Below are 69,998 nucleotides of genomic sequence, written 5' to 3' on the forward strand. Positions count from 1 at the left end.
TTCATAGATCTGAAAATATATGATGAAAAATAGACCCGGGGGCCATAGGTTTCACTAGAGGTTTCTCTCTTGAAGGCAAATAATAAGGTGGGTGAACAAATTACTGTTGAGCAATTGATAGAAAAGCGCAAAGTTATGATGATATCCAAGGTAATGATTATGAATATAGGCAGCACGTCCGTGTCAGGTAGAACGAGACGATTCTGCATCTACTACTATTACTCCACACATCGACCGCTACCCAGCATGCATCTAAAGTATTAAGTTCATAAGAACGGAGTAACGCCTTAAGTAAGATGACATGATGTAGAGGGAAAAACTCAAGCAATATGATGAAAATCCCATCTTTTTACCCTTGATGGCAATAATACAAATACGTGCCTCGCTACCCCTACTTTTTGACTGGGTGAGGACACCGCAAGATTGAACCCAAAAGTAAGCACCTCTCCCATTGCAAGAAGAACCAATCTAGTTGGCCAAATGATACGTCTCCAATGTATCTATAATTTTTTATTGTTCCATGCTATTATATTATATGTTTTGGATGTTTAATGGGCTTTGTTATGCACTTTTATATTATTTTTGGGACTAACCTACTAACCAAAGGCCCAGTGCAAATTGCTGTTTTTTGCCTATTTCAGTGTTTCACAGAAAAGGAATACCAAACGGAATGAAACCTTCGAGAGAGTTATTTTTGGAACAAACGCAATCCAGGAGACTTGGAGTGGATGTAAAGGAAGCAACAAGGCGGCCATGAGGTAGGAGGGCGCGCCCCCCACCCTCGTGGTCCTCATGGCTCCACCGACCTACTTCTTTCGCCTATATATACTCATATACCCCGAAAACATCTGAGAGCACCACGAAACCCTATTTCCACCGGTGCAACCTTCTGTACATGTGAGATCCCATCTTGGGGACTTTTTCGGTGCTCCGCCGGAGGGGGAATCGATCATGAAGGGCTTCTACATCAACACCATAGCCTCTCCGATGATGTGTGAGTAGTTTACCACAGACCTCCGGGTCCATAGTTATTAGCTAGATGGCTTCTTCTCTCTCTTTGGATCTCAATACAAAGTTCTCATCAAGTCTCTTGGAGATCTATTCGATGTAATTCTTTTTGCGGTGTGTTTGTCGAGATCCGATGAATTGTGGGTTTATGATCAAGATTATCTATGAACAATATTTGATTCTTCTCTGAATTCTTTTATGCATGATTTAATATCTTTGCAAGTCTCTTCGAATTATCAGTTTGGTTTGGCCTACTAGATTGATCTTTCTTGCAATGGGAGAAGTGCTTAGCTTTGGGTTCAATCTTGCGGTGTCCTTTCCTAGTGACAGCAGGGGCAGCAAGGCACGTATTGTATTGTTGCCATCCAGGATAAAAAGATGGGGTTTATATCATATTGCTTGAGTTTATCCCTCTACACCATGTCATCTTGCCTAATGCGTTACTCTGTTCTTATGAACTTAATACTCTAGATGCATGCTGGATAGCGGTCGATGTGTGGAGTAATAGTAGTAGATGCAGAATCGTTTCGGTCTACTTGTCGCGGACGTGATGCCTATATACATGATCATGCCTAGATATTCTCATAACTATGCGCTTTTCTATCAATTGCTCGACAGTAATTTGTTCACCCACCGTAGAATTTGCTATCTTCAGAGAAGCCACTTGTGAAACCTATGGCCCCCGGGTCTATCTTCCATCATATTATTTTCCTATCTACTTGCTATTTCTGTTGCCTTTTATTTTCCAATCTATACAACAAAAATACCAAAAATATTTATCTTATTATGTTTATCAGATGTCACTTTTGCAAGTGGCTTTGAAGGGATTGACAACCCGTTTATTGCATTGGTTGCAAGGTTCTTATTTGTTTGTGCAGGTACGAGGGACTTGCGTGTAGTCTCCTACTGGATTGATACTTTAGTTCTCAAAAACTAAGGGAAATACTTACGCTACTTTGCTGCATCACCCTTTCCTCTTCAAGGGAAAAGCAACACATGCTCAAGAGGTAGCAAGAAGGATTTGTGGCGCCGTTGCCGGCGAGATCTATGCACAAGTCAAGACATACCAAGTACCCATCACAAACTCTTATCCCTCGCATTACATTATTTGCCATTTGCCTCTCGTTTTCCTCTCCCCCACTTCACCTTTGCCATTTTATTCGCCCTCTTTTTCGTCCGCCTCTTTTTCTTGCTTCTTGTGTGCTTGTGCGTTGGATTGTTTGTCATGATGGCTCAAGACAATACTAAATTGTGTGATTTTTCCAATACCAACAACAATTATTTTCTTAGCACTCTGATTGCTCCTATTACCGATGCTGAATCTTGTGAAATTAATGTTGCTTTGCGAATCTTGTCATGAAAGATCAATTCTCTGGCCTTCCTAGTGAAGATGCCGCTACACATCTAAACAACTTTGTTGATTTGTGTGATATGCAAAAGAAGAAAGATGTGGACAATGATATTGATAAATTGAAGCTATTTCCGTTTTTTCTTAGAGATCGTGCTAAAACTTGGTTCTCGTCTTTGCCTAAAAATAGTATTGATTCATGGAATAAGTGCAAAGATGCTTTTATCTCGAAGTATTTTCCTCCCGCTAAGATCATCTCTCTTATAAAATGATATTATGAATTTTAAGCAACTTGATCATGAGCATGTTACACAAGCTTGGGAGAGGATGAAATTAATGATACGTAATTGCCCTACTCATGGATTAAATTTATGGATGATCATACAAAAAATTTGTGCTGGACTGAATTTGGCTTCTAGAAATCTTTTAGATTCGGCCGCAGGAGGCACTTTTATGGAAATCACTTTAGGAGAAGCTACTAAACTCCTAGATAATATTATGGTTAATTATTCTCAATGGCACACCGAAAGATCTACTAGTAAAAAGGTTCATGCAATAGAAGAGATTAATGTTTTAAGTGGAAAGATGGATGAACTTATGAAATTGTTTGCTAATAAGAGTGTTTCTTCTGATCCTAATGATATGCCTTTGTCTACTTTGATTGAGAATAATAATGAATCTATGGATGTGAATTTTGTTGGTAGGAACAATTTTGGTAACAACGCGTGTAGAGGAAACTTTAATCCTAGGCCGTTTCCTAGTAATTCCTCTAATAATTATGGTAATTCCTACAACAACTCTTATGGAAATTTTAGTAATATTCCTCTGATTTTGAGACTAATGTTAAATAATTTATGATTTCACAAAAGAATTTCAATGCTTTGCTTGAAGAAAAATTGCCTAAGATTGATGAGTTGGCTAGGAACGTGGATAGAATTTCTCTTGATGTTGATTATTTGAAACTTAGATCTATTCCACCTAAGCATGATATCAATGAGTCTCTCAAATATATGAGAATTTCCATTGATGAGTGCAAAGAAAGAACCGATGGGATGCATGCTAAAAAAGATTGCTTTATAAAAGCGTGTTCTTCTAGTTTTCACGATAATAAGGATGAAGATCTAAAAGTGATCGATGTGTCTCCTATTAAATCTTTGTTTTGCAATATGAATCTTGATAATGATGGGACTGGAGATGAGTCAACTTTAGTTAAAAGGCATCCCAATGATTCGGAGTTATTAGATCTTGATTCAAAAATTAGTAAAAGTGGGATTGAAGAGGTCAAAACTTTACATAGCAATGAACCCACTATTTCGGATTTCAAGTAATTTAATTATGATAATTGCTATTTGATAGATTGTATTTCCTTGTTGCAATCCGTGCTAAATTCTCCTCATGCTTATGATCAAAATAAAGCTTGAATTAATGCAATCCTATGAAGAAAAGCTTGAATTAGAAGTTTCTATCCCTAGAAACTTTACGATGAGTGGGAACCTACTATTAAAATTAAAATTAGAGGTCATGAATGCTATGCTTTATGTGATTTGGGTGCTAGTGTTTCCACGATTCCAAAAACTTTGTATGATGTGTTAGGTTTCCGTGAATTTGATGATTGTTCTTTAAACTTGCATCTTGCGGATTACACCACTAAGAAACCTATGGGAAGGATTAATAATGTTCTTATTGTTGCAAATAGGAATTATGTGCCTGTAGATTTCATTGTTCTTGATATAGATTGCAATCCTACTTGTCCTATTATTCTTGGTAAACATTTCCTTAGAACGATTGGTGCAATTATTGATATGAAAGAAGGAAATATTAGATTTCAATTTCCATTAAGGAAGGGCATGGAAAACTTCCCTATAAAGAAAATTAAATTACCTTATGAATCTATTATGAGAGCCGCTTATAGATTGCATACCAAAGACAACAATACCTAGATCTATTCTTGTTTTTATGCCTAGCTAGGGGCGTTAAACGATAGCGCTTGTTGGGAGGCAACTCAATTTTAATTTTGTTTCTTGCTTTTTGTTCCTGTTTAGTAATAAATAATTCATCTAGATTCTGTTTATATGTGGTTTTATGTTTTTAATTAGTGTTTGTGCCAAGTAGAACCTTTGGGAAGACTTGGGGGAAGTCTTTGCGATCTTGCTGTAAAAAGCAGAAACTTTAGCGCTCACGAGATTAGCTGCCATTTTTTACTGGAGAGTGAGATTAGGTTGATTCTTTTTGCAGATTATTAATAGACAAATTCCTCACGTCCACCAGTTTATTTCAGAATTTATGTGGTTACAGAAGTCTTCGACACCTTCAGATTACCACAGACTGTTCTGTCTTTGACAGATTCTGTTTTTCGTGTGTTGTTTGCTTATTTTAATGAATCTATGGCTAGTATCGGGGGGTATGAACCATAGAGAAGTTGTAATACAGTAGGTTTAACACCAATATAAGTAAATAATGAGTTCATTACAGTACCTTTAAGTGGTGGTTTGTTTTCTTATACTAACGGAGCTCATGAGATTTTCTGTTGAGTTTTGTGTTGTGAAGTTTTCAAGTTTTGGGTAAAGATTTGATGGATTTTGGAATAAGGAGTGGCAAGATCCTAAGATTGGGGATGCCCATGGCACCCCAAGGTAAAATTCAAGGAAAACCAAAAGCCTAATCTTGGGGATGCTCCGAAAGTCATCCCCTCTTTCGTCTTCGTCCATCGATAACTTTACTTGAGCCTATATTTTTATTCACCACATGATATGTGTTTTGCTTGGAGCGTCTTGTATGATTTGAGTCTTTGCTTATTAGTTTAACACAATCATTCTTTCTGAACACACCTTTTGGAGAGACACACATGAATCATAATTTATTAGAATACTCTATGTGCTTCACTTATATCTTTTGAGCTAGATAATTTTGCTCTAATGCTTCACTTATATCTTTTTAAGAGCACGATGGTGGATTTATTTTATAGAAATTATTGATCACTCATGCTTCACTTATATTATTTGAGAGTCTTATAGAACAGCATGGTAATTTTCTTTGGCTATAAAATTAGTCCTAATGTGATGAACATCCAAGTTGGGTATAATAAAAACTATCATATAAAGTGCATCGAATGCTATGAGAAGTTTGATTCTTTATGATTGTTTTGAGATATGAAGATGGTGATATTATATCATGCTAGTTGAGTAGTTGTGAATTTGAGAAATACTTGTTTTAAAGTTTGTGATTCCCGTAGCATGCACGTATGGCGAACCATTATGTGATGAAGTCGGAGCATGATTTATTTATTGATTGTCTTCCTTATGAGTGGCGGTCGGGGACGAGCGATGGTCTTTTCCTACCAATCTATCCCCCTAGGAGCATGCGCGTAGTACTTCATTTCGATAACTAATAGATTTTTGCAATAAGTATGTGAGTTCTTTATGACTAATGTTGAGTCCGTGGATTATATGCACTCTCACCCTTCCACCATTGCTAGCCTCTCTAATACCGCGCACCTTTTGCCGGTATCATACACCGACCATATACCTTCCTCAAAACAGCCACCATACCTACCTATTATGGCATTTCCATAGCCATTCCGAGATATATTGCCATGCAACTTACCACCGTTCCGTTTTTATGACACGTTATCATTGTCATATTGCTTTGCATGATCATGTAATTGACATCGTATTTGTGGAAAAGCCACCTTTATAATTCTTTCATACATGTCACTCTTGATTCATTGCACCTCCCGGTACACCGTCGGAGGCATTCACATAGAGTCATATTTTGTTCTAGTATCGAGTTGTAATTTTTTAGTTGTAAGTAAATAAAAGTGTGATGATCATCATTATTAGAGCATTGTCCCAATTGAGGAAAGGATGATGGAGACTATGATTCCCCCACAAGTTGGGATGAGACTCCGGACAAAAAGAAAAAAATGCCATAAAAAAGGGAAAAGTCCCAAAAAAAGAGAAATGAGAGAAAAAGAGAGAAGGGGCAATGTTACTATCCTTTTACCACACTTGTGCTTCAAAGTAGCACTATGATCTTCATGATAGAGAGTCTACTATGTTGTCACTTTCATATGCTAGTGGAAATTTTACATTATATATTCCAATGATGAGCTTCCTCAAAATGCCCTAGGTCTTCGTGAGCAAGCGAGTTGGATGCACACCCACTTAGTTTCTTTTGTTGAGCTTTCATACACTTATAGCTCTAGTGCATCCATTGCATGGCAATCCCTACTCACTCACATTGATATCTATTGATGGGCATCTCCATAGCCCGTTGATACGCCTAGTTGATGTGAGACTATCTTCTCCTTTTTTTGTCTTCTCCACAACCACCATTCTATTCCACATATAGTGCTATGTCCATGGCTCACGCTCATATATTGCGTGAAGATTGAAAAAGTTTGAGAACATCAAAAGTATGAAACAATTGCTTGGCTTGTCATCAGGGTTGTGCATGATTAAATACTTTGTGTGATGAAGATAGAGCATAGCCAGACTATATGATTTTGTAGGGATAACTTTCTTTGGCCATGTTATTTTGAGAAGACATGATTGCTTTGTTAGTATGCTTGGAGTATTATTATTTTTATGTCAATAGTAAACTTTTGTCTTGAATCTTTTGAATCTGAACATTCATGCCACAATAAAGAAAATTGCATTGAGAATTATGCTAGGTAGCATTCCACATCAAAAATTCTACTTTTATCATTTACCTACTCGAGGACGAGCAGGAATTAAGCTTGCGGATGCTTGATACGTCTCCAACGTATCTATAATTTTTGATTGTTCCATGCTATTATATTATCTATTTTAGATGTTCAATGGGCTTTGTTATGCACTTTTATATTATTTTTGGAATTAACCTACTAACCAAAGGCCCAGTGCAAAAATTGTTGTTTTTTTGCCTATTTCAGTGTTTCCTGGAAAAGGAATACCAAATGGAATGAAACCTTCGGGAGAGTTATTTTGGAACAAACGCAATCCAGGAGACTTGGAGTGGACGTCAAGGAAGCAACAAGGCGGCCACGAGGTAGGAGGGCGTGCCCAGGGGGGTAGGTGCACCCCCACCCTCGTGGGCCCCTTGTGGCTCCACCGACCTACTTCTTTCGCCTATATATACTCATATACCCCGAAAACATACGAGAGCACCACGAAACCCTATTTCCACCGCCACAACCTTCTATACCCGTGAGATCCCATCTTGGGGCCTTTTTCGGCGCTCCGCCGGAGGGGGAATCAACCACGGAGGGCTTCTACATCAACACCATACCCTCTCCGATGATGTGTGAGTAGTTTACCACAGACACTCAGGTCCATAGTTATTAGCTAGATGGCTTCTTCTCTCTCTTTGGATCCTAATACAAAGTTCTGCTCGATTCTCTTGGAGATCTATTCGATGTAATTCTTTTTGCAATGTGTTTGTCGAGATCCATGAATTGTGGGTTTATGATCAAGATTGTCTATGAACAATATTTGATTCTTCTCTGAATTCTTTTATGCATGATTTAATATCTTTTCAAGTCTCTTTGAATTATTAGTTTGGTTTGGCCTACTAGATTGATCTTTCTTGCAATGGGAGAAGTGCTTAGCTTTGGGTTCAATCTTGCGGTGTCCTTTCCTAGTGACAGCAGGGGCAGCAAGGCACGTATTGTATTGTTGCCATTGAGGATAAAAAGATGGGGTTTATATCATATTGCTTGAGTTTATCCCTCTACATCATGTCATCTTGTCTAATGTGTTACTCTGTTCTGATGAACTTCATACTCTAGATGCATGCTGGATAGCGGTTGATGTGTGGAGTAATAGTAGTAGATGCAGAATCATTTCGGTCTACTTGTCGCAGACGTGATGCCTATATACATGATCATGCCCAGATATTCTCATAACTATGCGCTTTTCTATCAATTGCTCGACAGTAATTTGTTCACCCACCGTAGAATTTGCTATCTTGAGAGAAGCCCCTAGTGAAACCTATGGCCCCCGGGTCTATCTTCCATCATATTATTCTCCTATCTACTTGCTATTTCTGCCGCCTTTATTTTGCAATCTTTATTTTCCAATCTATAAAACAAAAATACCAAAAATATTTATCTTATTATCTTTATCAGATCTCACTTTTGCAAGTGGCCGTGAAGGGATTGACAACCCCTTTATCGCGTTGGTTGCAAGGTTCTTATTTGTTTGTGCAGGTACGAGGGACTTGCGTGTAGTCTCCTACTGGATTGATACCTTGGTTCTCAAAAACTTAGGGAAATACTTATGCTACTTTGCTGCATCACCCTTTCCTCTTCAAGGGAAAACCAATGCATGCTCAAGAGGTAGCACCAAACCAAACCGATAATTCAAAGAGAAATACAAAGATATCAAATCATGCATATAAGAATTCAGAGAAGACTCAAATAATATTCATAGATAAACTGATCATAAATCCATAGTTCTTCATATCTCTACAAACACACCATAAAAGAATATTTCATCAGATATATCTCCAAGAACAACGAGGAGAACATGGTATTGAGGATCAAAGATAGAGAAGAAGCCATCTAGCTACTAGCCATGGACCCGTAGGTCTGTGGTAAACTACTCATGCTTCATCGGAAGGGCAATAGAGTTGATGTAGAAGCCCTCCGTGATCGAATCCCCCTCCAGCAAGATGCCAAAAAAGGCCCCAAGATGGGATCTCACGGGAACAGTAGGTTCCGGCGGCGGAAAAGTATTTTGGTGGACACTTCTGGTGGTTTGGGAATATTTCTGAATTTATATGCCAAAGATTAGGGTCGGAGGACTCCCGTGGGGCCCACGAGCCAGGCCCCCCCTAGGGCGCGCCTGAGGGCTTGTGGAGCCCTCAGGACTCTTTTGCCTTCCTCTCCAAGTCCTACGTGTGTCTTCTGGTCCAAGAAAAATCATCGCAAAAGTTTTATTCTGTTTGGTATTCACTTTCTGTAAAACTCAAAAACAAGGAAAAAACAGAAACTAGCACTGGGCTCTAGGTTAATAAGTTAGTGCCAAAAATAATATAAAATAGCATATTAACGCATATAAAACATTCGAAATAGATAATATAATAGCATGGAACAATCAAAAATAATAGATACGTTGGAGAAGTATTAGGCACCATGACGCGCCCAGGGTGTGGGCGCGCCCTGGTGGCTCGTGGGGCCCATAATCATCCGTTCGACCTAATTCCACCTTTAAAAATTCTCTAAAATCGGGAAACCAATAGAGTGTTGGGGAACGTAGTAATTTCAAAAAAAATCCTACGCACACTCAAGATCATGGTGATGCATAGCAACGAGAGGGGAGAGTGCCGTCCACGTACCCTCGTAGATTATAAGCGGAAGCGTTATGAGAACGCGGTTGATGTAGTCATACGTCTTCACAATCTGACTGATCCAAGTACCGAACGTACGACACCTCCGAGTTCAGCACACGTTCAGCTCGGTGACATCCCACAAACTCCGATCCAGCAGAGCTTCGAGGGAGAGTTCCGTCAGCACGATGATATGATGACGGTGATGCTGATGCTACCAACGCAGGGCTTCGCCTATGCACCGCTACGATATGACCGAGGTGGATTATGGTGGAGGGGGCACCGCATACGGCTAACAAAGATCAATGATCAACTTGTGTGTTCTAGGGTGCCCCCCTACCCTCGTATATAAAGGAGCAAGGGGGAAGGCTGGCCGGCCCTTGCAGGGCGCGCCAGGAGGAGGAGTCCTCTTCCTAGTAGGAGTAGGACTCCCCTTTCCTACTCCTACTAGGAGGGGGAAAGGAAGGAGGGGAGGGAGAAGGAAAGCGCCCCCCCTACCAAGTCCAATTCGGACCAGAGGGGGAGGGGGCACGCGGCCTGCCCTGGTCGGCCCTCTCCCTCTCCACTAAGGCCCATGTGGCCCATTACTTCTCCCGGGGGGGTTCCGGTAACCCTCCCGAAATCACCCGGAACACTTTCGATATCTGAATATAGTCGTCCAATATATCAATCTTTATATCTCGACCATTTTGAGACCCCTCGTCATGTCCTTGATCATATCCGGGACTCCGAACTACTTTCGGTACATCAAATCACGTAAACTCATAATACCGATCGTCACAGAACTTTAAGCGTGCGGACCCTACGGGTTCGAGAACTATGTAGACATTACCGAGACATGTCTCCAGTCAATAACCAATAGCGGAACCTGGATGTTCATATTGGTTCCTACATATTCTAAGAAGATCTTTATCGGTCAAACCGCATAACAACATATGTTGTTCCCTTTGTCATCGGTATGTTACTTGCCCGAGATTCGATCATCGGTATCTCAATACCTAGCTCAATCTCGTTACTGGCAAGTCTCTTTACTCGTTCCATAATGCATCATCCCGCAGCTAACTCATTAGTTGCATTGCTTGCAAGGCTTATAGTGATGTGCATTACCGAGAGGGCCTAGAGATACCTCTCCGACAATCGGAGTGACAAATCCTAATCTCGATCTATGCCAACTCAACGAGTACCATCGAAGACACCTGTAGATCACATTTATAAAATCACCCAGTTACGTTGTGATGTTTGGTAGCACACAAAGTGTTCCTCCGGTAATTGGGAGTTGCATAATCTCATAGTCATAGGAACATGTATAAGTCATGAAGAAAGCAATAGCAATAAACTAAAATGATCAAGTGCTAAGCTAACGGAATGGGTCAAGTCAATCACATCAATCTCCTAATGATGTGATCCCGTTTATCAAATGACAACTCATGTCCATGGGTAGGAAACATAACCATCTTTGATCAACGAGCTAGTCAAGTAGAGGCATACTAGTGACACTCTGTTTGTCTATGTATTCACACATGTATTATGTTTCCGGTTAATAAAATTCTAGCATGAATAATAAACATTTATCATGATGTAAGGAAATAAATAATAACTTTATTATTGCCTCTAGGGCATATTTCCTTCATAGAGAGCCACCCAAAATACTTTTTCCACCGCCGCAAGTTCCTGTTCTCGAGAGATCCCATCTGGAGGCCTTTTCCGACACTCTGCCGGAGGCGGAATCAATGACAGAGGGGCTCTACATCAACCTTGCTACCCTTCCGATGGTGTGTGAGCAGTTTACCACAGACCTACATGTCCATAGTTAGTAGCTAGATGGCTTCTTCTCTCTCTTTGAAATTCAATACAATGTTCTCCTTGATGTTCTTGGAGTTCTATTTGATGTAACCACTTTTTGCGGTGTGTTTGTTGGGATCCGATGAATTGTGAGTTTATGACCAGATTATCCATGAATATTGTTTGAGTCTTCTCTAAAACTAACATGCATGATTATTATAGTTTGTATTTCTATCCGATCTATTGATTTGGTTTGGCCAACTAGATTGATTTTTCTTGCAATGGGAGAGGTGCTTTGTGATAGGTTCGATCTTGCGGTGCTCAATCCCAGTGACAGAAAGGGACATGACACGTATTTGTACCGTTGCCATTAAGGATAAATAGATGAGGTTTATTCATGTGTGAGTTTACTTTGTCTACATCATGTCATCTTGCTTAAGGCGTTACTCCGTTCTTTATGAACTTAATGCTCTAGATGCATGTTGGATAGCGGTCGATGTGTGGAGTAATAGTAGTAGATGCAGGCAGGAGTCAGTCTACTTGTCTCGGACATGATGCCTATATATGATCATTGCCTTGGATATCGTCTTGATTATTCGCTTTTCTATCAATTGCCCAGCAGTAATTTGTTTACCCACCGTATCTGTTCTTTTAAGAGAGAAGCCTCTAGTGAAAACTATGGCCCCCGGGTCTACTTTTATCCTATATTAAAATCCAAAAATACCTTCCTCCAATTTTTCTTTACTTTATTTATTTCGTGTTTTATCTATCTATCAATCACTACAAAATTTAATCTTTGCAAATAACCGCTAAGGGATTGACAAAACCTTGTTCGCGTTGGGTGCAAGTATTTCTTATTTTGTGTGCAAGTACTACTAATGAGGTGATGCGTGGTTCCCCTACTTAATTGATAACCTTGGTTCTTAATTGAGGGAAATAAATATCTCTACTGTACTGCATTATCCCCTCCGGGAAATCCCAACGCAACTCACAAGTAGCAGGAAGAATTTCTAACGCCGTTGTCGGGAGACATCATCAACATCTATCAAGTACCTACCCATAAACTTTTATCTCCTTGCATTTACTTTATTTTCCATTTGCCTCTCGTTTTCATCTCCCCCACTTCTAAAACATTTTCACAAAAACACAAAAATATTTTTCCCTTTTTGCATGTTTGCTTGCTTTTTGCCTTCATGTCAACACTCAAAAACGAAAAAATAAATAAGAAAAATTAAGATGGATCCTCATCCTCTTGCTAATATTTTTAAAAGATCCAATTATGATTAACCAATTGCTAGTGAGATGTTTGCACTAGATTATCTCTATGAAGTTTTGCTTGAAATTCGTGAATCTAAAAATTGTGATGTGATGTTTGCTTGAACTACGTCGGTATTTCCCCAAAGAGGAAGGGATGATGCAACACAACAATGGTAGGTATTTCCCTCAGTGATGAGACCAAGGTTATCGAACAAGTAGGAGAACCACGCAACACCACGTAAACAGCTCCTGCACACAAAGAACAAATACTTGCAACCCGACGTAAGAGAGGGGTTGTCAATCCCTCACGGGTAAAAGGATAGGTAAAACTGTAGTAGATTGGAGAAATAGATCTCGCGGGAACACGAGATAAAATAAATAAATAAAAGTTGCAGCAAGGTATTTTTGGATTTTTGGATTAATAGATCTAAAAATAAAAGCAAATAAAAATAGATCGCGAAGGAAAATATAATAAAGAAGAGACCCGGGGGCCGTAGATTTCACTAGTGGCTTCTCTCGAGAAAAATAGCAAACTGTGGGTAAACAAATTACTGTTGGGCAATTGATAGAACTTCAAATAATCATGACGATATCTAGGCAATGATCATTATATAGGCATCACATCCAAGATTAGTAGACCGGCTCCTGCCCGCATCTACTACTATTACTCCACACATAGACCGCTATCCAACATGCATCTAATGTATTAAGTTCATGGAGAAACAGAGTAATGCAATAATAACGATGACATGATGTAGGCAAGATCTATTTATGTAGAAATACACCCCATCTTGTTATCCTTAATAGCAACGATACATATGTGTCGGTTCCCCTTCTGTCCCTGGGATCAAGCACCGTAAGATTGAACCCATCACAAAGCACCTCTTCCCATTGCAAGATAAATAGATCAAGTTGGCCAAACAAAACCCGTATATCGGAGAATAAATATGAGGCTATAAGCAATAATGCATATAAGAGATCAAAGAAGACTCGAGTAACTTTCATGGATAAAAACATAGATCTAATCATAAACTCAAAGTTCATCGGATCCCAACAAACACACCACAAAAAGGGTTACATCATATGTATCTCCAAGAGACCATTGTATTGAGAATCAAAAGAGAGAGAGAGAGAGGAAGCCATCTAGCTACTAACTACGGACACGTAGGTCTACAAAAGACTACTCATGCATCATCAGAGAGGCACCAATGAGGATGACGAACCCCTCTGTGATTGTGTCTAGATTGGGTCTGTGGTTTCTGGGACTAGCGGCGACTAGAATTGATTTTTTTCGACTCTCCTATGGTATATGGAATATTGGGGGTATTTATAGAGCAAAGAGGCGGTGCAGGAGGCCACCGAGGTGGGCACAACCCACCTGGGCGCGCCCTAGTGGGTTGTGCCCCCCCTCGGGGCACCCCCACCCCCCCAGGTGCTTCTCTGGTCCATTGGGTGTCTTTTGGTCCATAAAAATTCCACAAAACGTTTCGCTGCGTTTGGACTCCGTTTGGTATTGATTTCCTGCGATGTAAAAAAGCAAAAAAAAAAACAATTGGCACTGGGCACTATGTCAATAGGTTAGTATAAAAAATGATATAAAATGATTGTAACACATCCAAGAAAGATAATATAACCGCAGGGAACAATAAAAAATTATAGATAAGTTGGAGACGTATCATGATGAAGTGTTAAAAGAAGAAATTGTTAAGGTGATTGACGACAACTCCTTGAATGAGAAGCATGATTACAATGATATTATTATAAATTCTAGTAATGACAATTGTGCTAATGATATGCAAATCTTCAAGCTTGGGGATGATAATTTTGTTATGTCAACTACTTATTGCAATGATCATGATTGGGTGATAATTTTTTTATGATCTTGAAAATTTATTTAAGCCTCATGATGAATATGAAATTGATAATCATGTTTGCAATAATGTTGAAAGTGGGTTTGGAAGAATGTCAATTTTAGGTAAAAAGAATCCCACATGTTTGGAGAGTGTTCAATCTTATGAATTTTTTTATGAAACTGGGATTGGAGAGGTCATGACTTCAGTTGATGTTAATCCCACTATCTTGGAAGATTATAAACTTTTATGCATGTGGATAATGAAGAGAAAATTTTATATGATAGCTATATTGTTGAATTTGAGTATGATACTACATGTAGTTATTATGAGAGGGGGAATATGCTTCCTTCTTCCTTGCATAAGCTAGATATTGCTTGTCTTGATAATTTTTTCCTATAAAATGTATATGCATAGGAAGTATGTCAGACTTAAATGTGTTGGTCACATGTTTTATAATGCTCTCTTTGTGCTTTAATTCTTGTCTTTTATGTGAGCATCATTAATATCCCAAGCATACCTTAAATGCTATAAAGAAAGAGCTTGCTGGGAGACAACCCAATAGTTATCTTTTCTGTTTTTTGTGTGCACACAATTATGCTATTTGTATGGTTGTGTTTTTGTGTTTTAGTTAGTGTTTCTGCCAAGTAAAGCCTTTTCGGATGACTTGGATGGCAATTCCTTTGATTCTGTGCAAAAACATAAACTTTTTCTTCCAGTAGCAGAATTGTTAAAATTTTCTAGAGCTTGATAAATTGTTAAATGTTTTTCACATGATTGATATACAAATTGCCCACATTGTCCTAATGTTTCAGAATTTTTGGAGTTACACAAGTATGGTCATTGTTTGAATTACTACAGACTGTTCTGTTTTTGACAGATTCTGTTTTTGTTTCGTTGTTCGCTTGTTTTCATGAATCTATGGATTGTATCGGGGGGTATAAGCCATGGTGAAGTTAGAATACAGTAGGCATAATGCAATAATAAAATATAAACGGATTTGCAACATACCTAAAGTAGTGATTTGCTTTATTATACTAACGGATCTCATGAAGGTTTTGTTGAGTTTTGCGTGCTGAAGTTTTCAAGTTTTGAGTGAGATCACGATGGATGAAGGAATAAGGAGTGGCAAGAGCCTAAGCTCAGGGATGCCCGAGGCACCCCAAGGTAATATTCAAGGACTCCCAAGCATCTAATGGGGCGCGCCCCTCAGGCTTGTGGGCCCTGGTCTTGGGGATGCCCCGGAAGGCATCCCCTCTTTCTTCTACCGACCATCGGTAATGTTACTTGGAGCTATATTTTTTATTCATCACATGATATGATTTTTTCTTGGAGCGTCGTGTATTATATGAGTCTTTGTTTTCTTTTTAGTTTGTCACAATCATCCTTGTTGGACACACCTTTTTGAGAGGGACACACATTTTTCATGATTTGTTAGAATACTCTATGTGCTTCACTTATATCTTTTGAGCTAGGTAGTTGCTCTAGTGCTTCACTTATATCTTTTAGAGCACGACGGTGATTAAATTTCGAAGAAATAGATGAACTCTCATGCTTCACTTATATCATTTTGAGAGTTGATAATAGTAATGGTAATTTGCACAAGATATGAATTTGGTCTCAATGTGATGACTATTCAAGAAGGATATAATAAAACTTTCGTGTAGATCACTAGATATGATAAGTTTGATTCCTTACAACAGTTTTGCGATATGGAGATGATAATATGTGCGTTATGCTAGTGAGTAATTGTGATCTAGTAAGAATATTGGTGTTAAGGTTTGTGATTCCCTATGCATGCATGTAAAGTCAATAGTTATGCAACAAAGTTATATCCTTCTTATGGTGCATGATTCAGTGTTAGTTATTATCAATGCATGTGTATGACTGTTTTCGTTTTTTGGTTGGTTGCTTCTCAATCTATTTGCTAGCCTCCATTTGTACTAAGCGGGAATACTGCTTGTGCATCCAATTCCTTAAACCCAAAGTTATGCCAAATGAGTCCACTATACCTACCTATATGCGGTATTTACATGCCGTTCCAAGTAAATTTGCATGTGCTAACTCTAATCATTCAAAAAACTATCCGTTTAGTATGCCCGTACCTCTCATGAAGCGACAGAGGGTGGCCAATATCTTTCATGCTAAATGGGTTATTCTCACGATGAATGTTTATTCACTTGTCATTGAACGAGAAAGTGGCAGGTAATAGGGATGCCCAGTCTGAAAATGAAAGAAAAAAATAAAAATAAAATAATAAAGTCCCCCTTGGAAAGTTGAAAGTTTGGAAGGCACCCATGGATACGGCTAACCATGGATTATGAAAGAATGGTGGAGGGGGAGTAAACTTTATTTTCTGTTTGGGAAGCGCCTATAGTGTGTCTAGCATGGGAGATATTGGAAACTTTCGGTCGTGACATTGACAGCAAAAGCATGCGTCTCTCAAAAATAATTTTATCTCTATTTTAAACTTTGAGCTCTGCCACCTCTGCAAATCTCTGCTCCCCTCTGCGAAGGGCCTATCTATTTTAATTTTATGCATTTTTATTTTTATGTTGAGTCTCCATCTTCTCTTATAAAGCACCAACTAGAGAGCATTATTGTCATGCTTGTGCATTGGGTGTAGTTAATGTTGAGTGTGTTTCATGAATGGATCATCGACTGAGCATAATGGGCTAGGGATACCTTTCTTTAGCGTTGATATTTTGAAAGACATGGTTGCTTGTTAGTATGGTTGAGTATTTATATCTTCATGTCAAGTTGTAGACTATTGCTTTGAATCACTCAAGTCAAAATATCGATGCCACAAAAGAAAAGATTTATTTGATGAATATGATATGTAGCATTCCACATCAAAAATTCTATTTTTATCATTTACCTACTAGAGGGCGAGCAAGAATTAAGTTTGGGGACGCTGATACGTCTCCAACGTATCTCTAATTTTTTATTGTTCCATGCTATTATAGTATCAATCTTGGATATTTTATATGCATTTACAAGCAATTATATATCATTTTTTGGGACTAGCCTATTAACTTAGTGCCCAGTGCAAGTTGCTGTTTTTTTTCTATTTTTGGTTTTCTAGTATATCAGTACCAAACGAAGTCCAAATGCCACAAAACTTTTTGAAGATCTTTTTCTGGACAAACGAGACCCTAGAAGCTTCAGGAGAGGGCCAGAAGATGAAGGAGGGGCCCACGAGCACCACGGCGCGCCCAGAGGGTGGGCGTGCCCTGGTGGCTCGTGGGGCCCACGTTCACCCGTTTGACCTAATTCTGGCTCTATAAATTCTCTAAAATCGGGAAACCAACAGTGAGCCACCCAAAATACTTTTTCCGCCGCTGCAAGTTCCTGTTCTCGAGATATCTCATTTGGAGGCCTTTTTCGGCACTCTGCCGAAGGGGGAATCAATCGTGGAGGGGCTCTACATCAACCTTGCTGCCTTTCGGATGATGTGTGAGTAGTTTACCATAGACCTACGGGTCCATAGTTAGTAGCTAGATGGCTTCTTCTCTCTCTTTGATCTTCAGTACAATGTTCTCCTTGATGCTCTTGGAGTTCTATTCGATGTAATCACTTTTTGCGAGTTCGGTGACCACTGCCAAGGGTTGCCATTTTTACGGGTTTGGTAACCGCCCTCAAGGGTCCCTTAGTGGAATCACAGCATCTTGCATTGTGCAAGGGCATGAGGAGATTATGGTGGCCCTAGTGGCTTCTTGGGGAGCATTGTGTCTCCACACCGCTCCAAACCAAGATTAGCATCTGCATGGGTGTGAACTTCGGGATACATCATCGTCTCCGTGTGCCTCGGTTATCTTTTACCCGAGCCCTTTACTTATTCACTTTACTTTGTGATAGCCATAGACATGATATATATCTTGCTATCACTTAGTTGTTTATTTTGCTTAGCATAAGTTGTTGGTGCACATAGGTGAGCCTAGTCGATTTAGGTTTTGTGCTTGACAAATTAAACGCTAGTTTTATTTCCATTTGTTCAAGCCTAAACCATAATTATGTTAAAGCGCCTATTCACCCCCCCCCCCATTCTAGGTGACATCCACGATCTTTTAAACTTCAAGTTCACTATGCTGACATGATCATTCTTAATGATAATCGATGTGCCGTCAGCGTATTGCAAATGAGTAATAACCCCCTCACTCAGCTCTGGGAAAACTCCCTGAATGTGACCAGCCTTCTTAGCTGCCTCTAGGTCTAGGATGACCGCCAAGGCTTCAACCACTATGTTGAAAAGCAATGGGGATATGGGGTCACCTTGCCTGACCCCTTTTGAATTACGAAAATATGGTCTCATCTCTCCGTTAATGTTGATGGCCGTCTGGCCACCCCTGACCATTTGCATGATCCAACTCACCCACAGTGGTAAAAAAACCTTTCAGCCCCATGATTTTTTTAGGAATTCCCAGTTAAAGCGGTCATATGCCTTCTCAAAATCCAATTTCAGTACAAGGAAGCTCTCCTTTTGTTGATTTACTTAATGAAGGACCTCATGGAGTATCGAGATCCCCTCGAGGATGTTGCGGCCTTGGATAAAGGCTGGTTAGCTTTGGCTGATAATCTGATCGCAACCGGCGTCAGCCGAGTGGCAAACCCCTTAACTAACAAGCAGAAACCAATATTGATCAGTGCAATGGGTCTGAACTGCTTAATAAGCTCCGCCCCTGGAGTCTTAGGAAGCAGGGTAATGATGGCAAAGTTTAGGCCCTTGATATCGACTCTTCCCCTTGTGGAAGTATCTGAAAGTTCTAACATCTGTTGTCCTACCAAAGGCCAGAATTTCTTGTAGAATTTAACCGGAAAACAATCTAGGCCCGGCGCGGTATTAGTGTGAGTGTCCTTAAGTGCCAATTCCAGCTCCACCATGGAGAATGGTCTATCTTGTATTAATAGAATGGATGTAGCGTCTGCCCACGTTCCATGTCTTCCGGGCCAGCAAGAGCATGCAGTTTTTTTTTCAAGAACAAGGACGATTTCAGTGGCAATCAAGTTGATCCAAGGACGAGAACAAGACAGGTCGATTTATGCTTCCTTAGTTAAGGAGATTAGATATCTCATGTCACTTCGTGAATGATGTATTACTCATGTTAGCCGTCATGTTAATAAGGTTAGTGATAGCTTAGCAAATTTTGCCCGCATAGAGGGAAGAGCAATGACTTGGCTAGGATCTGGTCCCCCTGTTGCGGTAGAACTATCAGCGGCTGATTGTAATTTTCTTGGTGGTTGAGTAATACAAATTTCACTCGCAAAAAAGAAAAGGCCGATTTCAGTGGCCATCTCGGAGATGAATGAATCCTAGATCCCTGTCCGGCTGTCCCTGTGGTCACCGGCAGCAACCAGCGATGTCCACCACAAAGCACAGAACTAGATCGGTCCAAACGAAACGACGGAGATCGCTCTAAATCCCCAGTACGTACAGTACTATTTTGCGTTGTCAAAATCCTGATGGAGCTGGAGCCCGCGGAAAGTGGCGCTACGACTCTACTGCCTTTTCTACGTTTGCCACAAGCCACGCCGCTGCTCTGCAAAGCTTTGAGCACTCGCAGCAGTGCCGCAGAAGCAGCAGTGAATAGCTTTGGGCTCGCATCCCTGGTCCTGCGAGCTCCCCTGCACTGTGCCCCCCCACAAGGCCCAAGGGCCCCCCGCCCTTTGCTTTTGCTGCACGCCTTGTTGGCGACGCAGGAGGGTCGGGTCTCATGGCCACCCATCCATGAATGAATAAATGGCCACCTAACCTAACTTTGAAGGTAATAGCACCCCAGGTACCCTAACTTGCACCCAGTGTGATGATTTAGTCCCAAAGTTGCAAAACTTGACCAAACCATACCCCAACTTGCACCTCATGTGATGATTTAGTCCCAGACCAATCACAGCTCGCCAATTGGCTGGACGGTCAGCGCACGCAGTTTTGCAGAAAACCCCCTGCAGTTTCCAATTATCAACCCGCAGTCACCCCCACTTCTACTGGAAACTACTGTACATATGGGCCAATGCTACTGGAAACTACTGTACATATGAGATGCCAAGAAGTTCGATCCTTCAGAGCTTCTGAAGAACATCGCGCATGGCCGCGCGCGGCCTACACACGGCCTCCAAAGCCACGGCCTTGGGCATGGTGATCCCCACCCCCTCCGTCATGTCCACCTCCACGCCGTCCACCCGGTCCCAGTCGAAACACTGCACCAGCGTCCCGAGAACCACCCCGACCGTCTGCAGCGCCAGCGCCTCGCCGGGGCACCTCCGCCGCCCCATCCCGAACGGCATCAGCAGCAGCCCGTCGCCCTTGCCGTCCTCGAACCGCTCCGGGCGGAACGCCGTCGGGTCCTCCCACACAGCCGGGTCCATGTGGAGGGCGTACGCGTTCACGATCAGCATGGTGCCGCTCCGCACGTCGTAGCCGCCGACCTTGCAGTCGGCGGAGGACTCGTGCGGCAGCAGCAGCGGCGCCGCCGGGTACAGGCGTAGCGTCTCGTTGATGATGCACTGGAGGTAGCTGAGGCGGGGCACGTCGTCGGCGCTGAGAGTGGGAAAGGCCAAAATTAAATTACTAGAAATAAACACGTTGGAAGTGGGATTCATCCAGCTAAGTGACATGGCCGTGTTACTCGCCTACGTTGAGTGACCACTATCTGATTAGATATATGATAAGACAGATAAAAAGTGGAGTACTGGACTAACACAATGACTCAGGTCGAGTTGTTGCTATCTGATGACCACTATCTACTGATGATGCCAAATTGCCAATGTCCTTAATGAAGAAACTGACAGTTGAAGTACTCGGGTATGTGAGAAGCAACCAAGTGGAAAAGTGACTTACCGCACACAGAGCGATGATCATCTGATCAGTGTACAGCTCCGGCTCCGTCTTCTGCAGAGTGAGGAGCACGGCGATCATGCTCTTCTTCTCGCCCTCGTCGCCGGCGCCGCCCTCGTCCATCCTCCGCCGCTCGGCGTCGATGAGCCGGTGGAGGAAGGCGTCCCTCCTGCTCACCGTGGCCAGGATCCTGCTCCTCACGCCGGACACGTCGAGCCACCGCATCACCGGCAGGTAGTCCCACACGTTGGGCGCGCCGATGAGCGGGATGATCTCGTCCACCACCTGCTTGAACTCCTGCGCCTCCAGGGACATGTCCATCGCCACGTCCCTGCGCTCCGTCTTCCTCTACGACAACAACCTCACCGGCGCCTTCCCGCCGGCGCTCGGGCGCTGCAGGCAGCTGCAGCGGCTGCTCCTTGCAAACAATGGGTTCTCCGGTCACATACCGGCCGCCGCCTTGCCGCAGATGGAGAGCCTGCAGGTGCTCGACCTGTCGTCCAACTCCCTCACGGACGCCATCCCGCCTGAGCTCGGCAAGCTCCAGGCGCTGGCCGGCACACTGAACATCTCCCGCAACCGCCTCTCCGACGCGGTGCCGCCGGAGCTGGGACGTCTCCCGGCGACCGTCACCCTCGACCTCCGCTTCAACAACCTCTCCGGCGAGATCCCGCAGTCCGGGTCCCTCGCCAGCCAGGGCGCCACGGCCTTCCTCAACAACCCCGGGCTCTGCGGTTTCCCGCTCCAGGTCCCCTGCCGCGCGGCCCCGCCGTCGGCATCCTCCTCCACGCCGCCTCCGACCACCACTGGCTCCGGCGGCAGCGCCGGCGGCACTAGCCAGCCGATGAAGACCAGCCTCATCGTGCTCATCTCGGTCGCCGACGCGGCCGGCGTCGCCCTCATCGGAGTTACTGCCCGTGCATGCGCGCAAACACCTGCGGGGACTCGTCGGACGGGTCCGACGCGGGCGGCGGCGAGAAGAAACGCGGCAACGGTTCCGGGGGCGGAGGCGGCGGCGAGGACGGGGAGCTGGTGGCGATCGACAAGGGGTTCCGGATGGAGCTGGACGAGCTGCTTCGCGGCCCCGGAGCGGTACAAGGAGTTCGCGGCGGAGGCCGGCGTCGTCGGGCGCGTGCGGAGGCCGGCATCGTCGTGCTCTTTTTTCCAACGGCTTGCTCTGCTCTGAAGAATAGAACAGGTTGATAATTGGAAACGGCAGGGAGGTTTCTGCAAAACTGCGTGCGCTGACCGGCCCAGCCAATTGACGAGCTCTGATTGGCCTGGGACTAAAACATCACATTGTATGCAAGTTGGGGTATGAGTTGATCTAATTTTGCAACTTTGAAACTAGATCATCACATTGGGTGCAAGTTAGGGTACCTGGGGTGCTATTACCTCCTAACTTTCGGAACTTCCATCGGCTCCATCTTTGCCGGACGGCCGGCCCTCGGGAGCTTTAAAAAGAAACCGGAAAATGGTCTCAGCAGCAGGCACCCAGCCACTCACTCACTGTCGCTGATATCACCAGTTGTAACTTGTATCTGGTGAAGCAATTGCTCGCTTGAAAGGGTTGTGGAGTGGAAGGAACAAGACAACCACATGCTATCTAGTATTAGGGTATCTTCAGCCGTGCCCTTAGGAAAGCCTCCTCAGACGATTTTTTTGCGCCGGCGCCAAAAAAACAGCCCAGTCGCGTCCCCAGGGGCCTGATTTTCGCCGGCCTGGGCCGAAAACAGCGCCGGCGGACCCAAGCCGAACTCGGCGTGCTGGGGGCGCCCGGGGGCGCCGGGGCGAACTGTTTTGGCGCGAAATAGCCGCGGGCCCGCCGCGTCAGCGACACGGCGCCTCCTTTTCCCCCAACGGCCTCGGTTCCCGCGGGGAATCAATGCCAAGGCTGCCGCCGGTCAGCCTTGCCATTGATTCCTCATGGGCGGCGCGTCACGGGACGGCGCGCCGACGCCTCCCCTCCCTCGCACGCGTACACACGGGTGCGGCGCGGCTATATAGCCGGTGGCCTGCACTTGCCTGTGCCCACACCAGCCCCGCCCCTCGCCGCCGCCCAGCTCCTCCTTTTCCCTACCTCTCCCGAGCGCCGCCGCCCAGCCCCTCCCCTATCTTTCTACCTCTCCCGAGCCCGTCGCCATGGCAGAACGCTACCCTGGAGACGAGGCGGCGGCCAACGGCTTCGGCCGTCGTTCGCTTCGCGAACAGGAGTCCTGGCTCCTGTTCCAGGCGAACATCCCGGCACCGCCGGACATGCGCGCCGGGCCGACGGGGTGGAGGCTCAGCGCCGGGGGAGTGCCCATTCCCCCGTTGCTCGACGCCATGGCGAAGCCGAAGTACTTCGCTGAGGAAGTCGAGGTCGTGCGCGCCTCCCTCACCGACGCCCAACTCTCCCTTCCCCAGTACGCAGCCGACAACCACGCGGCTTGGGCGGCGTATTTCGAGCGCCGCCAGCAGCAGCGCTTGGCGTCCATCAATGGCGCGCCGGTGGTTGGCGGCCGGCAGAACAGCGAGGGTCGCCACCTGTGGTGGGGCGTCCGCGGCCGCACACTCGAGGGCGTGCTGACGTACCTCGAGGGCGGCAATGACCCGCCGTTGGCGTACCCGGCGAGGGCGGCCGCCCCGGCGCAGCACCGACGCGCCGGGCCATGGGCGCCAAGGAGGTTCGGGTCCTCCTCCTCTTCTTCCTCCTCCCGATCTTCATCGCACTCCTCCGGCACTCCGGCCCTGCTCGGCGTCAAGGCCGAGCCCGCGGCGGAGACGCCGCTCGGCCGGCGCACTCGCAGCGCCGGCATCGTCACCAACGAGGGGGCCGGCGCGCCTACTCGCCGGCTCCTCCTCCGCGCTTCGTCAAGCCAAAGACGGAGCCGGGGCTCGCGCCGGTGAAGAAGGAACCGGCCGCGCCGGTGAAGAAGGAACCGGCCGCGCCGGTGACGACGGAGCTCGACGACGACGACGCGGCCCTGGAATGGGCGCGCAGGGACTCCATAGCGATGGAGAAGGAGCGCCTGAAGAAGGCGAAGGAGCGCCAGCGCGCCGCCCTGCTTCGCTTCGCGGAGCGTTGACGCGGCCGCGACGAAGGCAGAATCGTCGTCATCTGCGACAGCGACAACGACGACGATGCGCCGCCACCAGTCCGCCATGGCGACGCCGGGCAGGGGTCCAGCAGAGGCGCCCGCGTCAAGGAGGAGAAGGCCGACGACGACGATGGCGGCGACGACGGCGACTTCAGCCGCTTTTTCCTTTAGATTAGTTTATGTATATGTGCTATGTAATGAAAATCCGCCAACTTCGCCGAAATGTGCCAAAATTTATCGTGTTTGGCCGAAATTTATCGTGTTTAAGCCGAACTTCGCCGAACTTTTTATTATTTTAAAACGTGCCTGGAACGGCCCTGGGGCCGGCGGCTGGGGACCAACTCGCTCTCAGACCTAATTTTTACACCGACTCACCTCAAGACGATGATTTTAAGCGCCCTCCCTGAGGAGCCAACGGCTGGAGATGGCCTTACTACCACCATCCTCGGTTCCCCGCTCCGGTTCCGGCGCGACCGCGACTAGAACTAGATAGATACACACAAGCGGACAAGCCGCGGAAGCATGGCTTGGAGTTTCCACTTTGTTCCCTTGCTCCTCCTCCTCCTGCTCTCCTCCACTTCCGCAGTGGCCACCTCCGGGCACAGCACCGGCAACGCCACCGCAAGCCTGAGGCCAGGGCGGGAGCCGCTCAAGCACCGGAGGAGGGTTAGGGCTCTCCTCGGCAGGCTCAACAAGCCCCCCCTCAACACCATCAAGGTCACCATCTGTATACCTCAAAGTGAAACTAGTTCTGCACTGCGCATTCTTCTCTCCATCTGTTTGTTTGTGGTTACAATGGAAATGCTTGCTTTATGTTTTGCAGAGCCCGGATGGTGATTTAATCGACTGCGTCCCCTCTCACCTCCAGCCCGCGTTCGACCACCCGATGCTCAAGGGACAAAAGCCTCTGGTAATTAAAAGCATCTTCTTTGTGAGAAGCGTTGTGCCTCTCTCTCGTGTGAGAAGTGTTGCTAAGCTAGTTCGATGCTTAACTTGACTAGGACCCGCCGGAGAGGCCCAAGAACTACAACTCCACCATTGCTGGAGCGGCGGTGGTGCAGGCGTGGCATGCCACCGGCGAGGCGTGCCCGGAAGGGACGGTGGCGCTGCGGCGGACCACGGAGAAGGATCTGCTCAGGGCCAGCTCCCTCAGGAGGTACGGCAGGAAGCCGCCACGCCGGACCACTCGCCGTGATTCCACCAGCAGTGGCCATGAGGTTGGTCGCTTTGCACACTCTACTGTCTCCTCTCCCCTACATTCTCATGGATAAAAATACACTGAAAGAAATAACTCTTGCACCTACAATAATGTTAATATGTCATAGTAAAGTAACAAAAGAATGGTTTGGTAGTGGCATAGATATAATTTTTCATTTCCGTAAAATACTTTTTTTCCAGTGGTAGGTCTAAAATTGTCTGTAAATAGTAGAATGCGCCTATGATGACAGCAACTCTGCACTGTTACGCCAAGGAGAAGGGAAAGAGAAAGAAAAAATGTGAGCAAACCAAATTAGCTCTGTAGTTTGCTCTGTAAAAAGAATATGGGAATGAACTTCCAGTGTTGGGGCTTGTGGCACCTGGAAAAGCTACAAAAGAGAAGCCCGTACTACTCAGGAAAAGGATAATCACAGCAATTAGACAGTCACTGCTTGCATATGAGTCCATAGAAGCTTCACTAGGGAAAAATCCAGATTGCTAATTTTTACTTTGCTACTAGGATCACTGGTTGCCTTTGTTCATATCTGTAGGCCAACATTTGTTTAGATCCATTGGCAACTAGTGCGGCCAGTTCAGATACCCTCTGCTTGACTACACGACTCGGGCATAGAAATATTTCAGTCAGGACGGTGGTCAGACTCCTGTCTGGCAGTGCAGTTTCAGCTGGCAGCATGTGCATCTCATCTGGGTTTTGGAGTAGTTTATTTGCCAAGACATGTCCTGCACATTGGTAATTTAACTAAGATCTCTGCACGTTATGCTTGCTGTGAAGCCAATGACAAAGTTCTCAAAAATCTGAATTTGGTTCAAAGGTAGGGTTATAATTAAACAGAGAAGCCAAATGATTCCAAGGGCCAATGCGATAGCTCAGTTCCCTGTTCTGCGCATCTAGTTGTGCTTCGGTTGGGCATCTTGAGCTAGAATTAGGTATTCAAAGGAGCATTTTGTTGCCCTCTGTGATTAAAATCAAAATAGCAGTACCTTCATAAACATTGTCTGATGTCGGCACACTCGGCGACATTGCGTGAAGAACCAATACCGCCCTTATTTTGTACTACCTCCGTCCGGAAATAAGGGACGTGGTTCTAGTATTTCGAAACGGAGTATTTGTAAACCAGATAATTTGTGGTATAGGAGAGGACCAGAGGCAATATATTGGGCTTTTGAAGCGTAGTGTTAACCTTCCATCCAAGTTACTGACTGTATTTTTTTCTCCTCTAGAACAGTGGTCTGAATTTATTAATTAATCAAGCCACTAGTGGTAAACATGAAGACTAATGTTTTGTTAGAAAGCTGTGGACATACATAAATGCCATGCATAAGACATAAGATTCTTATCATGAATATCAAGTTGAATGTACCTTCATCGAGTTTACCAATGAGCTTAATCTCCGGAGGAGAGATGCTCAGCAGACACACAAGAAGAGAACCCATGTGGTTTGGAACAACTAAATAAACAATTTGTACATGTGCAGAAGCTTCATTAACCTAATCAAAATGCATGAGCAAATAACTCGTCTTGAATGACGGGCTCTTTGACTCAACCATTAGAGTAACTTGGTTGCTTTGTCTTATATCCACTGCATTCGAGCAGCGTAGTTACTATGCCACTCCCCTTCCCCTAAGCGAAAGATTGGACTTACCATACCTAGCTAGTTACTATCCAAATTGAAAAACATAGTAGTATCTAGTAGCTGAATAATGCTTGGAGTCTACTGCTCTTAACATCGCTCTGTTTTTTGGAGGCAGCATGCAGTTGGGTACGTGAATTCAGAGAAATACTACGGGGCCAGAGCTAGTGTTAACGTGTGGTCACCCAGGATAGATGACCCATCCGAGTTCAGCCTGTCGCAGATCTGGGTCATCTCCGGCTCCTTCGGCCACGATCTCAACACCATTGAGGCTGGATGGCAGGTACATGAACAGAATGATACTATAAAAGATTCTTGAAACAATATCATTGTACTACTTATCTGCAGAAAGAACATGAAAGATGAAACCCTTGTCATCTCATTTTCAGGTCAGCCCGGAGCTGTATGGAGATAGCAATGCCAGGTTCTTCACTTACTGGACAGTAAGTAGTATTGTTTGCACAAACAAAAACTTCACCTCTTGCCTGATTAGTGGCCGAGTTGAACTAAACGTGCATTTCGCAGACTGATGCGTACCAAGAGACGGGGTGCTACAACCACAACTGCCGCGGGTTCGTCCAGACGACCAACAAGATCGCCGTCGGCGCGGCCATCACGCCACAGTCGGTGTACAACGGGAGGCAGTTTGATATTAATCTGATGATATGGAAGGTAAATGCCATTTCAAAATCACTGCAGTAATTTTCATTTTTCAAGAAGAATCGGTTGATCTGCATGGCAAATGCATGATGACGAAATGGTCTGGTGCTCAGGATCCCAAGCACGGGCACTGGTGGCTGGAGCTGGGCCCGGGCGTGGTGGTGGGCTACTGGCCGTCCGGCCTGTTCACCCACCTGGCGCACCACGCGAGGATGGTGCAGTTCGGCGGCGAGGTCGTCAACACCCGGCCGCCGGGGTCCCACACGGCGACGCAGATGGGCAGCGGCCACTTCCCCGGCGAGGGGTTCGACCGCGCCGCCTACTTCCGGAACCTGCAGGTGGTGGACTGGGACAACAGCATCATCCGGGCGTCCGGCCTCAAGCTCCTCGCCGACCACCCGGGCTGCTACGACATCCAGGGAGGCTCCAACGGCCGCTGGGGCACATACTTCTACTACGGAGGGCCAGGGAGGAACGTGAAATGCCCCTGACCCCTGACATTGTTAGGCTCTTGCTGTGTTGTTTCTTGGCGTTGTTTGCTTGCTTTTTTGTCACCAAATCTTTTGCGATAGTAGTCCGTACCCCCATTATTTCGACTAGGATATCATTGTTAGGCTTAGGTCTTTTAGCTCCTGGATCCATATGAGCGCTCGAGGGTTGAGAGGAATCTGTAAATTTTGACAAGTACATGCAGGCGTGTGCATTCTGTTTACCGAGGAAGTAGCACCAGTTTTTACTGTAAAATGCTTCAGTGTTTCTACAGATACAATCGCATTTCATCTACTATCTACTATCTATATATCTACCTACTACCACTATAAAAAAAGGGGGCAGATCCAAACAATTATACCCGTCCATCTACAAAATTTAATGGTCCATAATCCTTCTGTGTTTAACCCAACAAGCCACGCAATTAAGCCACCTCACGCCCCTGTGCCGTTCCTCCCACTCCCACACGCCCCCGCGCCGTTCCTCCTCCCGCAGCCGGGCGCGGCCCGCAGGTCGCCGAGCCGCCGTCCCGGAGCCGCCCTTCGCCGCAGGTCTCCTCCCTGCTGGCCGCCCCCTGCCCTCCACCGCTCTTACCTCCCGTCTGAACACCTACGCGACCCAATTACAACAGAAGCATAAATCCCTATATATGCATATGAAATTTCAGAGTCCCCAAAGATGATTAGAGAGAGAGAGAGAGAGATTAACGACTGGTGTGTATTGGTCATGGATTGGTTTATATTGATTTTTCCTTCTTGTCCTTGGCAGCCTCGCTGCACGCTGAGTCCTCCGAGGAGATGGAAGCTGCTGTTCAACGAGGAGGGTTGCCTAGACGCAGCTGGAATGATTATGAGAGTACAGCGTGGGGTGAGTTATATCTATCTATCTTTCATCACCACCAGCAGCGTAATTGGCTCGGTGACATATTGTATCGATCTCACACCCCGGGTAGGGTAAATGTCATGTATCATGTGTGACAACTGACAACACCTGCAGTCAAACTGCTACAAATAACATTCAGGACAGTTGACAGTTTTCTTTTTTTGAAAAAGGGTCTGGGCAGTAGACACTGTTACATATACAGTCGATAGATAATTATTCATGAGAAATAAAACTTGTAGGAATTTGCACAGAGAATATTTTGACATTCTGGCTCCATCAGTTTGTTTGTCCATCTGATACAAGATTCAGTGGGAAGACTCTGAATCATGCTTGCTTGATTGGTGGTAAATACACTGCTGCATAGCTTACTCCATGTATTCTCATCAGTGACACTTCTTTACTCTCTGTAGGTGCATCCCTTCACACTATTTTCTACCCTTTCAACCTTGCATTTCTTCTTCTTAACAACTATCCATTTTCTTGGCTTTTGTTAGTATCCCTTGGGGCATATATATTGCCTCTATGCACATGTTCTGACTGCTCAGATTAATTGAACCAGGACGTTGTCTTCATTTTGGTTATGCGAACAGGGTGTCCACCCAAATATCAAAGGGGAAGTGTGGGAGTTTTTGTTGGGTTGTTACGATCCTAAAAGCACTACTGAACAGAGGAACCAGTTGTGGCAACAGAGAAGGTTCTGTTTTATTTCACTCTTCATTTGCATCTTACTTTCGTCCTCTCATCTAAGTCCATTTTTATGTCATTACAGTTTCACTTTCCATTGCTATGCATAATTTTTACAATCTAGCAAAACACTCCCCAATCACCTTTTTTTGTCCTTATTTTTGCAAGAGTGGCTACTTTAAGCATATACTAGGATATGGACTGGACGACTGGCTGCAGGGAGTAGTGTATGATGTGTATGGTCCAACAGCCATATTCATGCATTTCTTCACTGATCTTATTTTTGCCAAAGATTGTCTATACTTTTTTTGTGTGATTCCTTGCTTCAGAAATATAAGATTTAATATGCCAGATATTAAATTTGTAATCTATATAACCTTGTTTGCTCAGCATGCCTTGCTCCTCAAAATCCTACATGTACTCGCTCCTTGTCCAGGCCTCCGATGTTAGGAAAGAGAGGAGATGGTCTTCGTCAGTTGCACTGAAGCATGGGAAGGATGCAGGTGAAGCGGTGGAGAAGGACACCGACGTTGCCAAGGTTGTTATAGCAGCGACACTATTGAACGCTCAAGGGAAGAGTAGACGCGCCTGGGTGGCTGGGTGACTCTGACCACTGGTGAGTTTTTGCTCCTACCGTTCTGACACACCATGTGTATAGTTTGTGCTTGCTTAGAAATTTTGCCCTAATAAACAACAAAATTATCTCCAATCATGTGTTGTATCTTCTACCATCTTCCATATTTTTGCATGACTAGCCACTTAGCATTACTATTTATATTTTATTTGTAAATGTACGCAAAGCTCTGGATTAGAAGCTTGAGGCTATCTTCTGAACCAAAATGACCACATTGACTACCTATGTTAAATCTTATACTAAGCTAATGTCAATAGTGATAAGCTTATGCAATTGTTCATCCTACTTGCATTGGATAATATTCTCCTCTAAATTTTGCCTCTTTTTTTTGAACCAAAAATGATTATCTTCATATTTCGCCTCTTTTCTAAACCAAAATGCTTATCTTCTTCAGATTTCCTCCATGAGCCACTGTAGCACCTTTATGTTGTGACACTCCTACATATTCATGGTAGTTGCCAACCTGCATCCTACATATTCATTGGATTTTATATTGGCATTTGTAATAGTACAGTGTGCTATTTATTATGTCGATTATCATCAAATAACTAACAATTTCGTTTCTGTGGTATGGACTGAACTCGGAAAGGAAGCAGTTAATCACATGATTGTAAAGGAATATGCAAAGCTGATGAGACTAGAGCTAAAGTTCTTTCTCTTGGATTCGTCAGTTAGGTACATCATTCCTTCAACTATCCACATTTTAAACTGTATACTATTGTCGTAAATCAAGTGGAATATGTGTATGCAAACTGTCAAACTAAAACTTGGAAACAAACATCATTGATTACTAATCGATGATGTAACTTTTGAAGGAAGTAACAAATGGAATGATTTGTTGCCCATGTACATTTGGTAAATTTCTTTGATAGTTTTTGTTGTTTATGTATAGAAAAAAAATCATTGGTAGAGAGGAATCTTTCTGAAAATGTTTTCTCGGTAATGAAATGGGGAGAAAATGTTTCTCAAAATGTTCATTTCAATTTTTTGTTTTGCTTGGTTGATTTTCAGTTATAGAGAAGAGTTAGAGTTGGATGGAGTATCAAACAATGGAATCAAATCATGCATGGAATTGTAAGTCAACCATATAAGCATAGACATGTTTTCAGTTTTCCAATGTATAGTGGAAGTTATTTAAGTCGTTTGAAACATTAATACAGAGTTTTTTCTATTGATGTTTGCTGTGAACGATGCCAATATATTCCCTTAAAAAATTCGTGTGAATATATTTGGATGGTTTCATCTTCAAATAAGATCTCTATAGTAGCAATAATTTTGAATAAAAGATACTTCCTCTATAAACAAATATAAGACGTTTTAGATCACTAAAATTATATGTTCACACTTATACCAGTGTGAAAACTGAATAAGGATCAATTTTATTTTAGATAAACGTGCATTTGCACGTGTATGATTACTAGTCCTGTGATAGATCTCAGTAGCTGTGCATATGGAAAGTTAGCTGATACTACATGCGGTTGTTACATAGGGGTCACTCAGCATGTTCCTTATCTAGCTTGGTTACTAGACTTGTTAGATAGGAGACAGGAGCCACATGCATGGATGATGCTGAACTGAGCACACCGGAAAAACCAGTCAATCACTCACAATTACAACAAGACTGGAAAAAATAAATGTGTGGGCCACGTGTGAAAAAACTTGAGGTAAAAGGCTCTCCGGTCCACAAGCTTTTGAAAAATGGCAATCAAGCATTTGAAATATGTGGAATGTGTATAGAAAAATATAGACCATGCTTGAAAAAAATGATGAAATCTTTTGATTATGTATATGAAAATGTTAATCAAGCATTTAAAAAAATGTTGAACAAATATTTCAAAAATGTTAGTCAAGCATTTGGAAAATGTTAAATGTGTATAGGAAAAATGTTGAGCATGCATTCAAAACATGTTGATAAAGCATTTATAAAAAGTTATATGTTTATAGAAAAAATGTTGATCATGTATTACGAAAATGTTAATCTTGTATTTAAAAAATGTTAATCAAGCATTTCAAAAACGTGTAACGTGTATATAGGAAACATGTTGACCATGTATTCAAAAAATGTTAATCTTGTATTCAAAAAATTGTTAATCAAGCATTTGAAAAATGTTTAAAATATGTATAGAAAAAATGTTGACTGTATGTTAAAAAACATTAGATTTGTATTGAACAAATTGTATTAGAAAAATGTTGTTGACATATAAAATAAATTTATAATGAAAACTAAAATAAACAAAGAAAACCTAAAAATAAACCCCCAAAAAGAAAGAAAATAAACCAAAAGGAAAAAAAATCGAAGAAACAAATGAAAAAGAATGAAAAAACAAAAAAGGAGAAAAAGAAAGAATAGAAACATCCGAGAAGAAAAAAGAAAAAAAACAATGAATAAGTAGGATGGCGACGTTGAGTGCGCTGGGCCGACGTGCCACTAATTCCTGAACAACAACAGTGGAGAGATCTCCCTACAGTCCCATATACAACACTACATTGGTATATACAAATTGCTGGTATTTCTTGACCAAATTACCTTGTTCTTTCATATGCTAGACGGATTTGGATCTTACGTAGCATCCAGGAGAATGGATCAAACTGGTTTCCCTTTTCTTATTTTTAGTTAGGATTAAGATTTTCCATTCCCTGTGTATACACAGATTATACCCTCTCACATCGCACTGCATTTGTTTACAAGATAGATCTGCATTACCTTAGACCATTGTTGTTTTGTGGTACTCCATGTTTCCATCCATCCATCAACGCGTTGTAATTGCGCATTGCTTCAACCGAAGAGTTATGTCCCATGTATAGGTGAAATGAAACGGAATTTTCGCAACAGCCGGATCAACAGAAAATGCAGAGCATTTCATTTGGCAGAGAAACAAACCAACAAGCTGGGGATTTTTCTTATTCAAAAATAAAAGATACACAAGTTGGAGAGAAAGGGTCGAGAGGAAAGACAAGGAACCCTCTCGGCGAGTAAGTCCGATGCGGGATCCTCCACCTCAACGGTGTTCTCCGAGATGGTGTCGATAGGATGGCGGAGTGTGGTTCCCACCGACCGCTCGACCGATGGGATTAGGTTTTCCATGGGTGAGTGTCATGAGGGAGACATCCACGCATTCAAACTTCTCTCGTTTGACTACGCTGCATGTTTTGGTCCGCGAAAGGATAATCTTAGAGAATAATTTTTCTTTTACTGAATGCACATGGTTGCAATTGTTGTTTCTTTGGCGTCCATTATTTGGGTTCCATGCATGAGCACATCAGCTTGGGTTTCATGCATGAACCTACTAAATATAGTACGTCGAAACTACAATAGTAGGTGTTAGTTTAATCCACTCTATAGTAGTGTAAACATGAAAATTTTCATGTTCCCGTTGCAACGCACCGGCACGCGCCTAGTTTCAAAAAAGAAGTGTATCATTGCTGCCTTTTTATTCACCATCATGTTATTAGATTGAATCGTATAACTAGTAAGAATTTCAGCAGACGCAACAAATCGAAGACAAGAAAGAAAGTACTAATAACACACGAGCCAGCTGAAGACAAGAAAGAAAGTGTTGATGGATCGATCATGAATGATCATGACCTGGGCGGCTTCTCGAGGAGAGCGGAGAGATAGACCTCGTCCTTGGACTTGAAGGAGACGACCCAGCGGTGCTTCTTGTACCTGAACTGCAGGAACATGTACATGTAGTCGTCGAGGTCCCTGCGCGCGCAGGCGAACCTGTCGACCCAGAGCAGGCCGCCGGGGCGGAGCACGCGGTCCCAGTCGAAGAGCACGAAGTCCAGCAGCTGCAGGTCCACCCACCCCTCGAAGAAGCCCGCCGTGTGCACCATGTCCATGGTGTTGTCGAAGAAGGGCAGCCGCTGGCTCATGGTGGCGTAGAGCGGCACCAGCCCCCGCAGCGCCACCGTCTCCGCGAACGGCGCGCCCAGGTTGAGCACCGCCGACACGATGGTCACGCCGCGCTCCCGCATGCGCGCCGCGAAGCTGCCCGTGCCCACGCTCACGTCCACCCCGATCCGCACCTCGCCGGGCTTCACCGCCAGCACCTCGTCGATGCGGAAGTCGGCCAGGGACGCGTTGCGGCTGGTGTCGTTGACCCACCGCCGCTTCTCCCGGTCCATGTCGAAGCACCCCACGCACCGGCTGTACCCTGGCCGCGGGTTCCTGGCGGACAGGCACCGGTAGCCGCGGCAGTGGTAGCGGCTCCACCGCACGTTGCCGTCGTCGGGGAGCCTCCACAGCGACTCGTTGATGGGCAGCGGGCGCTGGAACAGCTTGGAGGCCCGGGCGAGGCAGCGGCGGCGCGGCAGCGGGTCGCAGCCGCCGAGCATGAGGCGCTGGCCCAGGTCCCAGTCGTCCGGGCAGTAGGAGCCGACGTCGTAGCTCATGTACTCGTCCAGCTCCCGCCGCATCAGCACGCACGCGTGCCCGATGCTGCCGTACGTCCGGTTGGTGCCGTACACGTTGGGCCGGCCCTCGCGGTTGCCCTTGGTGGTCACGTACTTGCGCGTTTCCTCCGCCATGAAGAAGTTGACGAGCGGGTCGACGACCGGGGCGTCGTCGTCGCCGCCGCCGCCGTCGGGGTCGGGGCGGGGGATGCGGATCAGGCGCAGGGAGATGTGCGCGCCGTAGAGCGGGTGGATGACCTCGTCCTCGAGGAACCGCCTGAACTCCGGCAAGGTCATGTTCTCCTGCTTGCCGTGCGCCTTGCCCTTCTTCTTGGTCTTCTTGCCGATCTTGAGCGCCGTGGCCTCCAGCTTGTCCTGGAGCTCGGCGAGCTGGACGAGCACGTCGTCGACGCGGTCGGCCAGCGCGCGGATGTCGAAGCCGGCGTACCCGTCGGCGGCGGCGACGGTGTGGAGCCTGGCGCAGTTGGCGGAGTCGTCGAGGCCCGGGAGGAAGGAGTCGGTGGTGTAGAAGCGGTGGAGGTTGGCCATGCTGATGCAGATGACGAACACGCCCATCACCAGCTGCATCACCACCATAAGCCGACTGAACCGGCACCGCGCCAGGCAGAAGAACGCCTCCATCGGCGGATCAATGGACATCCACCGGCGCGGCAAGCAAAGAACGAAGCGGAGCACACGGTGCCAATGGTGTGGAAATTATCTCGAGCCCTCCTATTTCTTGGAATTCACTCCATTGGCTTAAGCTTTTGGCCATGGATTGGCATGGCACTGCTTGATGGGTCGCGAGCGAGTGCTTATCTTAGCGCGCACTCCACTCGCGAGGCTCGGATCTCCATGTCTATGCATTTCTTTATCGGCTAACATGTCTGTGCATGCAATTCTGTAGAGAAAGCTAGTGCTGGAACGCGAAGCAGAGTGTAATTTCAGGTGTTGACGAATGAAAAGAGACCTTGTTTGGCCCGGCTGTACTCAATTGCACGGCGTAAGCAAGCGCACGGGCAATTTGCAATTTTCCATTTTTAGGGGCTGGCTCAGCCGAGGGATCCGGCTTGCCTGTTCCCTCCTCATGCTCCCATCCGTACTCCCACTCAATCCTACGACTGTCTTTTTCTCTTTTTTCTTTCTAATCTAATCGAGAACTAGGTTGTAGCCTAGTGGCAAGGGAGCGCAGTGGCGTCTTCAGCAACCAAGGTTCGAGCCACGTCGGGGACGAATTTCTGGTTTCTCACAAGGGATGCTTCTCCTATATCAATAAACCATGGGTGCTAGTGCCCATGAGTTTCATCTTTCTAATCTAATCATCTTTCCCCCTGATTTTAAAGAGATGGGACCGGGCCTTATTTTATTCCAATCAAATCATGTCACGTATGCGGGAATACAGGTGGGCGCACGCCGGGGGAGCAGGCAAGTCTCGTCCCAGTCCGAGAGGAGCTTTGTTACATCAACAGACTAATACGGGGCTTTACGGGGCTTGGCACCCACCCCCACCAGTTAGAATAGGGGGGCCCGATTAATTAGGAGGAAAGGTTAATTAGCCCAATTAGAAAAGGACAAATCAGCATATCCGTAAAAGCCTGTTGATTTATCCCGTGTGTGTAGCATTTTTGGTCCGAGAGTCTCAGGACATATACTCCCTCCTTTTTTATTTACTTTGATATTAGATTTGGCTAAAGTCAAATTTCATAAAGTTTGACCAAGTTTATGAAAAAATATATAAATATTTTGGGCGCTGGTAGGCGCCGGTCCGCTGGCTCAACTTTGGGCCTGTCAAACACCAACTGTCAGATTGGCCCGCGTGTGATCGTTAGATGAAGTCAAAGCATCCCTTTGCAACCCCGATCTTCTTCCCTCGTTCGTCTCTACTGCATCGCACGCCGTCCGCCTCGCCGTGCGCGGCCGTCCACCCATCTTGCAGCGCTCGAGTCCCCGCCCCTACTGCAGCTCCGTCGCGAGCCATGGCGGCACAACCAGCTTGCCGCCGCTCGCCACACAGCCACCGGGATTACGGCATGACCTCCTCTGGGTCCCAAACTCCCTTCCATTGACGATTTGCAACTCTCTCACCGGCCCGTTCGAGCACACGACCGCCATGGTTGCAACAGCCGCCCCTCGCTCATCGCCATAGGCATGCACCACCATTTCCAACACAAAAGAAAGAACCCAGCAGAAAAATCTGGTCGTCCTAGGTGGCAACAAAAAATACGGTCAGTGGCAGCAAAACAAAACACCGGTTCCAGCAAAAAAACACAGATGTTTCCCGTCGCCGTCGCCATAGCAACAAAATTTTAGCTAGTTCTAACAAAAATTAAAGCCAATTCCAGCAAAAAATCTCTGAAACAAAAACTACCATGGTCAAGTTGAAGCAAAAGAAAAAGGCAGTTCCAGCAGAAATTAACGCGGCTCCAGCAAAATCCCGCAAAACAAACTACAATAGTCAGCTTGAAGCAAAAAGAACAGCCGGTTCCAGCCAAAAAATATGCCGGTTCCAACACCTCCGATTGAAGTGGTCGTAGCTTTTTCCCTGGCTGGTTCCAACACCTCCGAGTGTGGATGCAACTTTTTCCCTGGCCGGTTGTAGCTTCTTCAACAATTGCGGGAAAGAGAGGATTAGGAGTGGGTGACAAAGGGGGTGGAGTTCATCCATGGCTGCTGGAAAGAGGAGGGGTTGAGGGTTGATACGTCTCCGTCGTATCTACTTTTCCAAACACTGTTGCCCTTGTTTTGGACTCTAACTTGCATGATTTGAATGGAACTAACCCGGACTGATGTTGTTTTCAGCAGAATTGCCATGGTGTTATTTATGTGCAGAAACAAAAGTTCTCGGAATGACCTGAAACTCCACGGAGATTATTTTTGAAAATAATAAAAAAATACTGGCAAAGAATCAAGGCCAGGGGGCCCACACCCTAGCCACAAGGGTGGGGGGCGCGCCTGCCCCCCTGGGCGCACCCCCTGCCTCATGGGCCCCCTGGAGCTCCACCGACCTCAACTCCAACTCCATATATTCGTGTTCGGAGAGAAAATAATCAGAGAGAAAGATTCATTGCGTTTTACGATACGAAGCCACCGCCAAGCCCTAAACTCTCTTGGGATGGCTGATTTGGAGTCTGTTCGGGGCTCCGGAGAGGGGAATCCGTCGCCGTCGTCATCATCAACCATCCTCCATCACCAATTTCATGATGCTCACCGCCGTGCGTGAGTAATTCCATCGTAGGCTTGTTGGACGGTGATGGGTTGGATGAGATTTATCATGTAATCGAGTTAGTTTTTGTTAGGGTTTGATCCATAGTATCCACTATGTTCAGAGATTGATGTTGTTATGACTTTGCTATGCTTAATGCTTGTCACTAGGGCCCGAGTGCCATGATTTCAGATCTGAACCTATTATGTTTTCATGAATATATGTGAGTTCTTGATCCTATGTTGCAAGTCTATAGTCACCTACTATGTGTTATGATTCGGCAACCCCGAAGTGACAATAATCGGGACCACTCCCGGCGATGACCGTAGTTTGAGGAGTTCATGTATTCACTATGTGTTAATGCTTTGCTCCGGTACTCTATTAAAAGGAGGCCTTAATATTCCTTAGTTTCCATTAGGACCCCGCTGCCACGGGAGGGTAGGACAAAAGATGCCATGCAAGTTATTTTCCATAAGCACGTATGACAATATTCGGAATACATGCCTACATTACATTAATGAATTGGAGTTAGTTCTGTGTCACCCTATGTTATGATTGTTACATGATGAACCACATCCGGCATAATTCTCCATCACCGATCCATTGCCTACGAGCTTTCCATATATTGTTCTTCGCTTATTTACTTTTCCGTTGCTATTGTTATCATCACTACAAAATACCAAAAACATTACTTTTGCTACCGTTACTTTTGCTATCGTTACCACTACTATCATATTACTTTGCTACTAAACACTTTGCTGCAGATATTAAGTTTCCAGGTGTGGTTGAATTGACAACTCAGCTGCTAATACTTGAGAATATTCTTTGGCTCCCCTTGTGTCGAATCAATAAATTTGGGTTGAATACTCTACTGTCACAACCCTAGAGCTTGCTTGTAACTAGTGGCATTGCATCCATGCATCATGTCTAAATTTCTTTAAATTTGAATTGGGGAATTGGAGAGCCTCAGAAATCATTTTAAAAAATGATGATCAACATTAAAAATTGCTTCAAATGTTTCCAAGGAAATGTTCCTTTTCAGCTATGAAAAAATATTGGCAAGAATAAAATGCAAACCAATATTTTTGGAGTGACCGAAACATTTATTTTGGGCCTTTGAATTAATTCAATAACTATTTGCATTGGATATATATTTGATATATAAATAATATATGTCCATAATACTGGAACATTTTATGTGGTTTGGTATATTTTAGTTCTAGCCACATAACTATTTTCAGGATTTTATAAAATGGTTTAGTATTTTACTAAACTAAAACAACACAGAACAAAATAAATAAATAAATAGAAATAGGAAAAGCAGAGAGGAGAGAAACCCTACCTGGCGCTCACCTCTCAGCCCACCTGGCCCAATTCCAGCGGCCCAGCCCACCGAACCGCCACCGTCTCCCACCTCGCGCCAGAAGGACGCGAGGCGTGTGGCCACCGCACGCCGGCACGCGCGCGAGCCACCTCCTGCTTGCCACTCTCCTTCCTCGACGCTCTGGACGCCTCCCCCGAGCGCCACGCACCTCCCTGCCTCTCTCCCTCACTCTCCCGCGCTCTCACCCCCTTCCCTGGATCTCTCCCTCTCTCGCCCGACCGCTGCCGCCGCCGCCGTCCACTACCACCGCAGCCACCGCCGTCGTTTCGCCCTACTAGAGAGTCCATCGGCTCCGCCTAGTTCCCTGCTACCTCTCCGTTGAGACACGCGTCGTCGGATGCCCTGCTGCCTCGCCAGCGACCCGTCTTCTCCACGCACGGCCGCCGGACGCCGTCTGTCGATTCGCCGTCTCCGCCGCCTCCCCGAGCACGCCGACCTGCTCTGCAACCTCACAGTGAGCCCCCGCTCCGAACCCCTCTCTCCCCGCCGAAGTTCTCCTCCTCCAGCCGCCTTTTCCACCAAAGCCGCGAGCTCCTCGCCGCCGGTGATGGTGCAGACGAGGCCATGGGCACTACAGCCCGTATCTGAGCACACCAGTGTGCTCAGCGCGCCTCCACGAACCTGCAGCTACCAGTAGCTCCGCCTCCCGTGCCCTCTAGCACCATACTCGGCTGCTCCCGAACGCCGGCCACCGCCACGAGCTCGACTCCGGCGAGCTCGATCCACCCCAACCCCTCCCATTTGGCTCTCTGGATGCACAAGAGCGAGGGCTATGCCCTGGTGCCCTCAGCGCGCCAATCCGACACCCCTAGCGCAAGTCCGGCGTGCCCCCGCCGTGTTCTGTGGTCGCCGTCGGCTGGTCTCCGACGTGCTGACGTGGCGCCGTTGTTAGGGGCAAATGACCCTGCTAATTAACCCCTGTGTCACTGACAGGTGGGCCCAGAGCCCTGCTAATTTTAGCTTAGCGCTAACTAACTTTTAGTTAACCCACTTAGTCGCTGACATGTGGACCCATCCCTGTTAGTTATTAGTTAGGTTTAGTTAGTGCTAATTAACCTAGATTAGTGCTTAACCTAACACTAGTTAACACGGTTAGTTAGTTGTGTCACTGACGTGTGGACCCCACACGTCAGGTTTGACCTGGGGCGCCCAGTTGACTCTGCTGACGTCACAGTGACGTGGTGCTGACGCCATAAATCATTTTCTGGATTTATTATTATTCAGGAAATTTCAGAAAATGCCCTAAACTTCAATAAATCATAGAAAATCAACCGTAAGTCAGAATGAAATAATTTATATATGAAAAAATCAGAAAAATTCAAGGAATCCATCTGTACCATTTTCATGCATGTTTGAACAATGTTTGTCCTCTGTTTTGGACAAAACAAATAAAGGGCATTTAAATAATCATATATGGAGTTGGAGTTTGAATCATGTATTCAAACCAACTTCATTTAAATCATAGCTAGGTGCATTAGCTCAAAACACCAGCATATTGCCATGTCATTATCATGCATCATATTGTTGCATTGCATTGATTGTGTTTCTTCTTGTTTGTCGGTGGTTGTTCCCTCTCGATAGACGTGGTTTCGACGATGAGATCGATGACACTGATGGAGAGCTATATTATCTTCGGAAGTGCCAGGCAAGCAAAACCCCCTTGTTCATTCCGATACAATCCCACTCTCTCGCTTCTGCTCTCGTTTACTGCATTAGGACAACAATGATTCAACCGTTACTTGCTGCGGTAGCTGAACCCCTTTATCCTTTGCATGACCTGTCATTCCACAGTAAATAGATGAAACCCACTAGCATGAGTAGGAGTTGTTTGAGCCCTGTTATGCCTACTCATTCATGCTTGTTGTCATGCCTGCTACTGCTTAGAGTTGAGTCAGGTCTGATTCATCGGGGATGAATCAGAGGTGTGTGAACATGTCCTACTGTGTGTGAGCTAAGTGTGCGAATACGATTTGGTAAAGGTAGCGGTGAGAGGCCATGTAGGAGTACATGGTGGGTTGTCTCATTGCAGCCGTCCTCAGGAACTGAGTTCTGTGTTTGTGATCCATGATTCAGCTACTACCACGCATTGGGCCCGAAACCAATGGACCCTCCCGGCTTCTTAATCACCCTTGTCCTCTGTCCAGGAGTTGCAAGTAGTTTCTGGTGTTTGTAGTATGCTGGAGGCCGTGGGCAGCGCCGACCGGAGGGGTGGGCTGTGATGCGGTAGGCACGTGGCACGGTGTACCGGGCGCCCGTTTGGTGTCTCGGGAACCCTGCACACATCGTTTGGGGCTGTGAGCGAAACTCCGGCCGGATCTCCTCATGGATGGAACCCGAATAGGCGATAAACCTGGACTAGAGACTTGAGTGTTTAGGTAGGCTGTGGCCGACACCCACGTTGGGCTTCCGCTTGAAGGTTGCCGAGTACATGTCGTGTAAACGGCGGTAAGTGGTGAGAGCGTGTGTGAAGAAGTACACCCCTGCAGGGTTAACATCATCTATTCGAATAGCCGTGTCCGCGGAAAAGGACTTCTAGGTTGCTTATATCAGTTCATAGACAAGTGAAAGTGGATACTTTAAAATGCGCAAGATAAGCGTGAGTGCTATGGATGGCGTTCTCGTAGGGAGACGGGAGCGGATCCATAGTGGTGTATTGATATGGTGAATATGTGGACTCGTGTGCGCCACCTCAAAAGAGTTACTTGCAGTCGTAGTTCAGGATAGCCACCGAGTCAAAGCTGGCTTGCTGCAGTTAAACCCCACCATCCCCTTTGTTGATAATGATGCATATGTAGTTAGTTCTGATGTAAGTCTTGCTGGGTACATTTGTACTCACGTTGCTTAATTTATGTTTTTGCAGAGAGACTTCAGTCTCGCTAGTAGTTCCGCGTGGTCTTCGACGTTTAGCTTGTTACCTCAGCTACGATCTTGTGCCCTCGGCAGGATCTGGTAGATAGTCAGGCTTCTCGGCCATTTTCATTTCTAGATGTCTGTACTCAGACATGTTAAGCTTCCGCATGTGCTTTGATTTGTATGCTCTGAATGTTGGGTCATGAGACCCCTGTTTGTAATATCCCACTCCTCGGAGCCTAATGAATACTTACTTGTGTCGTAGAGTCATGTTGTGATGCCTTGTTGTATTTGCACATATCGAGCATATTGTGTGTATGATTGAAATGCTTGGTATGTGTGGGATCTGACTATCTAGTTGTTTATCTTTGGTAGCCTCTCTTACCGGGAAATGTCTCCTAGTGTTTCCATTGAGCCATGGTAGCTTGCTACTGCTCCGGAACACTTAGGCTGGCCGGCATGTGTCCTTCTTCGTTCCTGTGTCTGTCCCTTCGGGGAAATGTCACGCATTGAGTACCGGAGCCCTGTTAGCCCGCTACAGCCCGGTTTACCGGAGTCTTGCTAGCCCAGTGCTACAGCTCGGACCCACTTGCTGATGACCGACACGTTCGATGCTGGGTCATGGATGCCTGTCCCTGTAAGTCTGTGCCACTTTGTGTTTACGACTAGTCATGTCAGCCCGGGCTCCTTGTCATATGGATGCTAGCGACATCATCATATACGTGTGCCAAAAGGCACAAACGGTCCCGGGCAAAGGTAAGACGGCACCCGTGGGAATACCGTGCGTGAGGCCGCAAAGTGATATGAGGTGTTACATGCTAGATAGATGTGGCATTGAGTCGGGGTCCTGACAGCTTTGGTATCAGAGCTTGACTGCCTGTAGGTTACCAAGCCAAACTGGTCGAAGTTGAGTCTAGAAATTCTTTAGTTATATAAGGGAATTGATTGTGGGATGGAACGTAAGGCTCTTTTTACTCCTTATACCTCATGCCCTTCTGATCTGAGTCATCTTATCTTTCCTAAGGGGATTAAGAACTAGACTATCTCTTCTTTCTATCAGGATCACGTGTTACTAATCCGTAGACTTATAAGATTGTTGGATTTAAGCTTGAGTTCAGTTCCTACGACTTCTGTATGTTAATTGTTGATCTCGAAACCTTGATATTGTGCTTCTGAGTGGTTATGCCACCATTTTTGTGATTGTCTCAAATCTTTTGAGCATTTACAGCCGTTATGCTGTCCGAGTCATTCCAAGTTTCTAAATAGTCTGATGCATTTGCAAATCCTTTCTTTCCGTTCCCGATGTCCTTTATGGTCAGAATAAGCACACTAACCAGTGCGTTGAGGTAATTTATTGCCTCGACATATATGTTGGAATTGTTATTATGACCCTAAGTGCTTAGAGGATCATCTAGTAATCTAGCCATGATTTGTGTTCCAGTCTGATGATTCTGGCCTTATTCTCGTAAGCATTCCGTGATGCTACTTAGTAGTAGGTATTCTATTCCTGGGTTCTTGAACCCGAGATTCACTCTACTTACTTCATGTTGATAGTGTTTGCTAGTTCCCTTTAGGATATTAGTAACCTTGCGATAGTCCTCGAGGTTCATGGTACATCCTTCTTCCAATTACCATGAATCATTCTTGGCAGGAGTTCTTCTGAACCAAAAGATGACAACAAGAGTGCTCTCGATGAGTTCTCCATGCTATATTGTGACTCTGCCAGCTCAACCTTTCTGCATGGGTTATCCGGAAGAATTATGTTGAATTCGGTTCGACATACTAATCTATGCATCCACAACTCAGAAAGTTATATGTTCCTTTGAGTTGTCCCTCTTTAGTTGTCTACTGACCTTCGTCTATCAATTGATAGTCAAGAGTATGCGTGCGTTCGTTTATCGATGCCTATTACTCTTGTGGTCCGTCAAGCCATTCTATCGCGGAATGACTAGGAGAAACAAACTCCAGTACCTCTTCCATATCCAGGATTGGGTCAAAGAAGTTGTGCTCCACAGAACAAATTGCTAATCTAGCTTTTGTTCTGCTCTACCTTGGAGTATTACCATCTTTATATCGGGATGTTATAGGAATTGCACACCACCCTATGAACTCTTGGTACAGTGATACTTCTTGCCATCATTGTTCATTCCTTGGTTCATGTGTTATTGTAACCGGAATGTCGACAAGTGAATCGTGATGTGTGAAATCAATACTCCTAGCAACCTTGTTGCTTGGTAGTTAAAGGACAATAATTTCATTCTTAGCGTGTTGGTTATTGAATCATCATTCTAAGACTGATTGTGCTACCTAGTCCTTGTTCTCGGTGCACTCCTCGATCGATGAGTTAGGATTATTTCAAATCTTCGCTCTATTGATCATATCGTCTTGCCTCAAAAAGCAAGATTGTTCTCGAGCTTACTAACATATCGGTGGTTCGTGATTTTCCAAATATCTTCACGGAAGTATCACCAGGTTGTTGCCTGACCACTATGTTGAGTTCGTGATCAAGTTGGTTTCTTGTAAACTAGCCATTCTCCAAGAATCTGTGTTGCATACCCCTGAGTTGATTGGTCAAGCTAAACAACAACTTGGAGAGTCGGGAGATAAAAGCTTGCCTGGCTTAGTTCATTTTAAGGGATATCCTTTTGTGTGTGTTGAAGAAAGATGATATCTTCATCAATTGATCCTTGAGACCAGTTGCTGGAGCTATTGTCTTGCCAAAACTTTGATTTGAGTGTGGGCTATTCTCAAATCAAATCAGAACCAACAATGTTCATAATGTTGTCTTACTCGTGGATTTTCCTCGAGCATACACCATTATATCTTTTGGGTCTGACCAATACCATCACCTTGTTCACATAGTTATGGAATTCCATCTCCATGGAAATCCCGATAACTTGTTGTTGAGCCCATCAGCAGCATTTTGTCTCATCCATGATTCGTGTTGAACATCCAGCTAGTGTTGGAAACTTTTATAAGCATTATCTTCATGTCCCGTGCATGAAGCATATGTTCGGATGTAAGAAGTGACTTCCTCCAGTTCATGTGCATTTGATGCAAGTTGCCGCCGTGGATTTGAGAAAGTCAATGTTGCTTCCTTTGGAATCGTCTCAAATCATTCATGCATACGTGCGAAGCATTCTGTGGTTCGAAGACTTGCAACCTTCATTCCATATGTAGTCCTAGCACACCAAGCCACTGATTGATTTGTTCAAGGAGAAGAAGTCTCTTCTTAAGAGCAAGACTTATGCGAGGACTTCGATATCCTCGATGATGGTTCCCCACCGGAACTCGGTAGTGTTTTATTGTAAGACTACCATGGGATCATGTTTGTCTGGGACAACGTGTTCACATGTTGTAGCAGAACCAGCTCATGTCTTGGAGCTTACTGTCGTAGTTCATTCCCCGAGAATCTCACAACGCCGTCTCGTCGATTTGTGTTGTAAACTTTCATTTTTCTTTCTAGACTTGATGAGTCTGGAATATTCTGACACCAACCAGATCTGAATCTCAGGCAGATGTGATGGTTGGAACATTTCCCAAGAACTATAATATTGGTCTCGCGATAACCGGTAAAGTGGATGTCGTGGCCAACACACCCAGCCGGAAGACCTCCTGTTGTAGTATCTTGATTTGAGGAAGTTGGCCACCTCCCCATAGGGATTTCGTAGGATTTACTCCCTAGTTGCCCCTATGGATTTCTGTGTTCCGAAGTCCGACCTTTTTACTTGATGTTCTAGATATCAAACCATATCTATGAATGGGTTACACTAGCACATCAAGGAGAACATTAGAAGCGGAGTGCTAAATGTCTCTCGGTCGATCATCCAGATTTCGATCCCTTGGCCTCGCTAAGGTGAAATCTGAGAAAGTGTTATCCTCCTTTGCATCTGCATCGTCCATCGCTATTCATCATGGTAGTATGTTGTGTTGTCAGCACCCTTGACACGGATGTTGATAAAACCTTGATGATTGTGGAAATGCTCAAGTTCTTGAGAGCACGCACAAGCGCTACGTGTTATCATCGGCTCTAACTGGGATTCCTCTCAGTTTCCTCGGCAATGCTATGACCTTTTCAAACAGTGAATTCACTCTCTATTGTTGGGTTCTTCCCCAGTTACCAGAATCATTCCCAGCATTTGCATTTTGTTCCCAGCTTGCACCGCCAATGTGCCATTCTACCATGGGTCCCTTCCATTTCCGGTGGTAAGCAAATTCATCCATTACGTTGTCCTCAACAAGGTAATCCACATCATCCATTCTAGTCTGGGTATGCCGTTCCTTTGCACTCCACCAAACGATCGTTTGTGATTGCCTTAGGCTGGTATAAAGAGATTCAATGATCTTTGTATCAAAAGTAATTCTTTTTGCCACTTAAGGGAATAGTTCTTTGCGTCACTTTTCCCAAGGTGCCCGTTACGGAATCCTGGCAGTTATTTCTTCGCCACCTTGACACCATCCACCATTTTACCTAAGCGTGGAATGGTTGCCTACCAATTTGAACCTTCGTCATCCATTTCTTTACCATCATTCCTAATGTGTGTTTGGTGTCTCAACTCAAGAGTAGTTCTTACGTCTCTCCATGAACTGATCTTGAGTTGCTCGATCTTCAAGAAGAGTAAATCCTGTAGGGTTTCCCCCTTCTTTCTGTTGTTGTGTCGAGTGAAGATCTCGAAAGCAAAGACGGCAAGACCAAAATGATGGAATGAATCAACCTCTTTGAGAAGGGCAAATGGATCATGAAGATTGTGATAGTTGTGACTTCCCTTTTTCCTCTTACCTCACGTCTTGAATCTCGGGGCGAGATTCTTGTTTAGTGGGGGTGAGTTGTCACAGCCCTAGAGCTTGCTTGTAACTAGTGGCATTGCATCCATGCATCATGTCTAAATTTCTTTAAATTTGAATTGGGGAATTGGAGAGCCTCAGAAATCATTTAAAAAAATGATGATCAACATTAAAAATTGCTTCAAATGTTTCCAAGGAAATGTTCCTTTTCAGCTATGAAAAAATATTGGCAAGAATAAAATGCAAACCAATATTTTTGGAGTGACTGAAACATTTATTTTGGGCCTTTGAATTAATTCAATAACTATTTGCATTGGATATATATTTGATATATAAATAATATATGTCCAATAATACTGGAACATTTTATGTGGTTTGGTATATTTTAGTTCTAGCCACATAACTATTTTCAGGATTTTATAAAATGGTTTAGTATTTTACTAAACTAAAACAACACAGAACAAAATAAATAAAAAAACAAAAATAGGAAAAGCAGAGAGGAGAGAAACCCTACCTGGCGCTCACCTCTCAGCCCACCTGGCCCAATTCCAGCGGCCCAGCCCACCGAACCGCCATCGTCTCCCACCTCGCGCCAGAAGGACGCGAGGCGTGTGGCCACCGCACGCCGGCACGCGCCGAGCCACCTCCTGCTTGCCGCTCTCCTTCCTCGACGCTCTGGACGCCTCCCCCGAGCGCCACGCACCTCCCTGCCTCTCTCCCTCACTCTCCCGCGCTCTCACCCCCTTCCCTGGATCTCTCCCTCTCTCGCCCGACCGCTGCCGCCGCCGCCGTCCACTACCACCGCAACCACCACCGTCGTTTCGCCCTACTAGAGAGTCCATCGGCTCCGCCTAGTTCCCTGCTACCTCTCCGTTGAGACACGCGTCGTCGGAGGCCCTGCTGCCTCGCCAGCGACCCGTCTTCTCCACGCACGGCCGCCGGACGCCGTCTGTCGATTCGCCGTCTCCGCCGCCTCCCTGAGCACGCCGACCTGCTCTGCAACCTCACAGTGAGCCCCCGCTCCGAACCCCTCTCTCCCTGCCGAAGTTCTCCTCCTCCAGCCGCCTTTTCCACCAAAGCCGCGAGCTCCTCGCCGCTGGTGATGGTGCAGACGAGGCCATGGGCACTACAGCCCGTATCTGAGCACACCAGTGTGCTCAGCGCGCCTCCACGAACCTGCAGCTACCAGTAACTCCGCCTCCCGTGCCCTCTAGCACCATACTCGGCTGCTCCCGAACGCCGGCCGCCGCCACGAGCTCGACTCCGGCGAGCTTGATCCACCCCAACCCCTCCCATTTGGCTCTCTGGATGCGCAAGAGCGAGGGCTATGCCCTGGTGCCCTCAGCGCGCCAATCCGACGCCCCTAGCGCAAGTTTGGCGTGCCCCCGCCGTGTTCTGTGGTCGCCGTCGGCTGGTCTCCGACGTGCTGACGTGGCGCCGTCGTTAGGGGCAAATGACCCTGCTAATTAACCCCTGTGTCACTAACAGGTAGGCCCAGAGCCCTGCTAATTTTAGCTTAGCGCTAACTAACTTTTAGTTAACCCACTTAGTCGCTGACATGTGGACCCATCCCTGTTAGTTATTAGTTAGGTTTAGTTAGTGCTAATTAACCTAGATTAGTGCTTAACCTAACACTAGTTAACACGGTTAGTTAGTTGTGTCACTGACGTGTGGACCCCACACGTCAGGTTTGACCTGGGGCGCCCAGTTGACTCTGCTGACGTCACAGTGACGTGGTGCTGACGCCATAAATCATTTTCTGGATTTATTATTATTCAGGAAATTTCAGAAAATGCCCTAAACTTTAATAAATCATAGAAAATCAACCGTAAGTCAGAATGAAATAATTTATATATGAAAAAATCAGAAAAATTCAAGGAATCCATCTGTACCATTTTCATGCATGTTTGAACAATGTTTGTCCTCTGTTTTGGACAAAACAAATAAAGGGCATTTAAATAATCATATATGGAGTTGGAGTTTGAATCATGTATTCAAACCAACTTCATTTAAATCATAGCTAGGTGCATTAGCTCAAAACACCAGCATATTGCCATGTCATTATCATGCATCATATTGTTGCATTGCATTGATTGTGTTTCTTCTTGTTTGTCGGTGGTTGTTCCCTCTCGATAGACGTGGTTTCGACGATGAGATCGATGACACTGATGGAGAGCTATATTATCTTCGGAAGTGCCAGGCAAGCAAAACCCCCTTGTTCATTCCGATACAATCCCACTCTCTCGCTTCTGCTCTCGTTTACTGCATTAGGACAACAATGATTCAACCGTTACTTGCTGCGGTAGCTGAACCCCTTTATCCTTTGCATGACCTGTCATTCCACAGTAAATAGATGAAACCCACTAGCATGAGTAGGAGTTGTTTGAGCCCTGTTGTGCCTACTCATTCATGCTTGTTGTCATGCCTGCTACTGCTTAGAGTTGAGTCAGGTCTGATTCATCGGGGATGAATCAGAGGTGTGTGAACATGTCCTACTGTGTGTGAGCTAAGTGTGCGAATACGATTTGGTAAAGGTAGCGGTGAGAGGCCATGTAGGAGTACATGGTGGGTTGTCTCATTGCAGCCGTCCTCAGGAACTGAGTTCTGTGTTTGTGATCCATGATTCAGCTACTACCACGCATTGGGCCCGAAACCAATGGACCCTCCCGGCTTCTTAATCACCCTTGTCCTCTGTCCAGGAGTTGCAAGTAGTTTCTGGTGTTTGTAGTATGCTGGAGGCCGTGGGCAGCGCTGACCGGAGGGGTGGGCTGTGATGCGGTAGGCACGTGGCACGGTGTACCGGGCACCCGTTTGGTGTCTCGGGAACCCTGCACACATCGTTTGGGGCTGTGAGCGAAACTCCGGCCGGATCTCCTCATGGATGGAACCCGAATAGGCGATAAACCTGGACTAGAGACTTGAGTGTTTAGGTAGGCTGTGGCCGACACCCACGTTGGGCTTCCGCTTGAAGGTTGCCGAGTACATGTCGTGTAAACGGCGGTAAGTGGTGAGAGCGTGTGTGAAGAAGTACACCCCTGCAGGGTTAACATCATCTATTCGAATAGCCGTGTCCGCGGAAAAGGACTTCTGGGTTGCTTATATCAGTTCATAGACAAGTGAAAGTGGATACTTTAAAATGCGCAAGATAAGCGTGAGTGCTATGGATGGCGTTCTCGTAGGGAGACGGGAGCGGATCCATAGTGGTGTATTGATATGGTGAATATGTGGACTCGTGTGCGCCACCTCAAAAGAGTTACTTGCAGTCGTAGTTCAGGATAGCCACCGAGTCAAAGCTGGCTTGCTGCAGTTAAACCCCACCATCCCCTTTGTTGATAATGATGCATATGTAGTTAGTTCTGATGTAAGTCTTGCTGGGTACATTTGTACTCACGTTGCTTAATTTATGTTTTTGCAGAGAGACTTCAGTCTCGCTAGTAGTTCCGCGTGGTCTTCGACGTTTAGCTTGTTACCTCAGCTACGATCTTGTGCCCTCGGCAGGATCTGGTAGATAGTCAGGCTTCTCAGCCATTTTCATTTCTAGATGTTTGTACTCAGACATGTTAAGCTTCCGCATGTGCTTTGATTTGTATGCTCTGAATGTTGGGTCATGAGACCCCTGTTTGTAATATCCCACTCCTCGGAGCCTAATGAATACTTACTTGTGTCGTAGAGTCATGTTGTGATGCCTTGTTGTATTTGCACATATCGAGCATATTGTGTGTATGATTGAAATGCTTGGTATGTGTGGGATCTGACTATCTAGTTGTTTATCTTTGGTAGCCTCTCTTACCGAGAAATGTCTCCTAGTGTTTCCATTGAGCCATGGTAGCTTGCTACTGCTCCGGAACACTTAGGTTGGCCGGCATGTGTCCTTCTTCGTTCCTGTGTCTGTCCCTTCGGGGAAATGTCACGCATTGAGTACCGGAGCCCTGTTAGCCCGCTACAGCCCGGTTTATCGGAGTCTTGCTAGCCCAGTGCTACAGCCCGGACCCACTTGCTGATGACCGACACGTTCGATGCTGGGTCATGGATGCCTGTCCCTGTAAGTCTGTGCCACTTTGGGTTTACGACTAGTCATGTCAGCCCGGGCTCCTTGTCATATGGATGCTAGCGACATCATCATATACGTGTGCCAAAAGGCGCAAACGGTCCCGGGCAAAGGTAAGACGGCACCCGTGGGAATACCGTGCGTGAGGCCGCAAAGTGATATGAGGTGTTACATGCTAGATAGATGTGGCATTGAGTCGGGGTCCTGACAGCTTATTTAAATGATTTCTGAGGCTCTCCAATTCCCCAATTCAAATTTAAAGAAATTTAGACATGATGCATGGATGCAATGCCACTAGTTACAAGCAAGCTCTAGGGCTGTGACATCTACCCTCGAAAACTGTTGCGATCCCCTATACTTGTGGGTTATCAAGACTATTTTCTGGCGTCGTTGCCGGGGAGCATAGCTCTATTCTTTGATCACCTGGGATTTATATCTGCTGGTCATTATGAAGAACTTGAAAGACGCGAAAACAAAAATTTATCCCTCAACTACGAAGGGAGGTAAGGAACTGCCATCTAGCTCTGCACTTGATTCACCTTCTGTTTTGAGTAAACTTGCGATACCTAAACCTGCTTTTGCTATTAATTCCGATATGTCGCATATTATCGATGATGCCACTTCTGCTATGCATGATACTTATGATGAAACTAGTTCTATGCTTGATACTACTGTGCCACTTGGTGAATTTCTTGATGAAAAACTTGCTAGGGCTAGAGCGAATGAAATTATTGAAACTGATAAGATTGATGAAAGTGATGATGAAGGCTTTCCTAATAAATATGAATTGCCTGTTGTGTGTGAGGGCTATGTTATGGATGAAGAAACTAAAAGAGACTTTCTTGCATGCAATGATATAAGTGATCTTAAGAAATTATTAGCTAAGCTTAAACAAAAACTCTGAATGCTAGAATGAAATATGATCCTGCTTATGCTACTTCAGTTATCTTTGTTACTGATAAGGATTATGAATTCTCTATTGATCCTGATATAATTACTTTGGTTGAATCTGATCCTTTTTATGGCTATGAATCTGAAACTGTTGTGGCACATCTTACTAAATTAAATGATATAGCCACCATGTTCACTAATGATGAGAGAACTCGCTACTTTTATATCCTTAAAATATTTCCGTTCTCATTAAAGGGTGATGCTAAGATATGGTTTAATTCTCTTGATCTTGGTTATGTGCGTAGTCCCCAAGATATGATTTATTACTTCTCTGCTAAATATTTCCCTGCTCATAAGAAACAAGCTGCCTTAAGTGATATATATAATTTTGTGTAAATTAAAGAAGAGAGTCTCCCACAAGCTTGGGGGAGGCTTCTCCAATTACTTAATGCTTTGCCTGATCATCCTCTTAAGAAAAATGCTTGATATCTTTTATAATGGACTAACCGATGCTTCCAGAGACCACCTGGATAGTTGTGTTGGTTCTGTTTTCAGGGAAAGAACACCGGATGAAGCTGAAATTCTATTAAATAAGGGAAAACTTTGTTTTTGCCACTCTATCTTTTGCCAATTTTGCTTATGCCACTCTTGAGTTTGACATCTCACTTTTGTCACTCTTAACTTTTGACAATACATCACAAATGCCATTCCATGGCAAAAACGATAATTTTTCATTTCACTTTTGCCACTGTTAGCTTTTGACAACGTATCACAATTGTCACTATGAAAATTTTGCTTTTGCCACGGAATGACAAAAGTTGTTAAAAGCTAAGAGTGGCAAAAGTGATATGTCAAATTCTAGAGTGACATAAGCAAAATTGGCAAAATCTAGAGTGGCAAAAACAAAGTTTTCCCATTAAATAATATGTTGACAAATGAAAATAATTGGACACTTCCTGAGCCAGCTCCTGAGTCTATTCCTAAATCAACTCCGAAGAAAAGGGGTGTTCTATTTCTCAGTCCCGAAGATATGCAAGAGGCAAAGAAATCCATGAAAGAAAAGGGTATTAAAGCTAAAGATGTTAAGAATTTGCCTCCTATTGAAGAAATACATGGTCTTAATTTACCGCCTGTTGAAGAATATATGGTTTTAATCCATCACCTATTGAAGAAATACATGGTCTTGATAACCCGACATAGGTAGTAAAGGTAAATTCTCTCTATAGATATGATAAAGCTGAAATCCCTTCTACTAAGTTTGCTAGCCAATGTTTGGATGAGTTTGAAACTTTATGGTTAAGCAAGAAGACTTCAATGCTTATTTTGGTAGACAATTGAAACAAAATGCTTATATGATTGAACACTTGGGTGATTATATGTCTAGAGTTAAAGGTGAACTTAAACTCATTAGTAAACATGCTTCTATGGTTACCACTCAAGTAGAACAAGTACTTAAAGCTCAGAATGATTTTCTCAATGAATTAAATGGTAAGAAAAATGATAATGCTATTAGAGTTATGACTAGAGGTGGTAAAATGACTCAAGAACCTTTGTATCCTGAGGGACATCCTAAGAGAATTGAGCAAGATTCTCAGAGAAATAATATTGATGCACCTAGTCCTTCTAAAAGGAAGAAAAAGAAAAATGATAGGAGTTTGCATGCTTCTAGTGAACCTATTGCTGAACCACCTGAGAATTCCAATGATATTTCTATCTCTGATGCTGAAACACAATCTGGTAATGAACATGAACATAATGAAAATGTTAATGATGATGTTCATGTTGATGCTCAACCCAGTAATGATAATGATGTAGAAATTGAACCTGCTGTTGATCTTGATAACGCACAATCAAAGAATCAACGTTATGATAAAAGAGACTTTGTTGCTAGGAAACACGGTAAGGAAAGAGAGCCTTGAGTTCAGAAACCCATGCCTTTTCCTCCTAGGCCATCCAAGAAAAAGGATGATGAGGATTTTGAGCGCTTTGTTGAAATGATTAGACCTATCTTTTTGCGCATGTGTTTGACTGATATGCTTTAAATGAATCCTTATGCTAAGTACATGAAAGATATTGTTACTAATAAAAGAAAGATACCGGAAGCTGAAATTTCCACCATGCTTGCTAATTACACTTTTAAGGGTGGAATACCAAAGAAACTTGGAGATCCAGGAGTACCCACTATACCATGCTCCATTAAAAGGAATTATGTTAGAACTGCTTTATGTGATCTTGGAGCCGGTGTTAGTGTTATGCCTCTCTCTTTATATCATAGACTTGATTTGAATAAGCTGACACATACTAAAATATCTTTGTAAATGGCTGATAAATCAACTGCTATACCTGTCGGTATTTGTGAGGATGTGCCTGTTGTAGTTGCAAATGTTACTATTTTAACGGACTTTGTTATTCTTGATATTCCCGAGGACGATAGTATGTCTATTATTCTTGGAAGACCCTTTTTGAATACTGAAGTGGCTGTTATTGATTGCACCAAAGGCAATGTCACTTTTCATGTTTATGGTAATGAGGATACGGTACACTTTCCGAGGAAACAACCTCAAGTCCACAGTATCAATTCTATTGGAAAAATTCCATCGATTATTTTTGTAGGTTTTGAATTTCCTCTTCCTACAGTCAATAAGAAATATGATATTCTTACTGTTGGGGATGTGCATATCCTCGTTGAGGTAACCTAGTGTTATTCGAAAATTCTCCGGTTCCATGTTACTCGAAATGAGTTTGTTAACAAGACCCGATCAACCTTGTTAGTGGATTCCTTTTGATGAGCATGAGATGGATGAATTTAGAGAACAAAGCTCTCTGTACCCTCTTTTTACTTTCTATTATTTAGTTTAAATAAATCAAAAATAGTAATTTCTGTCTTTTTTTTTTGAATTATCCATGCAACAAAAAATACCCTGAAAATAAAAGTTCTCCAAATGCCCTGAAATTTAAATATGATTTTTTCTGGAATATTTGAGAATATTTGGCACTGAGAATATAGCAGGGGGAGCTGGCACGTGGCCACGAGGGTCCAGGGCGCGCCCCCTGCCTCGTGGGCCCATGGTGGCTCCCCTCCACTTATTCCTGCACCCATACACTTCTTCTTCCTCCCAAAAAAATCACCAGCCAGCTCAAGCACGAGTTCTTGCTCATTTTGCTGCGATTTTCGATCTCCTTGCTTAAAGCATCTCTCGCAAAACTGCTTTGGGGGATTGTTCCTTGGTATGTGACTCCTCCATTGGTCCAATTAGTTTTTGTTCTAGTGCTTTATTCATTGCAAATTTGTGCTGCCCAGGCGACCATGTTCTTGAGCTTGCATGTCAAATTTATATGGTTCCAAGTAGTTCTAATGCATGATATAGGCTCTAGGCACTTGTAGGAGTAGTTGCTATAAATTTTGTTGAGCTTGGTTCACTTTTATTTGAAGTTACTAAAAATTTCAGAAATTTTTCAGAGGAAGAAATATGTTTAGGAAAATGTACCAAGGTGGTCCTTCAAGGAAGCAAGGACCCAGGCTTGCAATGCGTGATGCTGATGATGAACCACCAAGGGACGCCCCAGTGCGGCCTTGTGAATGGCCTTCAGAGGACTTCATGGATCGAGCAGGAATTAAGAAAGAATTTAACGCATATTTGCGTAACGCTGATCTTGTGAGCTTCGAGGAAGAAAAGTGCCGTCAGTACCACTATCTTACTAGTTCCTTTTTGAGGAGGTTTGAATTTTCATCTTCACGCAATTCTCAAACTGTCCTGTTTGATCTCTATGAAAATTCTTATACTATGGACTTAGAGGATTTACCACTGCTTGCAAACTTCCACAATGGGGTAGTACTAGTGAACCTCACAAATCTGAGTTTAGAGACTTTCTTGTTAGTATAACTGTGGGGGAATCTAGAGATATAGCACAAGCTACCATAGGGAGCATTCGTTTTCCTGCTATACATTATTTTGCTCTCTTCATAGGTAGGTGCATAAATGGTAAAGATGAAGCATGTCATATGTGTGTACCTGACCTCAGTATTCTTAGGAGTGTTGTGATGACCCACAAGTATAGGGGATCTATCGTAGTCCTTTCGATAAGTAAGAGTGTCGAACCCAACGAGGAGCAGAAGGAAATGATAAGCGGTTTCCAGCAAGGTATTCTCTGCAAGTACTGAAACAAGTGGTAATAGATAATTTTGTGATAGGATAATTTGTAACGAGCAACAAGTAATAAAAGTAAATAAAGTGCAGCAAGGTGGCCCAATCCTTTTTGTAGCAAAGGACAAGCCTGGACAAACTCTTATATAGAGAAAAGCGCTCCCGAGGACACATGGGAATATCATCAAGCTAGTTTTCATCACACTCATATGATTCGTGTTCGGTACTTTGATAATTTGGTATGTGGGTGGACCGGTGCTTGGGTACTGTCCTTACTTGGACAAGCATCCCACTTATGATTAACCTCTATTGCAAGCATCCGCAACTACAACAAAAGTATTAAGGTAAACCTAACCATAGCATGAAACATATGGATCCAAATCAGCCCCTTACGAAGCAACACATAAACTAGGGTTTAAGCTTCTGTCACTCTAGCGACCCATCATCTATTTATTACTTCCCAATGCCTTCCTCTAGGCCCAAATAATGGTGAAGTGTCATGTAGTTGACGTTCACATAACACCACTAGAGGAGAGACAACATACATCTCATCAAAATATCAAACGAATACCAAATTCACATGACTACTAATAGCAAGACTTCTCCCATGTCCTCAGGAACAAACGTAACTACTCACAAAGCATAAACATGTTCATAATCAGAGGGGTATTAATATGCATATAGGATCTGAACATATGATCTTCCACCAAATAAACCAATTAGCATCAACTATAAGGAGTAATTAACACTACTAGCAACCTACTAGCACCAATCGCGGACTTGGAGACAAGAATTGGATACAAGAGATGAACTAGGGTTTTGAGAGGAGATGGTGCTGATGAAGATGTTGATGGAGATTGCCCTCTCCCGATGAGAGGAGCGTTGGTGATGACGATGGCGATGATTTCCCCCTTCGAGAGGGAAGTTTCCCCGGCAGAACAGCTCTGCTGGAGCCCTAGATTGGTTCCGCCAAGGTTCCGCCTCGTGGTGGCGGAGTTTCGTCCGAGAAGATGGCTTCTTATTTTTTTCCATCGAAAGACTTCATATAGCAGAAGATGGCCACTGGAGGGCCACCAGGGAGCCCACGAGGTAGGGGGGCGTGCCCAGGGGGTAGGGCGCGCCCCCCACCCTCATGGGCAGGGTGTGGCCCCCCGGTGAATCTCTTCCACTAAGTATTTTTTATATATTATGAAAACGTCTTCTGTGAAGTTTCAGGACTTTTGGAGTTGTGCAGATTTTTTCTAATATTTGCTCCTTTTCCAGCCCAGAATCCCAGCTGCCGGCATTCTCCCTCTTCATGTAAACCTTGTAAAATAAGAGAGAATAGGCATAAGTATTGTGACATAATGTGTAATAACAGCCCATAATGCAATAAATATCAATATAAAAGCATGATGCAGAATGGACGTATCAACTCCCCCAAGCTTAGACCTCGCTTGTTCTCAAGCGAAAAGCCGAAATCGAAAAATATGTCCACATGTTTAGAGATAGAGGTGTCGATAAAAATGAAATACGGACATGAGGGCATCATGATCATTCTTAGAATAACAACTTATATAATTCTTGTCATATGATTTCTTATGCTAGAGTAATAATTCAATCACAATTTCAAGTATGAATCGTAAACTTCATTGAAAACTAACAAACTATAATCTCAGTCATTGGAGCAATTGCAATTTATCATAACATAGGAAAGAGTCAATATATATAAGAGCTTTTCAGCAAGTCCACATACTCAACTATCATATAGTCTTTCACAATTGCTGACACTCACGCAATACTTATGGGTATGGAGTTTTAATCGGACACAGAGAAAGATAGGGGCTTATATTTTTGCCTCCCAACGTTTTACCTCAAGGGTAATGTCAACAATAATAGTTCATGAAAACTCACATCCAATTAGCCATATATACCAGGATCTTTCCAACATGTTGTGCTTGCCAAAGGATAAAATGTAGAAAGGAAGGGTGAAGATCACCATGACTCTTATGCAAGGTAGGAGATAAAAGTAAAAGATAGGCCCTTCACAGAGGGAAGCAAAGGTTGTCATGCGCTTTTATAGTTGGATGCACAAAATCTTAATGCGAAAGAACGTCACTTTATATTGCCACTTGTGATATGGACCTTTATTATGCAGTTTGTCGCTTTTATTTCTTACATATCACACGATCATATAAAGTTTATTTTCTCCCACACTAATAAGTCATACATATTTAGAGAGCAATTTTTATTGCTTTGCACCGATGACAACTTACTTGGAGGATCTTACTCAATCCATAGGTAGGTATGGTGGACTCTCATGGCAAAATTGGTTTAAGGGTATTTGGAAGCACAAGTAGTATCTCTACTTGGTGCGATGAATTTGGCTAGCATGAGAGGGAAAGGCAAGCTCAACCATGTTGGATGATCCATGACAATATAATTTATCTCAGATGTAAGAAAACATAACCCATTACGTTGTCTTCCTTGTCCAACATTAACTCTTTAGCATGTCATATTTTAATGAGTGCTCACAATCATAAAAGATGTCCAAGATAGTATATCTATATGTGAAGACCTCTCTTTCTTTATTACTTCCTATTAATTGCAACGATGACCAAAACTATGTTTGTCAACCCTCAACGACTTTATTCATCATACTTTTTCTATGTGAGCTCATTACTCTCCATGAGATCCATATGATCTCTTTGTTCCTTTTTATTTCTTTCTCTTTTCTTTTATTCCCTTAGGATCATGGCAAAATAATCAAGCCCTTGACTCAACACTAATCTTTATTATATAACTCACGGACTCGATTACATAGAAGGATTATAAAGCAAAACTCACAACTAGATCATAGTAAGAACTTTTATTCTACTAGATCAAGATATTACCAAAAGGATCAAACTAAGAAAAATGGTAAAGATAAAAGTGATGGTGATACGATACCGGGGCACTCCCCCAAGCTTGGCAGTTGCCAAGGGAGTGCCCATACCAGAAACTCAATTCTTCTTTGTTGGTGGAAACGGTGGTGATTTTGTTGATGGTGTAGGCTCCTTCCTTAATTTGCGCTTGAGGACAGAATTTTGGTCCCTTAGGTCCTCGATCTCCTGTTCCGGGCTCAGTATCTTTTTGCATAGTTCCTGCTTATTTTCCTGCAAGAGGCGAAAAGGGATAAACTCGATCTTAGGTTTCTTTACTCTATCCGGGAGGCTTGACTTTTTGAAATCCACATGCATGTCCCCAGGTTGAGGTAGTGGTACTTCATCTTCATTTGAGCTCGTCTCCTCCTTTCCCTTGGGTTCGTAGTCCTCTTCTTATTCCATAGTCCAACCGCAATGCTCCACATCCCCATAGACCTTAGGATCTGCAAGGTAATCAGCCACATAGCTTTCTCCTTCTAAATCATGGGACGACATGTTGCTCTGTCTGCAGCAGGACAGTTCAAAACAAAGACAAGAGATATTTGCGTGATACGGGAGTCAAAACCCCTGGGAGATTATATAATGAATTTTTACCGACCAAAATACGTGTCGTGTACGAAAACAGAGTCCGGAGAGCACACGAGGTGCCCACGAGGTAGGGGGCGCGCCTAGGGGGGTAGGGCGCGCCCTCCACCCTCGTGGAGCCCTCGTGTCCTTCCCGGACTGATTCTTATTTTTCTATTTTTCTAAATATTCCAAAACGGAGAAATATTGCCTTGAAAACTGTTTTGGAGTCGGTTTACTTACCGTACCACATACCTATTCCTTTTCAGAGTCTGAAACGTTCCGGAAAGTGTTCCTTATGTATTCCTCCGGGGTTACGGTTTCAATAACATTGGTTTCAACATTTATGGGATTACCTGAGATATAATGTTTGATTCTTTGACTGTTCACCACCTTCGGATTTGTGCCTTCGAAGTTGTTGATTTTTATGGCACCGGAATGATAGACCTCCTCGATAACGTAAGGACCTTCCCATTTAGAGAGAAGTTTTCCTGCAAAAAATCTTAAACGAGAGTTGTATAGCAATACATAATCACCTACATTAAACTCACGCTTTTGTATCCTTTTATCATGCCATCTTATAACCTTTTCTTTAAACAACTTGGCATTTTCGTAGGCTGGGGTTCTCCATTCATCAAGTGAGCTAATATCAAATAGCCTCTTCTCATCAACAAGTTTAAAATCATAATTGAGTTCTTTAATAGCCCAATATGCTTTGTGTTCTAGTTCGAGAGGTAAGTGACATGCTTTTCCATAAACCATTTTATACAGAGACATACCCATAGGATTTTTATATGCAGTTCTATAGGCCCATAATGCATCATCAAGTTTCTTGGACCAATTCTTTCTAGATCTATTAACAGTCTTTTGCAAAATTAATTTAAGCTCTCTATTACTCAATTCTACTTGACCACTAGACTGAGGGTGATAAGGAGATGCAATTCTATGATTAACATCATATTTAGCAAGCATTTTACGGAAAGCACCATGAATAAAATGTGAACCACCATCAGTCATTAAATATCTAGGGACTCCAAATCTTGGAAAAATAACTTCTTTAAGCATTTTAATAGAAGTGTTATGATCAGCACTACTAGTTGGAATAGCTTCTACCCACTTAGTAACATAATCAACAGCAACTAAAATATGTGTATATCCATTAGAGGAAGGAAAATGTCCCACATAGTCAAAGCCCCAAACATCAAATGGTTCAATAACGAGTGAATAATTCATAGGCATTTCTTGACGTCTACTAATATTACCAATTCTTTGACATCCATCACAAGATAAGACAAACTTACGGGCATCCTTGAAGAGAGTAGGCCAATAAAAACCAGATTGCAATACCTTATGTGCAGTTCTATCTCCAGCATGGTGTCCTCCATAAGATTCAGAGTGACACTTGCATAGGATCTATTCCTATTCATGCTCAGGTACACAACGTCTAATAACACCATCTACTCCTTCTTTATAAAGATGTGGGTCATCCCAAAAGTAATGCCTCAAATCATAGAAGAACTTTTTCTTTTGCTGGTATGTGAAACTAGGTGGTATAAACTTAGCAACAATGTAATTAGCATAATCAGCATACCATGGAGCAGTATTAGAAGCATTTATGACATTTAATTTCTCATCAAGAAAGCTATCATCAATAGGAAGTGGGTCATCAAGCACATTTTCTAACCTAGACAAGTTGTCTGCAACGAGGTTCTCAGCTCCCTTTCTATCAACAATATGTAAGCCAAATTCTTGTAGCAGGAGAATCCATCTAATAAGTCTAGGTTTAGCATCTTTCTTTTCCATAAGATATTTAATAGCAGCATGATCAGTGTGAATAGTTACTTTAGAATCAACAATATAAGGTCTGAACTTATCACAAGCAAATACAACCGCTGAGAATTTTTTTTCAGTAGTAGCATAATTTCTTTGAGCATTGTCTAGGGTTTTACTAGCATATTGAATAACATTTAATTTCTTATCAACTCTTTGCCCTAGAACAACACCTACATCATAATCACTAGCATCACACATAATTTCAAAGGGTAAATTCCAATCAGGTGGTTGAACAATAGGTGCAGAGATCAATGCTTTCTTAAGTATTTCAAATGCTTCTACACAATCATCATCAAAAAACAAATGGTATATATTTTTGTAATAAATTAGTCAGAGGCCAAGAAATTTTGGAGAAGTCCTTAATGAACCTCCTATAAAACCCGGCATGACTAAGGAAACTTCTTATACCTTTGATGTCCTTGGGACATGGCATCTTTTCAATAGCATCAACCTTGGCTTTATCAACCTCAATACCTCTTTCAGAAACTTTATGCCCCAAGACAATACCTTCATTAACCATAAAGTGGCACTTTTCCCAATTCAAGACAAGATTAGTTTCTTCACATCTCTGCAAAACTCGATCAAGGTTGCTCAAGCAATCATCAAAAGAAGATCCATAGACGGAGAAATCGTCCATGAAAACCTCACAAATCTTTTCACAAAAGTCAGAGAATATAGCCATCATGCATCTTTGAAAGGTAGCAGGTGCATTACATAGACCAAAAGGCATACGTCTATAAGCAAAATTACCAAAAGGGCATGTAAAAGCAGTCTTTGATTGATCTTTGGCTGACATAGGTATTTGAGAGAAACCAGAATAACCATCTAGAAAGCAAAAATGTGTATGTTTGGATAATCTTTCTAGCATTTGATCGATAAAAGGTAAGGGGTAATGATCCTTTTTAGTGGCCTTATTTAGTTTACGGAAATCAATTACCATCCTATAACCTGTAATAATTCTTTGAGGAATCAATTCATCTTTATCATTAGGAACAACAGTAATACCTCCCTTCTTAGGGACACAATGGACAGGACTTACCCACTGACTATCAGCAACGGGATAGATTATACCTGCCTCAAGGAGCTTTAGTATTTCCTTTCTTACCACTTCTTTCATTTTAGGATTCAACCGTCGTTGATGATCATGAACTGGTTTAGCATCTTCTTCCAAATTAATTTTATGTTGACATAGAGTGGGACTAATGCCCTTAAGATCATCAAGAGTATACCCAATAGCAGCACGGTGCTTCTTCAGAGTTTTCAATAATCTCTCTTCCTCATGCTCTGAAAGGTTAGCACTAATAATAACAGGATATATCTTTTTCACATCAAGATAAGCATATTTAGGAGTATCCGGTAACGGTTTAAGCTCAATCACGGGATCACCCTTGGGTGGAGGAGGATCCCCTAAGATTTCAACAGGTAAATTGTTTTTTAGAATAGGTCCCTGTTTAAAGAATACTTCATCTAATTCCCTTCTTTCATTCATAAACATATCATTTTCATGGTCTAGCAAATATTGTTCTAAAGGATCACTAGAAGGTACGGCAATAGAAGCAAGACCAATAATTTCATCCTTACTAGGTAATTCTTATTCACGGTGTTGTCTACTAAATTTAGAGAAATTAAATTCATGAGTCATATCGTCTAAACCGATAGTAACAACATCCCTTTTGCAATCTATGGTAGCATTAACAGTATTCACACTACAAAAAAAACACTTCCGTGATGATACATGTTTGTCACAGTAGGTCGCGTTTTCTGTCATGCATGTACATCCATGACAATTTTATGACAGAATCAAGATAGTCATACCTGTGCTGTAGTAGAAGTGTTCCATGACATTACCAAAATTATCATCACGGAAGTGTCCACTTCCATGACGATAAATCGCGCGTCAGAGAAGTGCTTTTGTCAAGGGTGACCGACACGTGGCATCCACCGTAAGGAACGCCATTAAGCTATCGGGTCGGGTTTTGGATCCGATAACCCATTAACAGCCCCGACCAATGGGGATTTTCCACGTGTAAAATCATCATTGGCTGGAGGAAACACGTGTCGGCTCATCGCTGGGACAGATGTCATCCACTCATTGGACAGAAGGCGCCTATGATACGTCGACACGTGGCATGGCCCAACAGAGGCCCATTCCTGTGAAAAGGCCGGCCGTTTGACTTGGTCAAAAGGTGGCGGGCCGGCCCATGGAAAGCCTGTTAATGATCTATTCGCATATAGCCCATTTACAGCCCGCTAACCCAAGGCCCGTTACGCCCTATTTGAATTAGGCCCAGTAGCGTCATCTGGGCCATCCAATATGATTCCAGCCCATTTTCACTTCTGGCCCATGTATGGCCCATGACGTCTTTCGGCCCATATGAGGCCCTGTGTAACTCTTGGCCTATTAACGGCCCGTGGTGAAACTTTCCCGTAATGAACAGTGTATCACTTTACACCCACTAACGGCCCGTGGTGAAACTAGCCCATAAAGAACAGTGTATCACTTTATACCCATTAACGGCCCATTATTCTGTTGGGCCGTTTCCATCCCATGTTATCTTTCGGCCTTCTCACAGCCCATTTATTCTTGGGCTATTTTCTAGCATTCTTTTACTTATGACCCGTTACTGTCATTTTCTGCTTGTGGGCCAAATTCAGCCCGTGCTTACAGTCGGCCCGTTTGTGGTCTGTTAATACGTTGGGCCGTTTTCATAGCATCATCAAATACGGCCTATTAACGATGGCCCGTTATGGTCGGCCCATGAACGGACGATTCCAACTCTAGCCCGTTTACGGCCAGAATGCGGTCTGTTTGGCCCATGTTTGGCCAACGATCATACGGCCCGTATAAGGCCCATTGTTTCTACGGCCCGTAGAAGGCGCATTGTTTCTACGGTCCGTAGAAGGCCCACTGTTTATACGGCCCGTAGAAGGCCCACTGTTTCTACGGCCCGTAGGAGGCCCAGTGTCACTACAGTAAATATTAGCCCATGGTTATTGTGGCCTAGTTTTAAAAAATAGGTTATTGCAGCCACTAGCAAACCGCAGAAAAAGAACTGCACTGACTACAAGCAAACAAATAAACAAGACAACAAGGAAATAAATAAGCAAGCAACTTATGCTAGGCTATCACGACTATTACACATGTTACATCCACTAGGCATCAAAGTTCGTCACCAGTGCAAATATAGGGAACACAGCAGCATATAAACGTCGGAGAAAAACAAGTCCAGAACTGAAACCACTTCAGAAGAGCTCAAGAAACAATATCTTGGGTACCCATAATGCTGGCAAGATGCTTAGCAAGCTTATTAACTTTCTCTTGTTTGGCGCTTAAGTCCTCCAGCGCTTGCTGTTGCACCAAAAAGTATGCATCTGAATTCTGCAGGGACTTCCTCAGTCCTTCGGCTTCCTGTCGCCTAACATCTGATCGATGTCTTTCAACTTGAAGTTCAGACTCAAGAAGTCGAACTGATTCAGGCAACGAGTTCAAAGAGCTGGTGCCAGAAGTGGTAGCCAGTAACTCGAGCACTACATCAAGACATGACTTTGGGGTTGTCTCAGTGTCTTCAATATAGTTTTTATCAGCTTTCTTGGAGACCAACAGGGATGTCTCACTATCTTGAACCTTATCTGCATTACTTCCTTTACCGTTGCATAACAGGGTACTCTTCTCCAATATTTTATCCGCATTCTAAAAGAGAAACAAACAAACACATCTCAGGTTTACAATGTAGTATATGAAACTCATTTTGGTAAACCAGTTCAGTAGTAAGGTGGACAGGATAACAACATGAAACAAACATATATCTATGTAGTATGGTCACTCTATGGTCTATATCATTCTAGTTTATGTTGCCAAATCAAGATAGATACAGTTCGAATCATATCTATTTAAGACAAAGCAGCATAGACAGAATATAAGTGTGGGAAACTACACAGCAATAACAACACTTGTAATGTGCATGGCATGAGAACATAACTGTTTATTCAATTGAAACTGAAATCAACATAGAGCAAGTTACAACAGCAAACAGCCAAACACGTTGAAGAAACAGGTTTAAAACATACCTGTTGCGCCATTGTAGTTTCAATTGCATCCTTCAAATTTGAAATTAGTTGGTATCAGTAAATACAGTGATGCAAGAGCAAAGTAGTATGAACCATAGCTACAGAACCTGACCTGAGAACAATTCTTCTTCTGCTTTAAGAGTTGACTTCAGGTTCGGAGTGGTGGTCCTCATGATTTGGGCACTGCAGTTGCCTTACTAACTGCTCGTGTTTGGGTGCTCTGTGGTGGAGACGGTGTTGTGTCAACAGGAACTGGGTGTCTATCTGCTGGGGTTAGGGTTAGAAGGGGTGTAGCTGGTTCTTTGTCCAACTGGGTAGGGGTACAATCTGCATGAGTGTGGGTTATGTGTGGTGGGGCTGGTTCTTGGGCAAGTACAACCGTGGTTCTATCTGCATCGACAGGTAGCACGATCTTTTCTAAAGACCGTGTTTTTACTCCCACAGATACTGCCATCACTCCCTCCAATTGAAATGGCTGATAAACAAGAAAAGTAATTGAATGTACAGACATTGTAAGATAGACAGGTGCAATGGATAGTAGGGAATAAAACAGGGCATGAAATAATTCACATTTATGATGTCTAAGCAAACAAAATAGCAGGACATAATTTCACATATATTATGGCTAATTAAACAGGATAGCATGACACAATTTCACATGTATGATGGCTAACTAAACAGGATAGAATGACATACTTCAAAATATGATGACTATGTAAACAGGATGACATGATATAACTATATGATGTGTCTATTAAAGTGGTTGGCATGCCATAAATCACAAACATGACGTCGATGGAAACATGATGGCATGATATAATTCACGAATAGAATGACATAACTTAAAATATGATGACTATGTAAACAGGATGAGATGATATAACTATATTATGTCTTTAGAAAATGGGTTGGCATGCCATAATTCAGATACATGATGTCTATGTAAACATCATGGCATGACATAATTCAAATATATGATTTATATACTAAGGAAGTGAGCAGAGGGCAATCACATATATGATGTGTCAATTAAGGAGATCGCATTCAATATTGTGTATATGATGTAAAAACTAAGCATTGCAATACAACATATGCATTATATGAGTAATATAACCCTGCCAAGTTTGAGCATACACCTCAGGGGGATAATAGGACTGGCCATCTGCCTTTGAATCCTCCTCTGAAGAGCTATCTGTAACCAGCAAGATATCTGCTTCGGCAGGTAGCATTGTCTGCTCTGAAGACCTTGTTTTCACTCCAGATTTCTCCATCACCAATTCAAATGGCTGATGCACAGGAAGAGCAGTTGAATATACAAACATTGTCGACAAAAGCAATGAGAAATACAAAAAAGGACGGCATGATATAATTCACATATATGACGCTTGCCTAAACAGCATGGCATTGCATAATTCACATACATAATGCCTTGCAACAAGATAACATTGCATAATTCACATATATAATGTCTTGCAACAAGATGGCATTGCATAATTCACATATATGGTAATTAGACACTAAACAGGTGGCATTCACACAAAGCATGTCTAAACTAAGCAAATGACATAACAATGCAAGATACCATACGCATGATATGAGCAACATCTCCCTGCCAAGTTAGGGCATGCACCTCGGGGGGGAAATATGACTGGTCATCTGTCTCTGAATCCTCCTCTGAGGAGCTATCGGTAACCAGCAAGACATGCGCTTCGTCAGATACCATTGTCTGCTCTGAAGACCTTGTTTCCACTCTAGATTTTTCCATGACCGTGCCGAATGGCTGATGCACAGGAAGAGTAATTGAATGTACTAAAATTGTTGACAAATTTAACACGTAATAAAAAATGATGGCATGATATAATTCACATATAAGATGACTATCTAACCAGGGTGGCATTGCAAAATTCACATATATGATGCCTGGCTAGACAAGATGGCATTGCATGATTCACATATACGATAAAGAAACTAAACAGATGGCATTGACACAAAGCATGTCTAAACTAAGCAGATGACATCTTTAATGTATACAGTAAGCAATGCAAGGCACCATATGCATGATATTAGCAACATCAGCATGCCAAGTTAGAGCGAAGACCTCATGGGGTAAATAGGAGTGGTCTTCTCCTTCTGAATCCCCCTCAGAACAGTTATCTTCCTCTTGATTACGATCCGAAATGGGTGGAGGGGGCTGCCTTTGCGCCCACCATGGAACGACGTCTGCATGAAATTTTATTGCCACACAAGGCTCGTCTCTTTTGCTCTACATGATCAGTTCCATTGTGTATAATAACTGGCATGCATGGAATAAAACATAGTGAGATTATGTAAGGAGTGCATGCACAAATCCAGAGTGATGGTAGCAAACTATGGAAAAGTAGACATATAGTAGACACCGGAGGTTAACCAAATAGTAGACATATAGTACTAATTGCTGCCCCAATATGTACCCCACAACCATTTAAAAACTCAAGTTTCAGCATTAGTTTGGACCTGACTCGGAGTCTAATAGGTGAACACGATGATAATGTAGCATGTCATCATATTAAGCGACGCATAACATAAGCAAACACGGAAGAGTGTGACCTCTCTTGCGGACCCGTGTAGTCCTCAAGGTCATCTGCTCAGTTGATGATGGTAATGCAGTTGCCGTGGCTGCCGGCGGCGGGGAAGAAGATCTGAGGCGGCGAAAGACAGTCTGGAGAGCGGATCCCTGCTGTGGTGAACCCTTTCGTCGTTGGAGCAGCTGAGCTGGGGTGGAACACAGCACCGCAGGAGCAGGACAGACCACACAAGGTTTTCTTTGACACATATCTGTAACAAAAGTAATTGAGTAAGGGCTTGTTTGAATTTGAGGATTCTAACAATGCAGGGATAGGAAATAGACAGGAATAGGATAGGAATGCACGTGCAAAACAGAGAATTTAAAAACACATGATTTCTGCTAATCTGGGTGTTTGACTCACAACAATTGGAAGATCACAGGATGCAAAAAAGCATGGTGAGATTAAGTCAAACCACAAGAAAATGTACGGTTATAATGCTATTATGCTACTATCTCTTAGTCTTGTGCTTGATGAATAGGAATATGAAAAGGAGGAGAAGTGGAAATTAGAATTCCTATGGTTTTTCTTTCAAGGAGACACTAAAGGAACAAATCCTACAGTTTTTCTTTGCTCCATTCCTTTGCACCAAATTCATGAAAAGTAGTACCATAGGAAACTTTCCAATTCCGATGGTTTTCATTCACTTTTCCTTTCAATCACTGGCAATTCTAGTAGGCATGCTTGAGCAAGGAAAATCCTACACTAAAAAAATGTTTTTGTGCTACTTCTATTACGTTGGACCCAGGCCACTGCCATACTGGCTCAACTCCCAGGCCCATCGACAAATGCATAGCTCAAACGCGCAAAGATAAATAATGATGGCGTTCAAGAGAGTCCATCACGGATAGCTAAGTTGCCTGGTACCTCACTGCTTGTCATATAGTAGGATAAAATAATCGTATTTCTCGTTACTACGAGTGCTCAGTGGACAATATATATAACATGTAGAGTAAAAAAGAGATGCAACAAGTGTACAACCTCTTTGGCGAAGCCATGTCGATCTCAGCGTGATTGGGTTGGCCAGTGAGGATGCTCCGGCTGACTTGGCTGTCGGAGGAGGGGAAGAAGATCTTAGGCGTCTGGAGATGGAGCCCGAGGTACTGCTCCGTTGTGATGGAGGGTTTCGTCGTTGGAGCTGCTCCGGTGAGTTGTACGACGTCGAGGCTGAAGCAGGACAAGAGAGACAACGAACAACGTTAACCTGAGTGGAATTCTAATAGCATCTCCAATACATGACGTAAAATACATAACCACAAAGTGCTAGATGTAAAATACATCAGCCGCTCATCTCTGAACTTAACTGTCAAAACTGAATTTCACTGTCGAAACTGAATTTCACTGTCGAAACTGAACGTAACTGTCGAAACTGAACTTAACTATCAAAACTGAATTTTGCTGTCGAAACTGAATTTTGATGTCGAAACTGAACGCACTAGCAAGGTGAGGCTACACGTCGGTCGACTGACTTTTTCATCTCTGCTCAGTCGATTTTGCAGTCGTTGGATACGAAATCAAGGGCCTGCGGTTCATCTTCAACCTCCACCCCCCCTGAGCCGCCAGCCACCACCGGCCAAACAGCAGCCCCCCGCCGCCCGCGGCCAGCAGTGCGCCGCCCCGCCCGCCCCGAAAACACTCCCCACCGCTGGTCTGCCGCCCCGACCATC

General features: G+C 44.0%; 3 protein-coding genes, 1 long non-coding RNA gene and 1 pseudogene across 5 annotated transcripts; 2 read left to right on the top strand and 3 right to left on the bottom strand.

The window, feature by feature from the left end:
- Nucleotides 1-20,516: 20,516 nt before the first annotated feature.
- On the bottom strand, nucleotides 20,517-21,703 carry LOC119333399 (cytochrome P450 81Q32-like). The gene is made up of 2 exons (XM_037606304.1): nucleotides 21,255-21,703; nucleotides 20,517-21,085 (listed from the first exon to the last, which is right to left on the bottom strand). The coding sequence occupies exons 1-2, from the start codon at nucleotides 21,701-21,703 to the stop codon at nucleotides 20,608-20,610; spliced, it is 927 nt and encodes a 308-aa protein (XP_037462201.1). The 3' UTR covers nucleotides 20,517-20,607.
- Nucleotides 21,704-21,730: 27 nt separating this feature from the next.
- On the bottom strand, nucleotides 21,731-22,285 carry LOC119333400 (annotated as a pseudogene).
- Nucleotides 22,286-24,889: 2,604 nt separating this feature from the next.
- Nucleotides 24,890-28,764, top strand: LOC119333493. Its single transcript, XM_037606371.1, has 7 exons — nucleotides 24,890-25,179; nucleotides 25,286-25,372; nucleotides 25,464-25,679; nucleotides 27,430-27,594; nucleotides 27,701-27,754; nucleotides 27,837-27,983; nucleotides 28,085-28,764. Exons 1-7 carry the CDS (start codon nucleotides 24,985-24,987, stop codon nucleotides 28,460-28,462), a joined length of 1,242 nt encoding a protein of 413 aa, XP_037462268.1. The 5' UTR covers nucleotides 24,890-24,984; the 3' UTR covers nucleotides 28,463-28,764.
- Nucleotides 28,765-28,925: 161 nt separating this feature from the next.
- LOC119333494 lies at nucleotides 28,926-31,857 on the top strand. Of its 2 annotated transcripts, none has more exons than XR_005161205.1 (6): nucleotides 28,926-29,011; nucleotides 29,229-29,327; nucleotides 29,902-30,036; nucleotides 30,463-30,642; nucleotides 31,250-31,335; nucleotides 31,672-31,857. It is a non-coding gene; the product is annotated as an uncharacterized LOC119333494 (long non-coding RNA). The 2 variants fall into 2 exon arrangements; XR_005161206.1 differs by lacking the exon at nucleotides 31,672-31,857 and adding an exon at nucleotides 31,055-31,111 and having other exon boundaries at nucleotides 31,257-31,650.
- A 2,237-nt stretch (nucleotides 31,858-34,094) lies between these two features.
- On the bottom strand, nucleotides 34,095-36,106 carry LOC119331767. Its single transcript, XM_037604936.1, has one exon. The coding sequence runs from the start codon at nucleotides 35,713-35,715 to the stop codon at nucleotides 34,240-34,242; it is 1,476 nt and encodes a 491-aa protein (XP_037460833.1). The 5' UTR covers nucleotides 35,716-36,106; the 3' UTR covers nucleotides 34,095-34,239.
- Nucleotides 36,107-69,998: the final 33,892 nt, after the last annotated feature.

Source organism: Triticum dicoccoides, chromosome 7A (genome assembly GCF_002162155.2).
Source record: "Triticum dicoccoides isolate Atlit2015 ecotype Zavitan chromosome 7A, WEW_v2.0, whole genome shotgun sequence".
NCBI lineage: Eukaryota > Viridiplantae > Streptophyta > Magnoliopsida > Poales > Poaceae > Triticum > Triticum dicoccoides.

Bases quoted from the DNA above. Each gene is read 5' to 3' on its own strand.
- LOC119333399 (XM_037606304.1), bottom strand. From the start codon at position 21,703: ATGGACATGTCCCTGGAGGCGCAGGAGTTCAAGCAGGTGGTGGACGAG. The intron at 21,086-21,254 runs GTCATTGTGTTA...TCCCACTCTCAG, and splicing joins ATAGCAACAACTCGACCTGA to CGCCGACGACGTGCCCCGCC.
- LOC119333493 (XM_037606371.1), top strand. From the start codon at position 24,985: ATGGCTTGGAGTTTCCACTTTGTTCCCTTGCTCCTCCTCCTCCTGCTC. The intron at 25,180-25,285 runs GTCACCATCTGT...TATGTTTTGCAG, and splicing joins CCCCCCTCAACACCATCAAG to AGCCCGGATGGTGATTTAAT. The intron at 25,680-27,429 runs GTTGGTCGCTTT...TTTTGGAGGCAG, and splicing joins CCACCAGCAGTGGCCATGAG to CATGCAGTTGGGTACGTGAA.
- LOC119331767 (XM_037604936.1), bottom strand. From the start codon at position 35,715: ATGTCCATTGATCCGCCGATGGAGGCGTTCTTCTGCCTGGCGCGGTGC.